This window comes from Colias croceus, chromosome 14, assembly GCF_905220415.1.
Source record: "Colias croceus chromosome 14, ilColCroc2.1".
Taxonomy (NCBI): domain Eukaryota; kingdom Metazoa; phylum Arthropoda; class Insecta; order Lepidoptera; family Pieridae; genus Colias; species Colias croceus.
Genome location: NC_059550.1, coordinates 7,371,464 through 7,443,552, shown reverse-complemented (window position 1 = coordinate 7,443,552; position 72,089 = coordinate 7,371,464). Strand labels below are relative to the sequence as shown.

Sequence of the window (72,089 nt, the reverse complement as noted above, 5' to 3'; positions counted from 1 at the left end):
ATTGTGTACATATAATATAATGTTTAGTTAAAAGTTATAACATGTTTTGTCTCCTATTTACATAGTTACTAGTTACTACCTTTTTACTTACTAATATTTCTTCATGGTTATTTTATGTTATTTTTGAGTTAGTTACATCTGAGTTTATTGAGTTGAATAAGAAATTTTAATTTTAATAGATACCTACTTGATATAATTACTCCGTAAATATGAATTAATTTCTACATGTAACATATTAATAATTTAAAATTTTAATACCTAGGTACTTACCTATATACAAAAATTTATTGCTTGAACCACTTTTCTGTATTTTATCTTCAGATGGACGCTTCAGAAAAGTGTAATAATATATTTGCGAAAATTTTTGAAAAATATCGAATAAAGTGTTTGCAATAGATACCTATAAAAGAAATACGATTACGCAAACACATTACATTTACATACGTTCATAATTATTAATTAATTATAATATTAATCACATAATATTACGTTTTTAATTTTTCAATTCATATTTAATTTAATTCATGCATCAATACAATAACAAAAGAACGGTAAAATTCGAATTTGGAACGCGAATTCAAATCACGCGCCAAAAAAGCGCGCCAAACTTCAACCGTGAATGAACCGCGTCGAAGACAAGAATGAGAATTTAAAAATAAAGAAATACTATCTGAAGTTCAAAGTCAGGAAACACCATTGTACTAATTACGCGGCAGACGGCGCGCTTTCACTCTCGCCGACGTTGGTTTTAATTATTTTTTTAGCGTCTCGGCGTCTGGCGGGAACGAGGAAAAATTGTGGAAGGAATAGACAAGACGCGGCATTGTCCTTGATGACGTCATTTTTAATCGGATTCCATTTATTAGGTCGTGAAGTGTCCCTTGCGTTTAATGGTTTTAATTAGTGGGATCTGAATAAATACAGAATTATTTGTGGATAGGTAATAATTAAATGGAGTTGCTATTTTTTTACTTTCAATAAAGATCGCCCATTATCACTGCCCTAAGTTCTTATTTTACATAGATTTTCAAAAGATTGTTAGATATAAGTAGTTATAGTTTGTCACAAAAAAATAATATAAATGTATTTGATTATTTTTTATTACTTGTTCAGCTAAATTAAACAAATTTCAAACGTACACGTATAAGAAAAAAAAATGTATAAAAAGTACTTATTGAAGACGACGCACCCTCACGAATCTTTCGTCCGCGCCGCACAAAGTTCGCGCTCACTCAATCTTTGATACTTTCTTCGTGCATTTTTTTAGCTCGCCTTATTAATGAAAAGTAGGTTACTAACTTGGTTCGCTTTAAGAATGAAAGTTACAGCCACGTTGCCGTAGGTCGATGAACTCGCTGTCTTTTGCTTTTGTTTTAGTTCCATTGACACCTTGGGATTTGCTTTTAAAATGGTTTGTTAGAACAGTTTTAGCTGTACGTTTTGTGTAATACCTAGATGTTCTAATGCTTTATTATATAGACTACGTAACATTTAAAGAGATTATTTATTGTTCCTTATAAAAAATAGCGTGTATGCCAAGCATACGTGTCAGAATTGAAACTTCTTTGGGAAGATTCAAAGATACCAAAATCGTCGCCTTACTCCATGACGTGACGGTACTGCCCTGACGTGACCTTGAAATTTTACTCTCAAAGCGCCTAAATAAGTTTCACTTCTAAAAGTCAATTTATTATAAACAAATAAGTATGTTTCAATACATACCGCCAGCACAAAACGGTAGCGCGCTACAATATTTGCATTGTAGGTACAAATAAGCTATCTAAAACCAACAAGCGGCATCATTAATTATCTATTAGAATGAAATAATCCCTTTATACGTCACAAGCTATTCAGTTCGTGAGAGGACAAGAGATTACCTGCACTAAAACCCATAAAAAATCAAACAAAACAACCCTTCAATGTGGGTGAAGTTTTTTTGATATAAAAAATATTTTATTTGCGTTTGTATCGGTTTGTGAATGTATTCATAAATTGCAAAGGTTGTTTAATTATTTGTATAACGAAGCTTGTATTTTTTAGTACTTTTAGGAGTCTATACCTACGTTGTAAATTAGGAATTGTTTTCTTTCATAACTCTATAATTTATTAACTAGCCATGTTTTAATTCGTCTGTATTTCTAAAAATTAGTTGCCTTTTTCACAACTTAATGCTATTATTTATAATATTTTTTGTTTAACACAATTAATAGTGTTTTTTTTTTTTACAAAAAGTATAGTCGATTAAATATATTATAGATGTTTGAACGAACTTCGAGTTCGTTCTCATGCCAAATATGTTATAGATTGTTGCAGGCAGCATAAAAAATATTTAAAAAATAATAATTACAAAACCGTTACACAGGTTACAGCTTGCATAATAAACTCACATTAAATCCGATACAATGAATAGGTATCGAACAAATTGCTTCGAAACATCTGACAGCCAAGGTGACAGGAACAGAAAAAAATGTCACACACAGAAAACTGGTAACCCCCTAATCCGTTCCATTATGCATATAATTATTATTTCCGATATCAAAGAAATAACAGTCCTTTTTGCATATTGACGGAAGTGTGAATAAAAAATGTCACCCTCGGCCTCAGGTATTGAAAGGGTGACCCTAAGGTCTGGGGGTAATCCGAGATCATTTGTGTCGAAGAAATTTATAAGATGAATATTATGCATGCATTCTCAGGAGGATTTCATCGACACATCGCCTGAGGCATGCGTCAAGCACTTCCTATGGGCACGGGATCGTGGGGCGCGGTTGAGGGTTAACGGACGATTGGAATATTAAGAATCATGTGAAAGATGAAATGAATTCTTGTGTTATGAATTTTTTTATTCAGAAGGCATCAGTTTGAGATTATTATGAGTTAGCTATTTAGATATTTAAAATCTTTTTATTTTAATAAAATTTTGTATATTATACGTTACCGCCCGTGGCTTCGCCCGCGCAGTCAAAGAAAAACCCGCATAGTTCCCGTTCCCGTGGGATTGCCGGGATAAAACCTATCTTATTTCCCGGGGTAAAAAGTAGCTTATGTCCTTTCTCGGGTATCAAAATATCTCTATACCAAATTTCATGCAAATTGGTTCAGTAGTTAAGGCGTGATTGAGTAACAGACAGACAGACAGAGTTACTTTCGCATTTATAAGTATGGATTATTAAACAAAAAATAACTCCAGAATATAAATAATTCATTTTAGTGAAATAAAATTAGGTTACAGTTTTTCTATACCCACGAACATGCGCACCTATGCTTTCAAGCAATATTAGCAACATAACGTCATACGTAAAATTCTAAGCTATTTTACCACAAACATCACTGATCTAACAACGAAAATTTAGTTAGCAAAACTTTAAAATATGCACATAAATCGACGGTTAACCCTTGAACGCCGTAGGTGTAAATCTGGCATGTTGTAAATTTCAAACAATAAAGCACTCGAGTGTGAGCGGTAAGGGCAAGGCGGCTACAACGCTATCTCGGCATGCAACCTCTTGACTTCAATCAAATAATTACTGCCCCACGGTCGAGTAGACCCTCTCGAAATATTCAAAATGGCCGAACCGCTCTGAATTAATTTGAATCAGATAAATCTATGGTTTATCTCGACAACGTTTTGTTACGAATTCAGCTACAATGTACTTACAATGAAACAATGTATTTTATCGTCTCTTAGTCACAGATTTCATGTTCCTGTTTTTAGTATAACAGTACTCTTCTCTAAGATTGTTAGTTTTATATTCTTTACTTTGTTTATGTAACATCGTTAATTGCATTTTTGTATTTTGAGTTTCGAAATTGAAATATAAAAAATAACGATCATATTATTATTCTGTTAGGTTATCTATGATAGTTGATAGGTAATAATAAAAATGTAAAGTAACAACGGACTCTCTGACAAAAACATTACACCCTACACACCGCATATCCCGAATAACAATAGGATGCAGATTTCGAATCTCTAAAGATAAATAATACATTTTGATTTATAATAGACGTAAAAAAATACTCTTCATTTATCGAGAATGCATAAATAGACCCTATTATTGGGTATTGGGAAGTGCAAAATATGGGTGTAACTTTTTTTTACAATGTGTCAGTGAACGGGTTAACTTAGGAGGGAAGTTTTTTATGACACAAGGTACATTCAAAATAGTTCGAAAATATTTTACGGATGCATTCAATAGTGATTTGATTTATTCCAGTGACATGCAGATGTAAGAGTCCTCGTTAGATTTATTTGACTGCTGTTTTCCCATTCATCTCGTGTTACGCATGATCGGTTATGTCAATCGACAGTTAGTGTCCATTATTTTTTTATAGCTGTTCCATTCTGTATTCAAATTTATGAAATATGTCAAGGGGTTGCTTATTAACTCTGACGTTGATACTCGCAATAAAAACAAAAAAGAATACATTTTTGTTTTATTTCAAATTTAGAACAACAGAATCGAGAACTAAATTGATACTGGCCATTAAAAAACGAATTTGTCAAACAATAATGCTGAGCATAGTGATGTAACATTGTGAAGGTTAGAAATGCAAATGTTATCTAAAGCCGGGGCTGATAAAGCTCTTAATCTGCATAATAAAAAGAAGCGGAAACAGCAGTGGAGATAGCACAATAGACCACGGAAGGGTTCGAACTTGCGACTCCAAATTAATGAGCGCTTGCAAAAAATACAATCGCGATATACGATCTCTTACGTAGGGCAGTGGATGTTAAAGTTTTGCGAAGTATTTAGCTTGTGTTTGGATAATAATTTGTGAAATTAAAATTATATTTTATTTTATTTTTATTAAGCTATTGCATAGCTTCTATCGCGGGCCTTGAGCGCGGGGACCGAATCCAGAAATTGCGTAACGAAAAACCTCACGCTCCCCACTCCGACGGGCACGGAGGTGTGGCTTGAAGGCATGCTATGCAATAGCTTTACTGCGGCAGTCCCCGAGTGCCACACGTCTTTTTTTAATCTTGATTCTTTAAAATATAGATTGAATTAAGCCGCGTTAAAAATTTAAATCACAGTTATCACACATATTATTATTTTAGTTTGAGCGAAGTAATATAATAGATATTTAAAATTTTGAAACAATATTACTTACTTAAAATATTTTACAATAACTTATTATAATTACTGATGGTACCTATTTAAAAAGAAGTCCAACTTACAATATGCCATAGGTAACTATAAAAATGAAGTAAAAATCGACAATCACCTTAATGACTTTCATATTTGTATTCATTACATTGCTCAAACTCATAAACATATTTTTTTTCACTTAGTAGTGACTTAAGTGCAGTTCGTACAATATTTTACTCAACAAAATATTTGAGAACCGCAGACCCATTCGCTACCTACTGATCTAATTTCCATTCGTAAAGGTAAGGGTTATTTTTTATTCACAGTTTCAATGCACGCATTTATTAACTTCGTAAAACGACTTAGTATGTTTTAGATATTTGAATAGTTCAGTTCTAGTGAGAAGTGAAGGCGGTAAAGTGAGTGTTTAAAGTCAAAATCTTTGGTTTTAGTGTTTTATGGGACACTTTTGCTTGTTTGTGTGAAATACCTGTTCGTAAGGAATATTTTTGGTTGAACACATTGTATGAGGAAGAATCGTAAGAATCTGTATAATGTCTTTGAGAAGTGTGTGGATTATAATATTTGGCTAAAAGTTATTTTTAGGTGGTATTATAGATAATGTAATGGAAACGTCTAACGAAAAACATACGTAGACAAGTAGAATTTTATAGTTATGTATACCTAGAATTATATTTTTTGTATATAAACCTTATATAAGCTCTTTCTTTTATAAATAACGTATTAACATAAATATATGAATTTATAGTGATGGCTACAATAACTGGATATCTTATCCTAGAGCTTCCGCCCGCCCTCACTTAGACATATGAATCAATGCAAGTTTTAAACAACCCAAATCTGTAAAGTCATTTTGTCACAACCAACATCCCAACACACAAAATGAAAAGTAGGATTACTAGGATAAACATCCATAATTCGATTCTGATCGTTATTAAAACTGGAGCTCAACCACACGGGCGGTATTTACAAACCGTATCGCAGGCTTAGGCGCCATTCCGCTCTTCCTGTTACCGTAAATCCACCCGTGTGTACGTAAATAACTATAAGTAAGTACCTACATATTACATTGTTTGCATGTGATTTCGGAATATTCAAAATTGTATTGTGTTTCTTAATGACAATGTGCATACTTGGCAATGTAGAGCAATCTTTCTTGATATAGTAGACTGTTGAAGTTATTATCTAATATATAAAAATCAATGCCACTTTTCGTTGTAATTCCATAACTCGAGAACGGCTGAACCGATTTCGATAATTCTTTTTTTATTATATTCCTTGAAGTACGAGGATGGTTCTTATGTAGAGAAAACGTTAATATGTACCACGGGCGAAGCCGGGGCGGACCGCTAGTATTTTATAGTTTGCTTTATTTGATATTATAGCATTTTAAACATCAACAAATCTAATCTAATATGCAAAAAGAGATATTAAATTACTTAAGTTATTGTTTATTAGATAAAAAATAAAAGACAAAGATTGTTTGAGTCTTGTTCATCTACTTACCGTGCATATTGTAAAGACTTATGTATACTTGGCCCCACGATCGTCATCACTCCTTCAACTATCATAAATACATAAAAAATATTAAACCTAGTCTCAGACCACCTTATCCAATCAAAAACCACATAAATAATTCAAACCACAAAACTCGCAAATTACCGTCACGTATCAATATCAATTTCTATCCAAAATATATTATAGAAGATATCCATAGTTTCATGATCCCGAATATCGATCACCCCCGCACCCCTTGATGGATTACCCATGGAAATATAAGACTCATCGTTCAGGAGAATTTATTTTTTTCACGCAAGGGCGCGTCTCCTTTGATTTTTGTTTACGTAAATGGCTTTCCGTCGATGCGAGTTAAAAGGGAAATTTTTACATGCAGAATGCATTAGTCATTTTATATTAGATATTAGGACGGTTTTGGGATTTTCTTGGTGCATTGCTAATGCTAATAAATACGTTATGCTTTGTACGTGCTATTTGAAAATAGTAAATAAATTATAACTATCTTTCATTGCAATATAATACCTTTTTGCTTATTTTAACAATAATATAATCAAAAATCTTGTATGTTTTATCATTTTGATCAGCATTTTTTCTATATACAATATCTATATTTAAAAGTTTTATATATCACAAACTACCTATATTCTATTTTGCAAATGTTTCTACAGTATTTCCACCTATTTTAAAGCAATGGCAATTACAAAGCGAATTACTGAAAGCACGTAATATAATAAATTTCATTACCTACACGTGTACGTCCTACACTTAGTTCATAAGAAATCCTATCTAGGCACCGTAATTTAAACATATTTCTTACAATTCAATACTCTAAAACCTCCAACGTCTTATTTCATTCCGACCACAATTCAAATACACTAGAGAAAGATAAATTGTCGTCTAAAGCAGTCGCCGGTCCGACCCTACATAAACCCTTAGATATATAAGCCGCCTCCCCCGATACGAGGTGATTTAGACCCCCAGCCCCGGGCCCCGGGCCTTATCGTTATGACCATGTGAGGGAAAGTTATTGTGGGGTAAGGGGGTAATGGCACCTTGAGATCTCCGAGAATATTATGTTGCTACCTATATTCAATGTGGCTTTTAGTTTGAATTTGAAATTACTTTCGGTAGGCTTATGTTTATAAGGTTCGCTATTTCTAGTTTGCTCGTGTAGGGATAGAAATTAGAATAATAGTAGTACTAATGGTTTGGAAATTAGAACGTTCTAGACATAAATGAACTTAAGAAATGTATCATAGAGCTAATAATAAGTAATGTAGAGTCTAAAATAGTTATTGTCTTTAAATAATTTCAAGTTCTTGCATAGTTTCGAAAAATAACATTAATTATAGATGAATATCCTAATAATAATCGGAAATAAAATTAATTTCATACTTAAATATGATATAAGTAGGTAGTTACGTAGGTAGTATGTTTTTGTATCTTACTAAAATATTTTTGTATCTTATTAAAATATTTAAGTGCTAAAGTTACTGTAAATAAAATAGGCACTATACTTATTGTTGCCATCATAGATTGTTACAATTTAACGCATTGTCTAATATTAGATAATATTGCAAAACAAGAAATATCAGACATGTTTCGCAAACCATTGGTCCCAGCAATAAAATTATATACGCCTACCAAATAAAACGTCCTCGTCCCCTCGGCGACGGCATTCTGCATGCAAAATTTAATTTTAGAGCCCGAGCTGTTTCAATATAGGTAATATTAGAAATTTATGTCCCATGTTTGAATTTGAATGTCCCTTGCGTCATAAATTCGATTGTGCCTACAATTTTGTTGTTGTCTATGGCAGTAAAAAAATACATTTATTTATGTATGTTATGCATGTCATATTATGTACTAGGTATATAGCTTTAAACTTTGGGATTAATATCAAAAAGATTATCATTTTTTGTAAGCTTGTTCCTTAATAAAGTAAAGAGATTCGTCAAAACAATCCTCCTATCTAACAGTCTAGTAAAAGGGAAAATAAAAATCATAAACAAACAATTAATACAATTAAGTACATTAGGGGAAACACCAAAGTCGTGTTAAAACACAAAGTAATACAATTTTCCCGCCTTTTTCTCCCCCACCTAATTACAAGTCACTTTATTAATAAAGAAGATCGTTACAATTAGGGTGATAGCATTTAATAGACGCTAAACAGCATTCTCGGTTTTTATTTTTCCTTTATTTTCTAATTGCTTCACTTTTATAACGGTAATTATCGTATTTGTAAACTCATCGTCGCCTCTGTCAATTAGAAAAAGATAAAAAGAAAGTTTCCCTCCAATTCACAAATCATAAATCATAGCCAGCGGTCAGTGTTGCCCACTAAAAATATTTAACCATCAAATGGTCGCGTGGGCTCGGGTCAACCATTCACAAAATATATTTGAATAACGAATGATATACGGTTTGTTTATTGGCGGGTCTGTTCGTTCCTTGTTGGAATTTGATTATGCGAAGTTGACCGGCGCTAGGTGGCCGTTGGTCAGAAGGGGCTGGAAGTGACCCCTCGCGTGTACATTATGTATAAACGATACAATATTTTCGCAGCTTGTGTCATCTGAACCGGTTTAGTGAACTTAGGGTTAGGTTTGATCGGAAATTTTACGTTTAATTTGTAATTTTGTAAACGCACGCGAGTCTTGTTTAAAGGTTAACATGGGGTTACGACGTCTTAGGGTAAGAATGTCTCTTTATTAATTTCTTGTTCTTGAATATCTATTTGAATGATTAAACTTGTTACTGAAATTGCGTTTGATTTATTTATGATTAAGACAGGTTAATTTATAGGAATTGTCTATTGTTATAGATCTTTCGTTAACGGTAGGTAGGTATATAATTTTTAAAGTATGTCAATTGCCAGCAAGAAAATAAATTACTTAGTACAATATCGCACAAATATCATTTATTATTTAACTACAAACAAACACATTCCCAAAAACAATGTTGGTAAGCTTTTATTTATATTGCGTTCAACCTATTCCGACATTTAATACAGATAACATCTAAGTCCCCTGTAATCTATGGATAGAGGCTGTCACAGATACACACAAACTGATGAAAATGAAATCCAAATGCTATTATTTCGTCGGAAATTTAAGTTGCGGCCCTCCGCGATTTGCCCTCCGAATGAAAAATGAGGAAACTTTCCCTCTTAGCTGTGGTGTTTACTTTTACACTAGTTATGTAAAAACGTGGGGATCGGAACAATTTCTTATCCTATACATTCACGTGTTTTTGTGTTGTTCTTTTACTCTGAATGTATTTTTTGTTGAGGTGAAAGCTCTTTTATTTCTGAAATATGAAATTGATATCTTAATTCTTACTAAGTATAAATTATATTTTGTATTTATATTACAAAAATTATATTCGCTAACTAAAACGACACAAGTAGGTAGGTACATTGCATTAGAAAGCCAGATTTCGTGTACTTATTTCAAAACGTTATACTAACTCTAGCTCTGGCATAATATAAAACAAATAGAGAAATAAATTCAACAGCCACATATAAAAATAAAAGAAGCGAACGTTGAAACGTTTAAAATGGCGTTCAATTAATCCAAGTTGAAATAAAATTGAAAAATACCAGCCTTTGAAGTTTATTGAAAGCTGAATGCACGTGAAAACGCTTGCGAAATAAACCAAAAACTTTGAAAAATTTACCTTCGAAATGTATAATCCGTTAAACGTGAAATCAAATAAAAATTGTAGTTCCTAACTTTGCTGTTGATCTGCCTTTCTAAATTTGGACGTTTTTTTTTTATAATTATTAAATCGTATTCACGAAATATTTAATTGTTTGTGAATCAAGTGTCTAGGCAAGGTTAGAGATATTAATAATACCTACTTAAATCTAATATTCCGTGTATAAAGAAAGATATAGATATTTGAGTACCTAGTTCCAATAACTCAAGCATTTAAAATTTACCTACTCATTTTAGCAATTTTTGCGTTTGCTGCCATACCACTTCAGCTAAGACTATCTCTACTCTATATTATTATTTATTATTAGAAAGATAACGTGCCTATTTAACGTTATAATATCGTGAGTATGTAATATAAAATGTATGCATTATAATATCATTATGGTAAAGTGTCATTAAGGTAGACTTCGCAGCATTATTCTAACATTTTTATCCTTTCATTATCTTTTAATGTGCCTAAAATGAAGACTAAAGAATTATTTATAAAAAGCAGTTAAACATCAAACAAGCGCAACCATTATCTACAATACTAGAGCCTGTCATACTAATGAGTAAAACAAAAAACTTAAGCACTCATAACTACGCGACATGCAAATAACCATTGTTCCAGAGAAAAGAATAAAACGAAAACAAAGGAGGATTTAAAGTTCGCTACAAAAAGTCAAGCTTCCCCATACACCTGTCTGTACGAAAACCGTCACGAAAATGCGTAGTACATATTCGGACCGAACGCACACACGCGCGTTGTATACAGCGTACCACATACGGGCCGTATCATCGTATGTGTTCACGTGTGCGGCACACGTGTGGGCGAGACGGGTGTACGGTGTCGGGGGCCGTGTGAGAGGGACGGGTGTTGCAGGACGAGCGATACAACAAATCAATACGAGCGGTGGTGACCGGTAGCCTGTGTCACTACCCCTCCCCCCGACCGCACGCCTCCACCTACATTGTCAACTGTCATAGAGCAATGTTCGTAGGCAATCACTTTCAATATTTTCCTTTATCAATATTATAATATATAACGCAGGTAAGGTATATTTACGCCCTACCTGCGTCTATTATGAATGAAGCCTGAAACCTAAAAATATTTATAAATCAAAATATTTATTCCGTGAAGAATAGTGAAGAAAATAATAGTGAAAATGTTGATGTTATTTCATTACATTCATATGCGACTTCTCAAAAGCCAATAACATACTAAAATGCAAATACAATGCGTTGTTCACCAAATCATTATCCAATGTTCAACTATTTTTAAATAACAAATCAACTTCATAAATAATACTTATAAATATGCTGTTCATAATGAACTACAAAATATGTGATGTCAATCAACAATGAAAAAAATTTATTTGAGAAGTGTAAAAAAATAACGCCCCGTCTTTTTCTTCGTTAGTCTATGAAAAATCCGCTTGACCGCGTATGGAAAACGCAACGAAACTCGGAGCGAGAAAACTTGATACTTCGCTAACTTTTTAAAAGGAACACGAGATACAAGTATCAAGATTCTTTCGTCGACTTTTCTTTGTACTTATTTCGATTTGAGTATGAATAGTGATGAATGATAATAATATTTTTATTTATAGTATTAGATAGAGAGTGCAAAATATTTATTGCTGTATTTAGTAATTATGTTCAATCTTTTTTATAGGTATATTTTTTTATAAGTACATAAATAATGATTAACGTGAATATTATTATTACCTGCAATATAGAATACCTAATACTGCAGAGATTTTTATGGTTTCTTTAAATATTACATACCTAATTTAAAAAAAAATTAAAAAATATATTTAAATCTGAGTCATTAGCGTTGATAAAGCTTTTAAAGAGTTTTATTTGAATATACATTTTCTTTAAAGAGAAAACAGCCTGAAATTAACAAAGGTATAATACCGTCATAAATACACATTACTAAAGTCTTATTCTTAGTCTTGTTAGAATATCTTGATACTTTATCAAACAGTCTTGATACTAGCAACATTATAGAGAGGATCTAAACATGCAGCCATTTGAAACTGTCGTTTGTCGTGATACCCTAAGCCGTATCCTAGCAACGCTGGCCAGAGGACCCTCTGTACCATTCACCCTTCGCCCTGGAGGGCTCGATAAACTGCAAAACCACACCCCTCCCTGATAAACAGAGTAATTTATGGCACCTAGCGCCCTAGCCGGACTTATAACGTATATATCTTCACTAAATAAAGGATTCCTCACTTCCGTATTTAGCCAGTCTATTTTGTTTTGTGCAGAGATGTGTAGAGATAAAGGCATTTAGATATCTACTATTTTTGTATTTTTAAAAATAAATGTCTGACCTATTGAAAAAAGGAATTTTAAAGAATAGTTAATAACTAACTCCTAAATAACGTAAACAACTTATTTATAAAGCACTCTACATTTGATGTTTTCGCTCCCTTAAGTAATCTAGGATCTCCAGAACACATTTTTCTCCAAACTTCCTTTACTAAATAATACCTTCAAATGAAATGCTAGAAAATTTGCTCTAAGTAAAAACACAAATCAAAACTGCAAATATGAAAAATAAATCATTTCCACAAAGTTGAATCCGAACCATAGCATAACTCAGAAATACATAAACAAGGCAGAAATACAAAGAAAATCGATAAAGCGACTGGCCGCCTGACCAAAGTACATACATAAATATAAACGTCTATTTTACCCGTATGGCCGGTTCGGTCCGCCATCTTGGAACACCCCTCCCCCACCGCCCACGCTCAATCTTACCCCAAACATGCCCCCTACGATCTAAGGGGCTTTTGAAAGGCCGAAACCTACTAATACTAATGTCCTCTACGTATACGTGTGTGTGTCACACACATAGGCTCGTATTTCAAATTGTTGTTGCGCTACATTTGAATTTCGTATTTTAGACAATCATTCTGTCAAAATGGAACGTGATATAAATTAGTTTGAATCATTCGGGATCTTTTGGAACGCAGTTTTTTGTTTTATTGACGCTTAATAATTATTCGTAATACAAATAAAAATCGTGTTTGTGTCGAATAAAGATGTAGTATTAATAATAGCGTTGCGAGCTCTATTAAAAGTCTAATAAGAACAATGAAAATGTTTAAAGTCATAAGTAGCCAAAAGTAAAACTTTTGACGAATATTATTCAGTAGGTATATATAATATGTAGATTGTAGGTACTTTAAGCAAAAATGAGATGAAGTAAAAGTGATTGGAATCTAATTTAGTTGAACAATAAATAAATTGAACTGAAAGTTATGAAAACTTTTAATGACCTATTACGAATGCGACTCTATCAATCGTTTTTTCTTGCTCTAACGCAAATTTAAAGATTTTTTAAAGCTATGGAATCAATAAAAGAAACTTAATTTGTTTGATGAAGATAAAGGATATGAGCAAAGTAGTAGGTAAGCTAATCAGAATATTGAAATAAATAAATTTGTACACGGCATAATTAAAAATTATAGCTACTCACAAATTTATTTATCAAGGATAAAAATAGTTGTAGGGAATGATAAATAGCCACTGGGTTAAAATGATTAACCAAACCTTCACACAAAATAAAAACCAATAATATCGTCTCAGCGATATCTTTTATATTCAGTACAGTGGTTATAGGTGTTCAGAGCGGCAGTAAAATAAATATTTATAATAATATAGTTATTACGTTATTTTACGGTGCCCTTTACGGTCGGTTTATGACATGTTAAGGCATAAAGTGAAGATTTCATGTTAACAGCCTCTGTTTGACTTTGTAGGTCAAAGTATTATCATTCAAACCATTTTATTGATACCTACGTTGTTTTAATAAAACGGGATTAATCCAATCAGAGTCGACGTTGTTATTTCTTACTAAATAATTTTATATAACTTCTCTTAGTGGCTATGACTTTTGGATGCATGGTTGACTTTCTTGATTGATAATGTAGGTATGTTTATGACGAATGTGTGATTGTATGGATAATTTTGAATCATTCGTACGTTCATTCGTACTTCAATATGTCGTTCTTTATCATAAATTTGTATTTTTAAACACTTTTAAAAGTTCTTAACTTGTAGTATTAAAACTGTCCAAATAAATCTTAAGCCTTACAAATTGAACTTCTTATAGATACTAAAACAGCATCAACATTAGAAGACATCAACACATTACCCGAAATAATAAATTCCCATCGCATATTCCGGGCGGCTAACAAACCCTAAGGTGCACGTAAAATATTCACTCACCTCTCCTATACATCATTCATTCGTCCGCAGAGAACGGTTCAACACCAATCTTCCATTTGGCAAGAAAATCGATACACACCGTGGCCATATAAGCATTCAGAGGGAGGCAGTCTGGGGTGTCTTAAGGGGAGTTAAGGTTTAGTCCCGAATATTGAATTTCCCTTGGGACAAACCCGTTTTGCTTTGTCCCTTCGCTCAGGGTCGTATAGGCCGTGATGCCCGGGCTCGGCTATACCTAAATATATTCCACACACACCGACGCAGGCGTGCGTAAGTGTGGTAATAACATTGTGAGACCATACGTGACTTTCAGAGTATTTGACGGGCCCTCCGGCGCTCTGTATTATGTAACATATAATATATAACGTGCGTTACGCTGGGATGTGAAATACGGGCTCTTTGCTTCGAAGCCTTTAAATTAGGTCTCTTTAAATAAAAAGGCTACGCACGTACGTTTTATTAAAATTGAATTTCATACGCTTTTTAACGGTATACCAATGCGTTTAAAAGCTTTTTGTAGCTGTCGGCGATTTCCTTGTCAAGTTGGTTTATGAAATAGAGATATTATATTTTAATTTTATGGAAATATTGTACGCATTATGCATGAGTTAGTAACTGATACATCATCAAAGTATGTAGGTACACGTAGGTAACCAATAAAATTTCAAATAGTACCTAATCACTAATATCCTAACAAACGAATGTAGAGACTAATTCTATTCTCATTTACTAATGCATACAAAAACACCAAAAACACATTCATCAATATGACATTCCCTGTGTTTTGTAAGCAGAACACACGAACTATCTAACTGTTACTCCAGTATGAAAAATTGAGTTTTATACACATTCACTATACATTTGCTCCGTTCCGAGCCAACAATTCGCCGCTTCATTTGCTAGTTCACTATCGAGTAATATATTTCGTTGTGATGTTCCATATATTTGCAATAGATGATTTAAAGACGTTTTACGGACTTTTATCGATAGTGTTGTTGTTTATCAAGTTAAAAGCAAGTTTTCAGGTTGATCCATCCTTTAATGACGAGGAAAACTTTTGGGCATAGAAATAAATTGATAACTACTTCTAAAATATTCTCTGATTTAAACATTAAAATGTCCTTTAATCATAATATAATGATTATCGTCCCACAAGTTATGTGACCTGAGAAAATGCACATACATTTTATTCAATGAGTGGCACATATACAGTACTTATGCTACATTAATTCTCAGGACGATTTACGCATTTCCACCACTAGCAATCCAACATTAATTGTACATAAAGGTATACATGGATACACACATAAACACAAAGTAAAAGCCCTGTTCCACCGGTCGCAATCACTCTTTGTCACGGCGTGAAACATCTACATGTGCCTATAGCGAGATAATACTGCCGCACTATCGAAACTGACTATGGGGGGACTGGGGACTATTTAACTGTCACCTGTTTGTCTTTGCCCGCGGCTTCACTCGCGTTGGAATTGTTAAATTACACTATTTCCATCCACCATTCGAATGCTCCAGTAAACACACAAAAAATGCTAACAAATCGTCTTTCAAAATCAAGGCTTCTCGATTTATTTTGCTTATTTTTATTTTGTTGCAGGTTGCTTGATTGAAGCCGACCAGACGCAAGACTTTTATTTATTTAGGGATCCATTCACGATATGGTAAAAGAATTACTCAAAAACCGATAACCTATGCGACCTAAAACGTACCACGAATAGCTTAAATGTACTGTTATAATATTTAAAGAACGTCCAAACAAGTAATTACAACAAACAAGTAACTCGTACATTACACGATATCTTTAAATATCTTTTACGTATAAGTACACGTTATTTCACAACTTTTTTACAGTAAACATTTATGTTCTCTACTAATTCGTAAACATTCCCGTAACACTATACTAACTATCAGGTCACATACAATTTAAAAGCTCTTATATCCCCAGGCTACCCCGACCTCCCCTCAAGTATTAGAACGTCACATCTCACTCCAGTCACGTTTGCTTTGAAAAACTTCTTTCAATTTTCATTTTGTTACGTTTCAATTGATTTCACGCAAGTATATATATAGTTTTACCATCATATCGAGTGACTTGAGGTTTTGGAAAGAAAGAAAATATATTAAGTAACATAATATGGATATAAATTAAATTTTTATGAAGTAAATTATGGCATAAAACATTGCGTAAAATATATCAAATAAGTCACTATAATACGCTCTATAAACGACTTTTAATCACACGTATGTTAATAAGAATACCTATAGATATTTAAAAATTGCTCACTAAGCCATCCTTTTTAAAACAAATAAAGATATTACAATAAATAATATTCATTGTACAGTAATTCCTGAATTAGCTCAAAGCTTAACTTAGACCTAATAGAAAAACCTCGAATCAATACTTCGTTTCTGACAATCAGTATAACTGTATTTTATATTTAATAAACATAAGATAGGATACCTATAAGATAGATATTATTTAAGTGTGTTATTATCCTGAAACTTGCTAATACCCCAGAGTATTGATCTCTTTGAGAGCATTTCTTTGATCAGTTTTCTATTAATATTTTTGCTATGCCGTTCATGTGTCGTTGATATTTTGTATGTAGAGAAATATTTTACATTTGGATTTTATATGTCTCAATATATTTGTGAAGCTTTGTAATATAGTAAAAAAGCTTTAAAATTACTAAGTATCAAATCAGATTGTAGATAATTACATACCCAAGGAATCATGTATCAACAACAAATTGATAAACTGTTTACTATGATTAAGTACTCTTGATTTGTTGTAGGTACCTAGATTTCAGCAAACTATTATCGATCACATGATTGAAGGCATATTATATCAGTTCATTTGCAATCTTCCTAAATAGCCTAGCATTTAAACTCCCCGCAAAAATGGTTCCAACCGCAAACTATGCCTATTAATAACCTAGATATCGTACCATTCTCAACCATCAACCGATATAAATCCGCACACATTTCGTTTGATAAGCAATAAATAAGTTCGCTTTTGATATTCGAAGCATAATGTATAAATGGCTTGCTGATTAACATTTGACGAGACGTTACGCTCTGTTGAATTTTTTGAAACGCAGAAAAAAGCCCCGCAATTGACATCATGCTTATATATTTCTCTTTTTGTTGCTTTTGCCTTTGGTATTGAAACGTCTTAGATTTGTATTAGGATTGGAATAAATGAAAATGTTTTAAATTTTAAAGCGGCCTTTCAAGTGTAATTAAAATCGTTTTTCTTTTTTCTCTGTTACCTAGGGCTTTTGGAATGATGAGTTTTTTGTGAATTTTGAATATACGTACAGCTTGAATGCAAGATGGAAATTTTGGTTTCATCAAAAGTGTAAAAATTGATTTTATTTTCTTATTTCGTAACTCATTTCATTAGACGTAGGAAACCACATCGTACCTACTAAAAATAATTTATGAAAATCTTATTAAAAGATTTGTGCTTAGAAGTTCATAAAGCTATCCTAAACGCTGAATTTTGGTTGAAGTAGCTTTACCATCTATTTAAACTATTTTTTTATCAATTCAAAAACCAACAACCTACTTTAGCTCCCGAATTTCGCACTATAAAAAACAAAAACTCAATTAATTAACAACGGTCATTGCTATGCGATTTAAAAAAAACGCAATAACAAACGAAACCCGATCCAGTCCAGCATTGTATAATCACAATCGCTAAAACAAAGCAAAGTCACATGCAGAGTTTTGCTTGTATTGGCTTTTGTATAACCCTTTCTGTTCCTTTATTGTTTGGGGCGCAAATTAATCTCAGTTTATTTCTTTGATCGTGATTGTTTGGATAAAGGGCCACGGCTGACAGCTAGGAAGTGACGGATATGTAAATTCAATAAGTTTTTGTTTATGGTGATGTTGTCAAAATTGTTTGTGTGAAATTCCCTTTTTTGTGGGAACTAAATGAATTTGAAGGATAGGAGTTTAGGACAAACTTTATGAATTCCATATATGTAACATACGATAAACAATTGAGCGATAAACGTGTTCCCGTAGACTTCAAAACAGAGGTTTAAAATAATAAGGAGCCCATTTTTAGTTACGTTAAATATGATCTGTTTCTTAGCAAACCTTAAATACTTATAAGAAGAGCGTGTGTGCCGAGCACACGTGTCAGAAGTGAAACTTCTTTGGCAAAATTTAAAGATACCAGAATCGCCATACTCGCATTTTCACACTATTTTAAAAGTGAGTACACGATTGATAAAAAGTCACCTGTTATATGCCTGAAACATCCTGAATATCACAAAGCGTATATTTACGTTGCGTTACGCGGATTTTTTTCCAATACAGAATCTGTCATTCAACCAGACATAAAAGATATAAAATGCCTTACATTACGCTAGAATAATATCCGTTTTGCTGTACACCAGCTATCGTCAGTTTATTTATGCGAAAGCATGGAGTGAGGGGAGTCACGGCAAATAAGTTAGTGATAAGATCCTCCCCTTATAGATGAAAGTTTATACTTGAAGTTAGACGAATACTTGATCTATCAGACATATAGTGAATGTATGAATAGGTAAAGCTGGCATATCACTCTTATATAGCACATAGAGTAAAACCAATATACCTTTACCTACACGTTTTTGTACGGAATTATAATAGTTCAGGATACATCGCCCATTTTTGCAAGTGACTACTATCAAGCTAATTTTCCGTTTGTAGCTTTATTTTGATGAGACGCCCAATAATTTCGTGTACGAAACTCTCGATTGTGGTAGCTAACAGAGATAACAAGGATAAAAATTTTTGATTTGATGGTTCTCAAATATTTATTACTAACTGAATTTTTTTTTGTTCAATCTCAAGATAATTATGTAAATTATTCGAAAAAATATCTGTCCTACAAAATCTATGGTTTGTTCAAAGAGTCCCCCTTTCCAAAGTGTATCGATAACGAGGTCATCATAAATGATTACTAACAAGCTGATTTTTTTGTTTTCACTTAGTTAATGTTTATATAATTCAACAGACATATCGCACGCTGAGAACGAAAGTGACCTAATTCAAAATTTTGCAAAAATGAGTTATACTCATAAAATGACTCAAAATAAGGTATTCTATCATTTAATAAATCAAAAACTATCCTATGTCACCTAGAAAGAGAAAAACACGTATGTTGCGTCTCTTTATAATTTGCGTATTTTATACGTCCCTCCGCTAAAATAGTGACCGTTTTAGTATTATGTCGGCACAGTGATTACATTTCTTAGTTTTAAAGTGATTCAATCCTGATTGCGGCGTTTTTTTACCGAAAGGTAAGTAAATATTTTGTCAATGTTCTAATCTTAAAAAGACCGTTTTTCGTATTAGGTCACCTTCTTACTAAAATGCAGTTTTTGAATTGTGACTTAAATCATATTATGTCATTTTTGTATTATCAACTATTCTGAAGGTAACGACATATTTCACGTTATGTCTGTACTTTATTAAATGCTTTCTTTGTGTAAGTGTATTATGTATAATTAGGCCGTTCTAATAATATTTTGATAAGTTAATTTTATGGCGTATTAAAGTTTATGTCGTTGTTTCAATAATAATTTGTTTAAATATTTATGTTTAGGTCATTATATGAAGAGATTAAAGATGATTTTATATTACAAATGGTTCAAGAAAATGAAAAAGAAAACGAAAAATTCATACCCAAAAAGTTATCATAAAATACAAGAGTTTCCTCGCTGAGTGATCATCATCATCTGAGGCTCTACAGCTGCTAGTGGGCCTTGGCCTGGTCCAGTATTTTCTTCCAGATCTCTCGGTCCTTTGTCTGAGTTCTCCAGCTTTTCACACCAATCGTTCGATCCCATCCAACCATCGGAGTTCCGGCCCATCTGGTTTTCCATAGAGAAGACGCAGAGGTGCCTTGTTGTCGTCCATACGTGCCTCGTGTCCGGCCCAGCGTAAACGGCTTAGTTTTATGGTCTTTATGACATTCGGCTCCTCGTACATTTCATAAAGCTCATGGTTATACCGCGTTCTCCAATGTCTATTTTCCAGCACAGCACCGAAAATCCGTCTAAGGATTTTTCGCTCGAACACCAGCAGGCAATCCTCATTTTTTTTGCTCAGGACCCAACTTTCGGACCCGTATGTTCTTAGTAGGGTCTTTTATAGCTGTACCTTTATGTTTCGGGATAGCAGTTTCGAACGAAAATATCTTAGAAGGCCGAAGCAGCCATAATTCGTTTACATATTTCTGCAGATATTTCGTTCTGGTTTGTTATTAATTATGCCAGGTACACAAAGTCACGTACAGCCACGAATGCCTTGTCGCCGATGACAATATCCTACCAAGTTTCGTAAGTAGCTTTCAGGTATTCTGTTTTGGCAGTGTTGACTTGTAGACCGGGCTTTTGGGCAGTTCGTTCTATAGCAAGATATGCGTTAACAGCAGTAGAGGATCACTGCTGGTAGCGTCCTCGCGATCCAGGTCTATGTCATCCGCGTATCCCAGTACTTGTATCTATTCGAAAAATAGTGCCCGATGTCTCAATTTCTGGAATCTCGGATGCATTTTTCTAAGGCTATGTTAATCAGAAGGCTGGAGAGCGCATCACCCTGCCTAAGGCCTTCCATTGCCCTAAAAGGTTCCAAGATACTGAATGGATCCGAACGACGCTTTGTTATTTTTTTTTTAACATCATTGCTGTAAGTAACACCAATTGTGGTGGAATGCCGATCTCAGTCAACGCTTGGTACAGGAAATTTCGGTGAACATTGTTGTATGCAATGCCTTGAAATCCACGAAAATAATATGACATTGAACACAAGTGTTTTTTTCAAGAATCTGTCGCAAGGCGAAAATCTGATCAGTAGTCGACCGGTTAGGGCCCCAAGCGCACTGGTAGTCGCCTAGTTTGTCTTCTGTGTATGGAGATATTCTATTGAAAAGGACATAAGCGAAGATTTTATATGCCGTGTTTAAAAGAGATAAACCGTGATAATTCTGCAATCAAATATGTCACCTTTCTTGTGCAGTACACGCCGCTGTATATACCCTATATTACAGCGGTGTTCCTCTCATCGGGCGTATTAGATTATATTAGAAAAATTTAACTTTAATTTTTCTTATGTCACTGTGGCAACCCTGTACTTAGTCTGTGGTTCTTGTACCTATGCAATGAGTAAAGCAATGTCCTTTTAGAAAGAATAAAGAAAATTGTGCTAAATAATCGTTGTTATCATTAAAACCCATAACTTAACAGGGCGTCGTTTCAGACTTCCACACCTGGACTATCAGCTCGTAAAATTTCTCCTTAAAGCAAGTTTCAGCATATTTTAGCAATTCCACAGAGATGTTATCAGTTCCTGGTGGCTTATGATTTTTGAGTTTCCTAATGGCCAATTTAACTTGGTCTATTTGTAGGCAGAGAGATATCTGGGATGTTAGTATAATTTTGTATGGAAGATGATGTTTCAGCAGTTTCTGTGCTATTTAGCAGTTCTTGGAAGTACTAATTCCATCTTTTAATAATATCGTTCTTACTACATATTTAGTAGCTCGCCATCTTTACTTTTACAAGCTGAGGTTCTAGGTTTGAAATCTTTCCTACCTCTATTAGTTTGGATAGAGCTAAGTTTCTCGAGTCCTTCCTTGAGTAACTTTTTGCAATCTCTTCAAGCTGGTTGACATCAAAACATTTCTTCTTCTTTCTCTTATGTAGTTATTTTTTTTTCCTTCGTCGCGCTTTATGTTCTCTCTCGTCTGCAAGTGTAGGTCTGCTGTAACGATAGGTATGCTTCATTCTTTTCGTTAGTAACCTTTTGGCATTCGTCGTAAAACCACTTGTTGCTGCATCGTATCTCATTACCTAGATCTTCACTCGCAGCTGTTAGAAGAATTTGACTTAGTACTTCAATTAAATTAAACAAAAAAACTAAACTAATAATACAAATATTAGAGTTTTTTGCCCCATACGTATTAAGTAAATAGTAAAAATAAGTCTTGAAACAAACAATAAATATAATTTCTTAGTTAACATTTGGTTTCATTAGACTACTTCTCATTAATATTTTAATACTAAGTTGACATAATTCAGGTTACGTCCAAATGCATGCATAGTAAAAAAATACTAAAGTGACTCATTCCCAAACTAGTCAAAGACGATTTACAAGTTTTCAGTACTAAAGTGACGCAATATCTAATGGTAATTTATAAAAAAAGATAAAAAATATTTAAATTTAATTTTATTTATTTTTTATGGGTTGTATGTTTGGACAATATCCTCTAAAATGATATCAGACTTTAATATCCTATATAACTTTGCATGCGAACAAATTATGACATGATTTGTAAATAGTTCTGTAAATTACGAACACTTTTTTGATGATTCCCAAAAAACAAGAATTTCGTTTTAGGTCACTTTCATTCTCAGCGTGCGATATTGTCCTACAAATTGCGTAATAAATATTTGAGAACCATCAAATCAAAAAATTTTATCCTTGTTATCTCTGTTAGCTACCACAATCGAGTGTTTCGTACACGAAATTATTGGGCGTCTCATCAAAATAAAGCTACAAACGGAAAATTAGCTTGATAGTAGGTAGTCACTTGCAAAAATGGGCGATGTATCCTGAACTATAATTATCTTTATTTATGTTTGCCTAAATAATACCACACTATAAATAATAATAATAATAAATTAAAATCGTTTATTTGGAAACAATACATAAATACAAAACAAATTAGACACGACGATCGCCTCAACTAGGAACATTCCTGTGCTAGAGACGATAAAAGTAAAGTGTTTAGTCTAATTACTAATCTCGGCCGAAATTATATTTTTACAGCATATTTAATCATTGTTCATTGAAGACTATAAGAATTGTAAATCATTTGATTCATATAAGCTTACTTCTTATTTTTTCGAAATATTAGCATTTAGTAAACCTAGTCATAAAAATGAAATAACAAGAACTGCATCACACGTCAGTGACATAAAAAATACTCTAGATTTTCCAAGACTTTTCTCCCAACTGAATTCTGTCAGCTTATTGGTTCCCATTGGATGACGGAATAAATCTTTCCTCGCAGTATAAATACCTCTATATTATATACATGTCTTGCGATTCCAATTTCAAACTGTCCCAAACACAAGATCCCAAAACCGATATACAACGAACGCTCATTTACTCGCAGACTAATTTATCCCGTCTAATTCAACCCTTAACAAGGCGTTGTCCGTATTTAAACATATACGTGTATGTGAGTTAAGCCTTCCGAAAGTAGATCTACACACACGAGAACACGCACACATACAGAATAAAGCCGCAAGGCACGTAACATAAGGAGCTTTGAAATTAATTTAGCTCGGAACTAGCTGGCAAATGGATAGACGTGAGCCCCGCGAAGGGGGGTTGCCTCCTAGGGGGGTCGGGCGCCGTGTGTCGACTAAATTCGGCGTTTAGGCAAACCTTTGCGGCGAGGCCGGCGCTGCTTAGGAGTAATTGTGTAGCGAAACGTGTAAGGGTTTCGTAAGTTCCATTACGTTTGTAGTTGACTGGAATTATAATTAACGTTTACCCGCGCTACGCCTTTGTTGCTATCGATTTTGAGCTAGGTGTAATATTGTAGCCTTATTATATTATACAGTCAGTAAAATAATTACGTGTTTAATTAAGTTGCATAATCGAGGTTAACATGACGTCTACATCTACAACATTGTGACGTCATAGCAAAAAGCTATATTATAAAATAATTAAGAACAACCTTCAAACATACGATAAAAATAAAAATCCAATGTGTCGTCACATTGTCATATACAAACTTCGATCACCGGATAATCCGGATTGTAATATCCGGCAGCCTCCTATTTCATATAAAACCTTCATTTCGCTTCTTTGGTTCTGATTAAGTATTTTGTGTATGAGAATGTGGAACATTTAAATTTAAATTAAGCGTATGTTATGGATGGGTCTTTAAATTATTTATGAATTTGGTATTCTTGTAGTTCACTAAAATTTCAATGTTATTAGGTTAATAGGTTCAGTAAAAAATGTAGTTTAGATTTCGAAACTTCATATTCAAAATTAACGTTCAGAAATAATAACAACATGTATACCTATAGGTTACCTATAGTTTAAGGATATTTCCTTATAATTCTATTGAATTATTTTTCTCTAAAATTACGTAATAAACGAAAATCTGTATATTTCTTACCTACATTAGCATATTCATTATTCATATTTCTTTACTTCGAATGGTCAAAGGATAACGAATTGAAATATCCACTTTATCTACTATTGTGACTAAAATGTTCTCACCAAGTATGGAAATAAAAACCATTGATTATAGCATATAATAAATATCTCATACATATAAAACATCTAGCTATTATATAACAATATATCAAACCATTTGTGACGCGCAGCACATCAAAGTTCGACATAAAACTTTTATGACTACATTTAGGTACTCTACACTTACACTAGCGCAATCACAATACAATGTGGCTGTATTCTTACCACTAAAATATCCTGCGATCAGTGAAAAATATATTATATTTTACTTTTTTTAATTCGTAATATGTAGAGTTGTCAAAGTAATTTTAGCACTGACAGTGTTCTAGAATAGAGAAGCTTCGAAAATTATCCATAAGTACTAATATTATAAATGCGAAAGTTACTCTGTCTGTCTGTCTGTTACTCAATCACACCTTAACTACTGAACCAATTTTCATGAAATTTGGTATGGAGATATTTTGATACCCGAGAAAGGACATAGGCTACTTTTTATCCCGGGAAAATGACGCAATCCTGGAAATCCCACGGGAACGGGAACTATGCGGGTTTTTCTTTGACTGCGCGGGCGAAGCCGCGGGAGGAAACCTAGTTGTCAATAATTTAAAGTATAATATGTAGATATTAATTACGTACCCTTACGAATTTAAATCTATTACTAAAGCAATAGTACCGCTATTAAAATAATAATATATAGAGAACACATTTCATGAGGTAGAGTTTTTTTATATCTAAGTAATAATATGTCAATATTAATCTGAGTAATAATATTATAATTATGTCCTTGTAGCTACGTTTCTTCTGTCACCAAAAATAAAAATATCCAGAATAAAATATTTTTTTATAAAATACAAAAATACTTGAAATCATAATTAATAAATTTCATCTTACCCTTCGTCTCTACCTAACCTGTTTTGGCGTAACCAAACGCAAAAACACCGTCTTCAAGTATTGCCAGGCAAATTAACGTAATAAAACTTAATTTCGTAATTGACATAAGGACGTATGAGGGTCAAAGATAATCTGTGGAGGCCCTCGACGTGTTTAAATTGAAGAGTATTAGACGCTGCCTCCCGCTACACTTATCCAAGGAACTCTTATTAAATCCTCCTCAACTAATCCTTCAGTGGTACGGACAGCAGATAAATTATTTTATTACGTTAAAATATTAATTTATATTGCGTTAGATTTGATACTAGTTTTAAAGTTTCTTTATAATCATCAATTAGGTACAGACACAAATTACTAGTTTTTTTTTCCTATGCTCAGCAATTTTTGCGTGGCACATTTTATAATTTGTAGAAATAGGTATCGATTATAAATGAATAAGTACATAATAATTGAATTTCAAGACCCGATTTTAAAAGAAATTGGAAGGGCAATTTAATTTAAAACAGGACTCATTAACCCACTAAAATGTATATATGTAGGTATATCTAATACTGCCCAAAAAAGACTCGGATAGTTAAGAATTGCGAAGCAATTCATATCACATTATTAGTTATATAGAAATAAGATTATTTTATTTACATATTTTCATAAATAATTCAATTTAAATATCTACGATATATTTTCGCTTGACAAACACTGCTGCTGACGGTACCAGTAATTAGTGGGGCCGTACATAGCTACATACATAATGTAATTATGCACGCTCCTACATACATAGCTCCAAAACACTCGCCAAACAATTTGGAACTAGATGCGAAGTTGGGAACCGCAGACGACGGCCATCTTGCCGTTACCATGGTAACGGACCACGAATTGTCTGTTCCACCTGAAATGTAAATAGCTTCAGGTTTTGTTTACGAGTGTTGCTCGTTCGGAACTAGATTTGGGACATATCTTTAGTTCGCTTGCTGGTTAACTCGGGTGGTACAAGCTTTTTATGGAAATTCCGTCAACAGACTTAAAATATTTGTTGTTTTATTTTATGACGTTTTTCTAATCTCCCGTCCTTCCCACAACGAACAAAATAAACAACTCACTTGGATTCTTATTAAAAGTAAGTTTCGAAAAAAATGTGATTTAGGTATAAAAAGAAAAGAAGAAATAGTACCTAGGTACCTAAACATTTTTATTCATACTTAAGTGCAATTAAAATAAATCCTTGTATACTAACAAGGATTTATTTTTGTTAGCTAAGGTTGTCCATTCATTTTAACCTATTAATATTTATACAACAAATAAGTAAACTACTTACGTAATATTTTTTCAATACTAAATTTCAATAAAACGTACAAGTAAAGACATACCAGATACCAGAGATTATTTTTATGTATGTATGTCAACTTCAAACTTTAATTTTAAACGTGTACAGGACATTTTCATTACAAAATTCTTGAGCAACCATTCGTCGGAGTATTTTAATATTGTCCTTCAGTATGAACCCTAGAAACAATTCATACTGACTCGCATATTTTTATTCTACATGCGACGACTGTAATATACTTATTTAAACTGGCAATTTTGTCATTCTTGTATAGATGTAAAGTTTCAATTAATTTATAAAACATTATTCTTGAAGAAGTGCATAAATAAAAATAAACTTAAAATATTCAGAAGTCGTAAGTAGGGTTAACCCCACAGTTAACATGAAAAACTGCAATATTTTCGATATAATTTCTTGTAGATTATATTTTTGAATTTAGCAAAACTGAAATTAGATGAAAACTGAAATTATTAATTGCATGTCAATTAATGAATTAACGGTAAATTAACATTTATTGTTTAACCTAGATTATAAAAGCTCTGACGTCACAACATGGCGCCAAGTAAATCCTATTCTTAGTTGGATCACATACACATATAAACCGGCCATGACAAAGAGCGAGAGGACGGTGTACAGTGCACTTCATTTCGAATGCCTGTCCACGCTCCTCCCGTATACACCCTGTATTGAGGCTCGGAGGGACTGGGAGGATTGAATCGTGGATATGGTAGTTGGAAATATACTTTGGAGAAGGATTATCGTGATGTAGACAGGGTATATAAGTGTTTTGATAGAAATAAGTAGGTAAATTATTAATTGATGAATTGGTTCATAATAAATTAGCTATTACCTACCTTATAAAAAACCTAAATGTATGATTTGAATCCATTTGTATACCTAAATCATTTAACTGTTTTCGTGTCATTAATTGCTCCCAATCATTTCTGTCTCTTTCTCTACCATGACTATATCTTCCTGTTAGGGGCAAAAATTCATCACAAAGTTACACCATGAAAACTTTTCCTCCTCGCAAGAATTTCCCAGCGCATCCACCAAACATGCCTCCATGGTCTGCCCTTCTCTTACCTCATGAAAGGACGTGTGATGTACCCCTATTGTGGTTTCCACCCCCTTGTTAACGGTGAAATGTACCTTTCTGATCATTGTACACGCTGCTATCACGCTCGCTTTGTGAGATGGCAATCTTTTAAATTCTTACGTGCGTGCGTGTTTGTATAGAGATGTGGTAATCATTAATGGGAAACTAAATGTAGTAGGGGTTTTAAAATGATTGTGCTAAGCCTCCAAGCCGTGGAAAAGTCACACCTACTGTGTAAAAAATAATTAAAATGTTCATCCTTGAAAAGAAAGCTTTTGTTATATTAGGTTTACACTTATATAGTGTAATTTTGTGCCACAGAATTTGTAACCAACTTCTACGATACTGCTTGACCGATTTCTATAAAAAAATTATCCATATTTAATCTGTCGTTTTTATACCGGTTACGTGATAAAAGTGTTAAGTGTCCTAGGAGTACATTTTCGGGGTCACTGAATTAATATTTAATATAGGTAAACATATTGTCAAGCATATGGAAAAATTGGATTGATTAAGGCTATATAGGTCACTTCACCTTATATTTAATAACAAACACTATCTCTTCAAAATATAGAAATCGTAGCACAAACTTTATAACCAAAATAAACTACCTATATTTATATTATTTACTTATCTTCTTGCAACATGCACTACCTATTAAAGCAACAAAAAGCAATCAAAGCAAGGATCGAGTATCGAAGATTGGATTGCGTTCGCGTAATATATCAAAGGTAATCCGTTTAAGTTTAAGGGGCACTATATATCATGACGGTACATAGATCACCCTGTTTGGTCTAAGCAGGGAGGCAGCGATGCTGGTCTAGGTTATGAGCGGTTGAGGTTTTGTGTTCCACTTTTAGTTTTAGTAGATTATGGTCGAGGATTTCGGTTTCTATTTATAGGAAAAGTAATTATAGAACTAATAATTATTGTATGTTTACATTATGTATTTAAATTGTAGAGTAGTTTTATCTTCTAGTCCTACCTAAAGGTATAATGTTTTATTAATTAATCACGTATAAATCAAGTAAGAACCTCCATGCATTTGTGGATGCAAAACCTACATAGATATTTTGAAAAAAATCTCATTTGATTTCAACAAATAATTACGATAAAACTTTAAATTATTAAATTCTACATTTGAAAATATTTTATTATACATACTATATGTATCAATTTAGATTCATTCTCCAAAATCAAAATAAATAAATATTTGGAACTCTACATTTGAATAGATATTTTTATAGCTCTATGTATCAATTTTGATTCATTCTTCAAAATCAAAATAAAAAAATATTTGGAACTCTACATTTGAAAATATATCAGCTCTATGTATGTATCAATTTTTACTGTTCTCCAAAATCTAAATAAAAAGTTGCAACACCACACAATACATGTTATGTATCCCATTTCCCATCACTTGTACCACTAACATCTAAACATGGAGGCGCGGGGGGGTAACTTTCCCGTTTGAAGGCACACGTTGCAAAGGGAAATCCTGTACAGGACAGAACGATAAAATTGCCCGTTCACGATATGTGCCTAGCTATTTATTCCATGGATGTTTTATAGCCGGTATATTTGTTTTAGAATGTGCATTACAGAATTGCATCGAATTTTAGGATTAAAAGTGTGCCTAATGTACCTAAAAATTTAATATTTGAACTTTATTTTTATGGTCTGTTTATTTAATTTTTCAAATAGTTGGTCATGACTAATTGTCTCTAATGGCCTAATTAATAGCAGCTAGCTGTATAAGAAAAATCTTATCTAATTTCCAACAGAAAATATTTAGCAGGCTAGTAGTAAAAGCTTATACAAGTTACAGAGCTATATATACTGTTTAGTGAGAATTATATGTGGAGTAAAACCTCTATGGTCACGACTTAAAAAAAAACACCACATTCGAAATTCAAACTCAGATTACGCGAAGTACACCATCACTACACCATAGTAAACAACGCACACACACCCATCTCGAGCCCCTGATTGCAGAGCCTTGGCTTGTTTATCTTTCTCTTAGAAGTTAGAGGATCGTAATACCACTCCTGTATCGTGCTTATCTTTCCTTCATGGTAATTAGGTGTACGCTAGCGTTTTCTGTTCCTTGGCTATTAACGTATGGTATATACGTATTTATGTTAAATTTCTTTAAGCTTTAAAGTTCAATAAAACATTCGATTGTTAGAAGATTGGGAATTTTTCGTTGCTTGATCTATGCTTTATTAGATTTACACTTTTCAAAGGAAATAGTAAGAAGGCACTCTGTTTATGTGTATATCTATAAACAATTTAAAGTGAAACATCGTATTAAAACTTTATTTCATACTTTTATAAAATATAGGTACTCAAAAAGCCAAATACCTACCTTCCAAATCTCACTTCAAATAAAGACATCTCACACAATCAAGATGACACAGTCCAGTGCAAAAGCCGATACGATAAAATCGATTCGTTATTCCCAACACGTCAGTGTCAAACATCCTTTATAATATCTATGGGAAAGAATTATCAATAGACCTCTAACCCCTGACTTTTTTCACTACACTCATTTAAATGCCTTGATGCACCTTGTTGCAAATTAAGGATTCAACCCTAAAAAAAACGTGACCCCAAACAGTCGTGGGTAAATTTTATCTTTTTATATTATATTGAAATGAGACACCGGTGCATGGAAAGGGTTGACGGTTTTTTTCTATGATGCATATTGCATGCACTACCGTGCGTTTATTGGATTGTGGTTTTTATATCTCGTAATGCACTTTTTAAAAGTTATCTCGTAATACTGGACTTAACAGTTCCTCAGAAATTTTCATGATAAAAAAGTATGTCAAAAAATCAAAATGAAAAATTATTGTTTTCTTATCGCATTCGCACATGCTCTGGCTTAACAACCTACCTAGGTATCTCTTTTTTATTATATACCTAATGACAAACAAAATATTGTTAATTTTCATCTACTAGCTCTTAAACATAAAAGTTCTAAAAATGTTTGAAACCGTTAAAGTATAATACTAAGTAAAAATTAATAAATCTACTCAGATGACCCCGCTGCATTTAACTTGAGATTAAACATCCGAATGGAATGCCATTCAAAAGCGTTGCCATACACAAAAATAGATCAGATACATAGACAAAAGATAATATCAACAATTTCACACTTCACACGTCGCTATTCGAGTGCTCTACATTCTCTATGCTTTGAGATGCTATCAAATGACAATATGGTCCTTGCTTCTATTTGGTCTCATTGACTTGTATTATTTGATATCTCGCTTTCCATCGCTGATCTTGACATTGTTATAAGGGATCGAAGGGTTTAATTTAGATAACATATTAAAGATTTTATGAAATGTTTTGTAAGTGTGAGAGTTATAAATAAAGATACCTACTTTTGTCAAATTGAAATAATAATCACTTCACCTAGTAGATATTTTCGAAATATAAAAAATGGCTAAATATTTTGTAATTAAAATAACAGATAATAGAGAGTTTTAAATCTGAGTTCAAACATAAAACAATAAGTAGGTTTGAAATTCTATTGCAATATTTTTGTCAAACCAACCAAAAAATTCAAAATAAAACCCAAACACGAATAGAACATAAATTTCCTCAGCCCATCAATGTTGAAATGTTTCAAAACTTCCTACCGCCGTCACTCCCTCAGAATCGCCGCTATTTACCAACGCACTGACCCTTGACCCATCTACCTAAATATGACCTCTCGGACCCCAAGCCCCCAGCATTGTGTAGCGAATTAATCGGTTCGTACGGCATTGTGCTGGCCACTGCCCATCACTATTGTGTTCGTATTAGACCTTAAGTGTAGGGCAGAAACCGGTTCGCGAATTTTTCGCAACGGCAACTCACGTTTGGATGACGCATATGCATACGTGCTTAGATTACAAAATAAAGTACAGATGGAGCATGACAACCGCCCGTCGCCCTTGTCAAAGAAAATACGAAATCAAAAACAAATACGTCGCTGCACCAGTGCTATAGCGCATATAGTGTCATACAATACGTCAAAAAGGGTTTGCAATTTTAGTAAAAAAATGCCGTCTTGTGATAATAAAACGCTGTAAAATTTGTTCCCGAAAACAAAAAAAAAAGATAAAACATCGTTTCACAGGTTTTCTGTAGATTATTTGGCTGATTTATTTCTTTAATACGAATAATAATTTTACAGATATGAAGGAATACAAAACTTCAACGTATGTTGCCAGTATTTTGAAAATGAATTTGCCATTTTTATTGGTAAAACGGTAAAATGGTTAAAAGATCTTCAGGGTAATGCTGTTGGATTTTTCGATCGTGAATGTGATTATTTGTATAGTGCACTAAAGGTTTATGATAATTATTAGATTATTTTAATAAGCATAATACATTATTTTGTTACTTTTATAAAGCTTAAAAACGTCATAGTCGTTTTCGCTAGCGATTTAATTTATGTGAACTCCATGATGGATATGATGAAAATAAAATGTCCCGTATTCTCGACTAAAAACTACCGCTATTCGTATTCATATATTATGAAAAATAAAACATAATATAATTATTAATTATTATAGTTAATATTGAAACTTTTTTTATGTAATTTATTTAATAAAAAATTGAATACAATTATTTTGTCCATATATAACTTTAGTAGGCAGGTACTTTATGTAATAAAAGAATTTAAATAAAAATTAAAACTTGACTTCTCATTTATGTATATAGCCTACGTCACTACCGCCACTAACATAATAATTCAGATCATTGCAATGAAACCTCACAACTCAAAATCGGTCCAACGGTTTATACTGCAGGGCGTGTCAAAGAAATATTATTATACATACATACATAAACTCGAAAAACATAACCCTCTTTTTTCCGTAGTCGGGGAAAAATTTGGGAAATTTTTCAATATCTGGCAACATTACACGCACACAGAAGCACCGTGTACGTACAGTGCAGCGGCGAAATGACAGCACACATAGCTTTATTGAAAATGACGATAAATTATTCGGTTTAGTTCGGCAACGCTCCATCTGTCTTTTATTTTGTAATCTAAGCATACGTGATTTATTATTGTTTCCGTTCTGTTTTTAAATTTGGTTTGTGTTCTGAAATTCTAATTTTAAAATTGAATGTAGGAAACTTTTATAATTTTTTTCAAACGTGTTGATGATTCGCATTACCTACTTTAAGTCGCATAATATTTCCTTTTCGTAAACAAATATAATATTTTAAAATATTGCAACTTTATAAAACTCTCCTTTAACATATAAATCTTTACAAAAAAATCTAAATAATAACAGCGACAGATGTTACAAAATCCTTTGATCAATACTTATTGATTTAAATATTACCTATTGGTATTGCATATACAAAAGAAATTTTAGCATGCAAGTACAGTATAGCTGTTTTGCATACGTTACCCTTTTAAATATCTAACAACAGTTAGATATTAATAATAGGAAATCTATTGCACCGGAAGCATTCCCCATTCAACTGTTACCGAATATAAATCATCAAAATTAGCATAAACTTGTATAGAACTTAGGATTATAGGTTCGGGTTCGATTTATTCGTAGAAAATGAGAGATAGAGTTAGCTTATTTCTGCTTTAAATATTTTGTATGCTAGGTACTAGCCTATTATCCCGGCTCCACCTGAGAAGATTGTTAAGATAAAATAATGTACCTAATTATGTAAGTATGTATTCAACGTTACGCAACAAAAATATCTCTTACTAAATGGTTTAGGACGTTTTTAACATCGTTTATTTAAATCGTAGGTACCTACCTATCTAACATTGGTTCAATCAAATCGTTAAATTTTCCTTCAGATTTCGGAGTAGGTACGTAGGTGTCTACCTTCTTCATGGCTATTTTAATAATAAAAAAGCTTGTCTTGAAATAGGTACCTACCTCCTTTTTAAAGCAACTTGCAAATAGAACATATCTATTATTTTGTTTTAAAATAATTGGCCAACTAAGTATATTTTAGAAGCAAATATAGAATTCTATTAAAGTAGGTATGTATCTGAATAGTTAACCAATATACCTACCTAATGTTCCTATAGGGATAGTATAACAAAAGCTGTTGGTACATAACGGAAGTAGGTATCTACACCAAGATTTAAATTTCATTCAAGCTAAACCCTGTCACTCAAACCATCGGATCAACGAAAGGTGTGCGCTTATGCAAATTTTTTCCATCACATTTGAATTTCATACGCTACCTCCTTGTGATAGAGTTGAAACTACAATAACAACACACATAATAAAAATATTTGCATTAGAAATTTCACCAAGCGAATTTAACAACTATACCTTTATTACAACGATTAGATTGGCGTATACCGTTTGTGCTTAGACCATTTCTATTTCGAATTCTATCTAATTTGCATGGCGCATTGTAAAGGTTTTACTTTTAAAATGGCCACAAAAGATTTTTTTAATAAACAACATTGCAAAGTTGAAAATAGAACATCTGCCGCAGGAGCGTTATCGAACGCGAATTCGAAATTTGAATATTGCACTCGCCCATAGATAATAGATTTTTTGAATCATTAAACGAATTTATTGGGTTGCAAAATTTTCTTTTAAAAGACTTTTAGACCTAAATTCAAAGAGATATTATGTAGGTAGGTACTTGTTCTATTATTAAAATTTAGTAGGTACCTATCTATTTGTGCAAAAATTAAATTGAAAATTACCTACAGTTGAGCAGTAGATCAGGTTTAAATAGCTATCTACCTAACTTTACCTACCTACCTATTTATCATAACTGGTTTTTGTGTGTTGATTCTATTAAAGTTTTCAATGAGAATCTTTTTCATATTGATATTGCTAGCAATTTCCAAAGAATCAAGGATTTTTTATATGGGTACCTACTCAGTACCTAGGTACTGGCCTATAGAGAGATTACTTTTAAAGCGTACCTACAAAATATATATGAACGAATGAATAAAGTAGGTTAGATTCCTAGGTACCTACCTAGGTGTTCAGGAATTTCGATAATTTTCTATACCTACAATATATTGTAAGTACCTACCTATATTGTCCCTAAACGTATTTTTCAAAAAGTATAATAAAAATAAAGTAACATTAATTAACCGCAAAACGTTAATAAATCAAATTCCACATTCCAGTTATAATTTACAACGGATGCTATAATTATTAACTAATTCAATAATTCGTTAACATTGCAGGTCATTCCAGACAATATATTTACAAAACATCGTGTAGCGGTGCCTTTACAATACCGGTGTTGCCAGTTTGAAATTAAAAAAAAGAAAAAAAAATCGCGAACGAATGGCGCGTGGTGTAACTGGTTTGTTAGCAAATGAACTAGATTTACTGGTTTTGGCGAATTGCGTGATATATTGTTCGATCCAGTTTAAATGTATTGTTTGATTGCGAATAAATGTTTACAATTTGGTCTATTGATTCATAATCAAAGCGCGTGCCTAATTCGCAACTGGTGATAGAGATTTATCGAGTAAAAATGATTTGATTTGTATATTGTACTTAATACCTATAGGTACCTAGTAATTAGTACTTATAATAATGGGTACCGACCTAAGCAAGTTATACTGATAGGTACCCATTGAATTAAATTCATAATTCATCATTAACCTCGGGTATTGAAGGATAGGTAGGTACCTAGGTATTATTTAGGTAGGTACCTATCTCATATCTGTAAATTTACCTAGGAACCTTCAGTATATAAAAACAAAAATAACACATAAGTAATTTAGTTCGGTACAACGGTACCTAAGTAGGTAGTACCTACCTAAGTCCCTTTTAGGTCTTAGGTCTTGTTATAATGAAAATTTTATCTAGGATCTATCACCTAGGTATAAGCAATAGGTAAGGATTAAAATACAAGAATATCTATAATATCTAGTGTTGGGTTTATGTTGTAAAATATGTAAGTACCTACCTACCTAGATATAATTAATATCTACAAATGGATAGGTTTATTTTTTCATACCTAGGTAGGTACCTATAAGTATTACCTAGGTAGGTACTTAATTGTGAAAAAATCTAATAAACAATTATTCTGAAAAAATTTGTACCTACCTGCCTTTTTTATATTAATAAACCCAACATTTCTAACCCTTTAAAAAATAGGAAAGAACCTACCTAATATTAAAAGTTAAAACCTACAGGAATTCAAGATCATGTGTCTGTATTAAAAATTGATGTGAGTTAATAATAATAAGTAGATATAATACGGTAAGACGATAGCAACATTAAACATAATATCAGCCTTTTGTTCTTAAAACAAAGCCATTCCCATCAATCAATAGAACTATGATCAAGCTAAGCTTCAAGATTTGGAACGCGCGATTTGGCGCCAAAATTCGGCATCACATACAGACCGCGCCTCACACACGAGCCCCGCCCCACACACGGCGGCCAATCGCACGACTCTAAACACCCTCGCGCAACACGCATATTGATCTGCGGACACAGCTCGAACCGTTTACATTTCGACATATCACATGCTAAACACCGACAAACAATAATATGTGAATATTCGATACGTGAAAATAAGCTTTATCTCAATATTATACCGCTCAAAATCATTTGATTAAAACTGAGGCGTATACGACGTTTTCTTCTTGTGAAAATTTATAATTTATTACTCTATGCCGTGTTAACGAAATTTAATCTTAACGTGTATAAAATAAGGACTAAATTACAATAATTTAATGAAGTATAAAAAAACGGAAACTAAGGAAACTATGTGTAGGTATTTATCAATTTTTTACATTACAAAATAAGAAACGTAATATAGAATAGCATATCCAGAAATTTACTATTAAAATTGATCAGTTCTAGCTAAAAATAATTCAAATTTATATTTGCTTATTTTAATTACCTAGCTACAGATAATTATTTTAGTGGGTCAAAAAATATTCAAAAACAAAATAAAACTATTATTAGTATACAGTGCAACAGTTCGATAGTCTCTTATTCGAGCTTTTATTAGAATTGTATAGCCATCTATCGGATTTTAACCGTACTACAAAAACGTCAAATTACAAAATATAGTTTTGCTACCACCTACTAGATGGCGTTGATATAATATATTATTTCTTTAATTATTTTGTGATTATTTTGGTATTGTAATGATTGTATTTTTTTATTGATCTCAGGTCGTATCGATGTTAAAAATTTGAATAATAAATAAAAGGGATAGAAAATTGTATATTCATCAAATAACGATTATGTATTACCAGACTAATAATAATATACTACGGTATTACTGTTGTGTTTATAATTTATATCAAGCAGGCAAATGGGTACTAGCTACTAGAGTATTCTACAATAAAACAAATATGTTTTTAATAATTTGTACAAGTTTATTTACAATTAAAATTATAAAAAATTATTAAGATTAAGTAATTATTAAGCAATGTATTTAGAAAAAAAATACCTACATATAGCTATAAAGTTATGTATCAACTATTATTTGTTATTATAAATATACCATATTATAATAAAACATGTGTTTTATTGTTTTCCTTCCGTAGAATAAGTAATACCACAGACTAGTAATACTTTCAAGTATTTATCAATCAAAATACAAGATGCAATATTTGCATGTTTAATGTTTGTTGCTTTGTTGACAAAAAAATAATCATATTCCATAATTCAAATATAACAATTTGGTAACATCAAAATATCATCAATTAGTAGGTATTTAAAAGGGCACCATACCATATTTTGAATTTGCACCAAGGAATATTAAGAAATGCACTTACAAGCACGAGAACTATGCGGGTTTTTCTTTGGAAACACGGGCGAAGCCACGGGCGGAAAGGCACCTAGTTAAAATATAATGCGAGTGAAACCGAGTGCTTAGGTATATTAGCATAATTACATATTATTTTAATGTATAGGTAGAGATTGGCTGACTCATACTGTAGGCTGGCTAATGTGCAGTGCAGAATCCTAGACTCACATAAACTTATGAATGACATAATAAATAATAATATAATGAAGCAATCCATACTAATATTATAAATGCGAAAGTAACTCTGTCTGTCTGTCTATCTGTTACTCAATCACGCCTTAACTACTGAACAAATTTGCATGAAATTTGGTATAGAGATATTTTGATACCCGAGAAAGGACATAGGATAGGTTTTATTCCGGAAATCCCTCGGAAACGGGAATTATGCGGGTTTTCCTTTGACTGCGCGGGCGATTCCGCGGGTGGAAAGCTAGTTTCCTATAAATGTGATACCAAAACATACATTTCATAGCAAGGACAAAATATTTGATAAAAAGGTATATCTATATATGTTGTGTATCAGTTACCCATTTGAATCACTGTTAAATTATTAATGTATTAAAATAATTAATAGTATTAAGCAATAGCCATATATATATTATTAATTTTTAACACTCAAGCAGTGTTTAAAAGCTATAAATTAATTAATTCTAAGACAGTATTAAAAAATTATGACATATCCAAAATGCAGTCATTTCTATACAGTAAAAGCTGAGCATAATCTCTCACTGACTCTGAGGTTGATTATTATTCCCTTTACCAGGCTCATTTAATACTAAAGGTATATTGCCACCCGCATTCCTTGGAACCCAACCAACGGACTCTTCCTCTAAACTTTTCTTTTCTTCCTGCATTCTTTCATATTCATTGATTTCTATTTGGTATTTGGGTGTGGTGATACCGAAAAAATTAGCTAAGCTTTCCCCAGCATAGTCCACTGCGTCTAATATTTTTGTGCCTGATTTCCAAGCGTAATAGGAAAACCATGGTGCCCATGCTAAAGATTTCTGAAATTGAATTTATTGTTGAAAAATAAATGTGAATTAATCATCTATAGCATAAAAGCTGTGAAACCCTTATTATGCTTTTACTCACTGGATCAACATTATTTTCAGGTTTAGCACTGCTTACTCCGTCTACGGTGTCTTCTTCAATTTCTTCCTGAGTACCATCACTAAAATGTATAATTCTAATCGGTCTGTTTATAGTCAATTCGACTTGACTGTTTTCAATATCACCCATTGTAGTTATTTTAATTCATTGATGTTATAATTTTAGAGACTGTCATTGTTTATTGCACGGTTTATTGATATCATCTGATATCATGATTTCAATTTCAATTTTCAATAATTTTCATGACGACAATCGACATGACAGTTGACATGACTCACACCAAACTCACACTCTAAGACTCACACAGATAACAGCAACTGCAGTTTTAAAACGTCAATCAGAGTAAAAAGGATAATACTCAATAATACTGGATAATACCCTCAAAGTCACAGCAAAAAGTCCAACAGCCTATTGTAATATATACTTTAAGCCAACAGCAGTAACTCACTAACACCATGTAGGTAACATTTTTTGCCTAATGCCTCCTCCACACTACTCGCGAAGTTCCTCGGCGAAGTACTCGGCCGAAGTTGACTGAAGTCCGCGGTGCTACACTACACACTCGTTCAACTTCGCGAGGAACGCATACGTTCATATTCAGAACGAACTTCAGGTAACTTCGTGCCCTTTGACTCGGGCGCAAAAACCGACAACAAACGGAAGTCGACCGAGGCGAGGTAAAGTTGGACGAAGTAAGCCGAACTGCCCCTCTACACTATTCTATTCGTCTAACCTCGTTCAACTTCGCGAGTAGTGTGGAGGAGGTGTAACAGCAATTAATCACAGAGTAATTAGTACAAATTGTTTTCATACTAATTATGACATAATAGCACTTCTATTAGTTTTTACTGTTCTGTGGTACAAACGAATCTCAATTCTGAAATGCCATGAAACAAGTCCCATAGACTTGTACAATGCTGTCAGCGACAGCGAGTAAAATAATGTTGCCAGATTTATTTAAATCAAATGCCCATTTGTTTTTTTTAAGACAAAAAATTTATATATCTCACTTGTATCGCAATATTGTCGATAAGATGAGAACAATAATTATAAAATAACTATATGGTGTTTAAAGGTTTTCTAACATAATAAAAAGATCGGTTATGAATTATGATATTACGCTAGTCAGACTCGCATGTGAGCTGCGCACAAGAGAAATTATTTGAAAGTTACAAGTTATTAATCATAACACACTTTTATGTACCTATCTAAGTATTTGAAGGCAATCCTTCATTTCATTAGAACCATAATATTTTGCTTCGGATATAGAACAGTATTAAAATATTGAATATAATGTATAAGGAGTTTAAGCCAGACTTTTCTACCATTTTTACAATAGGGCCAATTTAGTTTCTACCTTGGCCGTAGGACTTATTTCGTGGCGAATAAATATTGTATTGTTTACTCTGTAGTTGCTCTTCTTTTTAACCGACTTCAAAAAAAAAGAGGAGGTTATCAATTCGGCCGGTATTTTTTTTATGTATGTACACCGATTACTCCGAGGTTTCTGAACCAATTTACGTGATTCTTTTTTTGTTCGATGAGGGATGATGTCGAATTATTGGTCCCATAAAAATTTTTTTCGGTTAGGCCCAGTAGTTTTATTTTATGAGCTTTTTTGTCTGTACTTGATGACTATTTGAAATGTACAAAGTATAACTTTGATTCACTTCCCGGTAACCGATTGAGTTGAAATTTCGTATACGTTTGTAAATTGGATAGCTACGAAACATTATCATGACCGATTTGATGATGGAATAGGAAGGTGGCCATAGGAACTCAGTAATATATTGACTCAACCACAGACTCAACTTTATCGAGTTTGGGCTCGTTTGATTCGTGTCAAATCTATTTTATTTTTTACTTTTGCGTTTTTGAAGTCGGTTGTTTTTAACAAAGCTATTTTTTTATCTACCTATTCGAGTTTGACATTGACACTTGACAAAAAATATCAACTGATATCAACTGCATAATTCAAAATGTGATGGTGCAGGTGCACCCCTTATATTACTTTACTCTTTGTGCAGGTGGCTGGTGGAATAAAAAGTTTTAAACACTAAACAACACAACATACTTTACAACAAAACAGATTTACCAAATTTACCGTAAAGTTGTATTTATGCTATTTCAGTTTTAAAAGTATGGAAGGTATTTGCAGAGGCTGTTTACTTAAATACAATGATTCAGAGTTTAACACATATTCTGAAAAGAACAGGAGACTGTTTGTTTATTCAACCGGCATCCAGGTATCAACTGTTTTGTTAACATTTTTAATTTTCCTAGACCTATTATTAACGATTCATTAAAATTTTATTATAGAAATAATGTTATCCATTATTGCATATATAAAATATAAACGATACTATTGATTATCATTTGCGAACATTTCCAGGTGAAGAGAAATGATGCTTTCACATTTCAGCTCTGTAAAACATGCTATTCTTGTATGAAAATATCATGTAATTTTAAGAAATCATGTAGAACTTCTGATAAGAAGTTGAAAAACTTTTTGTATTTGAAAGAAAGTGGTGACAGTGTTGATTTCAGTACATTCCTAGTTAATGACGATTCTTCCAAAATCAGGTAAATATAAAATTACATTTCTTATTTTAATATCTAACCACAAGTATTTAGTGTTTAAAATTCCAGCTTTCTGAAAAGCTTGTGATAAAAGCCAAGGAGCAAAACTTCAGACAAGTATGAGTTGAATAATGCAGATGCATGAGTGGAGAGAGGAGATTCTCCTATGGAAAATCTTGAAATATTTAAATGAAATGAAATGAAATAAATTTATTTGTCCACTTTATGTTTTTCAATTAAAGTACGACAGTGGATCCCAAACTAAGTGAAATACTTGTGTCTTGGGACCCTGAGTTGCGCTTCTTGGTTATATACATACGTTATGGACAGTAGAGAGTTAACAAGTAGGTAAATAATCTAATGTAATGGAAGTTAATACAATTAATAAAAAAAATAAAAGAAAAACACAAAGTACATTATTTTGCGGTTTGCAGCACGCGTGTTCGTGATAGTGTGTGTGTGTGTGTGTGTGTGTTTGCGTGTGTGTGTGAGAGTGTGTGTGTGTGAGTATGTGTCATTGTTTGTGAGTGAAGGCATGTGTGTTAGCTCAGTGGTCCTTTAAGTAATTGTTCGGTTTCTTCAAAAGATAGTGTTTGTAACCATTTCTTTATGACTTTCTTGCATGTGTAGTTCGATAGTAGTGTTATGTTACAATGTTTGTTGACACTATTTTATATCCGAGGAAATAAAAATATTCCATCAAAAATAATTAATAATATAAATAATAATTTTCTAACAACATTAAAAGACTCAAAAGATTGCATAGTTTGTGCTCAATCTGATTAGGATAAAATTATGTAATATACAATTTCATTTATTTAATTTTTTACTTGTAAGATAATCATAATTACTATATTACTCTGTTTTCAGGTACCCAATAAATGATCAGTATGAAACACTAAACTTTAATAAAAACAAAGATGATGACAATGGTAATTATATCATACATAGTAATTACTTCTGTGAAGACAGATTTTAACCACGCCACGTCACGGCACGCCACGCCACACCACACCACAGCTCATAAATACAAAATATTATACGAAAAAACTTTAAATTGCCTTTCAGTATCAACATCAACAAGCATTCGTAATTTCATGAAGGACATCCTCCAAGGCGATGAGATACCAGATAATGAGGCTCGTATCATCAGTGAAGTTATAAAGGAAGAAGCCGATATATCTGATAATTCACTAGACTCGCATTGGCTGCAGGATGATGTTTCGGTTGATACGGAATTTAGATTGGATTTTAGGTGAGAACAGAATGTTATTTCATATTGATGTTTACTTATTTTATAATGTTTATATTAGTGTGTGAAAGGCTAACTATTTCATTTCCTAATGCGAAATACTTTTTTTCCATGGCTAAATCTAAATTTTTAAGCGGTTCGGATCGACATTCTCTTCATTCGGATTTCATTCGAACCGCTAGGGACTGGAACATGCTTCCTGAATCTGTGTTCCCCCATGAGTACAATATGGGGGTCTTCAAGAGGAGAGTGAACAGGTACATTCTAGGGAAGCAGGCTCCATCTTAGGCCACATCTCAGCTTACCATCAGGCGAGATCATGGCCAAGCGCTCCCCTATCGCAGCATAAAAAAAAATCTATCTGAGTTTCAAAATTCACCAGATTTGGTTCCACAGTTACACTGTGAAATCTTAGATAAGAGGCAGATGGTGTGTTGTGAGTGTCACTTTTAAATTTGTAATAAGAAAAAGGATGATCTCATAAAATCAACTGAGATCTAGTGTCTTATATGCCTTGTCTTATCTATACTAATATTATAAAGCTGAAGAGTTGTTTGTTTGTTTGAACGCGCTAATCTCGGGAACTAGTGGTGCGATTTGAAAAATTCTTTCAGTGTTAGGTGTTAGATACTAGGGCTACTACTACTATGGGCTATCGCCCATTTATCAAGGAAGGCTATAGGCTATATATCATCACGGTAAGACCAACAGGAGCGGAGCAATGCGGGTGAAACCGTGGGGAACAGCTAGTATATTATATATCTTTGTTCACAGCTTCAGTCCATTTTCAACTCCTCGGTCAATTATAAACGATCATTGTTACACATCTCAACAAACAAATCATGAAGATAATGAACAAACTTATACCAAAGGAAAATCAACTTCCCCTGACGCCATTTGCACAGAACAAAACGAATTTAACATAGAAAATGACAAAAATCAAGAAGATGATGTGAATTTTGTAAATAATGTACAAAATAGATGTGTTATTGATAAAAATTTGGAGAATGCTTTGAAAAATGATGGGACTGATAATTTTTCGTTGGATGCTATATTGGCTACTCCTCCAAGTAAGTAGTAAGTAGATTTATATTGACTTGAAGTACACAACACTATAAAATATTTTTATCAATTAAAGTAATAGTCCTGAGTTATATGGCAAAAAAGGGTGTATTTGTTAATGTTATGTAGAAATAACACCATATTTAAACAAAATAAAACTTAGTCAGAAGCTGTTATTTAAAATGATTGTGCATAAACATAAAATTGTTATATTTTTGTTGTAATAATCACGGTTTTCATACAAATTACCATATTTCAGTGATACCAAATGCATGGGCACCATCAACACCTACTATAAACAATATACTGTTTGGTGAAAAACTTGAAGATGTTCACAAATCAGGACATAATATAGAGAAATTCGAAGAAGTGGAAGGCACAATCAATGTTTTGGATGAATTTATAACATTAAAAGATTTTACAAACGATTATAACCAAGAAATTGAAATATCAAATCAGGAAACTCCAGAAGATGTTAATTTAGTACAAGATAAAAGTATAGAAAGTGTTAAATCAAATCATGAATCAACTCAAAATCAAAGTGAAGATTCTAATCAAATAGAAACAAGTGTAAATGAACCAGAAAAATATATACAAGAATCAAATGTAGTTTTTAAAAAACCATTATCGCCTATAGAGAATAAGTGTTCTATAGAGGAAAAGTATTGTAAAATGTGTGATTTGAAATTAAAAACCGTTAGAGGTCTTCAGTTACATATGAGTAAAACGCATAAGTTAAAAGTCCTTGTAAAGTCTCAGTTTAAGAAAGAACTCATGATCTGTGATTACTGTGGGAAAACATTTTCTTCAAAGAAAGAGTTCTTCATAAAACACATTGCGTTACATATGGTGAGTTTTGCATGAATTTCATTTCCTACTCCCAAATTGTAAAATAGTATAACGTATTTCATTAAAGGAACGAATCTTAAATGGCGGCGCTTATCATTCCCTCTCGCTTACACACGGCCGTACGGCATGCAAAAAAAAAAAAAAATAGGGAAAAGTAAAATCACTAAAATGTATTTGATTTTCCGTATATGGTCTTTATCATAAATTTACAATGACAATTATGTATTTGCGATAGTAATATTAGAATTTGTCATAATATGTTCTTTGGGAAAAGTTGTTCGGTTTTATGGGCTCATTACGAGTACTATGGGGATTTTGTTGCATTATGTAAACGTAAATATGGTAATTCATACAAAAATACACAAATACCATAACAAAACAGTTTGTCAACAAACAAATTGAAATAATTTATAAAATAGTTTGGAAAATCCAAAAGTGCACGCCTCATAATCTCATCCTTTAGAATAAAATTGATTATTTATACACTATAAATATAAAAAAGAAATAAAATAAAACAGTTGGAAAAGTAAAGAAAGCGGTACCATAATAATGAGCTATTTTTCTTGTGGCCCCACCTAGATGTGAAACTGCGCAGGTTTAAGGGACTGACTACCAACTTATTTTTTTAAACCTTGGCTTATAGTATAAAGAATCGAGTTTATAATGGTGAATTTTGAGTACACTATAAATATAAAAAAAAAAAAAAAAAATAAAGAATATATATATAGATATACTAAAATTATGGAGAACAGTCGATATTTTTTTTTTGTTTATTTAATAACAATTAAACCACATCGAATCAGACCCTGAAAAATGCAATGCCTCTATTCCTGAGCATACTCAAGCGTAAGAGAAAAAAAAAGACTCGATTAGTAAAGTATTTCGGTCGCTATCGTGTTAACAAGAAAATCCTCCGCACATACAGACACACGGACGTCCAAGACAGAACTTTTTTAAACTGTTTTTTAACTAGTTTAAATAACAAAAATGACATCAAAAATATCATATTAAGCTTGATATTAACATTAAGAAAAAGATCTAATGAAATTTGAGTATCATCATTTTTTGCAGTCAATTAATAATACCCAAAAATGTAAAAACATAAAAATTGTTTATATTTTGCAGAATCCTGATTTGTATCGCTGTAATATATGTTCATTAACATTCAGTACGGAAGGACGGCTTAGAATGCATCAATCAACACACACTGGAGTTGTATCTAAGAAACCCGTAGAAAAGGCATGTATATTATTCAGATATCTACAGTGTATATGCTTTATATTGATTACTAGCTGCGCTTCACGGCTTCACCCGCGTGCCTCCACTCTTGTTGGTCAGCGTAATGATATATAGTCTTCCTCAATAAATGGGCTATCTTACACCGAAACAATTTTTCAAATCGGACCAGTAGTTCCTGAAATTTGTGCGTTCAAACAAACAAACTTTTCAGTCAAATATTCCAATATTATGACAAATTTAATCTCAATCGTATAGGAGAATTTAAAGTCATTTTTTTAACGCGTAATTTTTAATCTTTTGCCTTTAGATAGATCCATCAGACATACATTTTTTATTGCAAGACGTTTTTTTCGTTGTTAAATAGGTGCCAGACGCAATTTTTATTTCAAAATAATTAAAATCTCATCGAAATAAGTGAAATTCCATCAACATGAGTCCCCGTGAAGGATAAGTAATCACTGTGTTATTTACTTATACTATATAAGTATAATATTCATTTTACTATTTACAATTTTTTTGCAACAATCTACCATGGTGCCTCCTTTTCCCAACGAACCTCAAATAGGACGTTAAATGTAAACTTGATAAAAACCAAATACATATCATCAAATTCATATTAATACCCAAAAGTGTAATAAATATGAAAGCATCTATTAAAAATATTAGTTTACTAATTATTTAATATAAGTATTAAAAAAAGATAATATAATATAAGTAATAAAGTTATTAGTTACTTATCTTTTAAGCGGACTCATGTTGATGTAATTTCACTTATTTCGATGACATTTTAATTATTTTAAATAAAAAATTGCGTATAGCACCCATTAAACAACGATTAAAACATCTTGCCATAAAAAAATTATGTCTGATGGATCTATCTAAAGGCAAAAGATTAAAAATTACGCGTCAAAAAATGACTAAAGTTAAGTATATCTTCCTGTGCAGATAAGATGCGCACTAATAAACGCAACCACTACCGCCAGCCAGACAGCCCGGACTCTAACCGAAATAGCAAGAGAAACAGCATATCAAAAATCCAACTATACTAAAATAACTTTTTTTAAAACGTTGGTAGCTCCCGTACCACAACTTTTATTTCTGCCAAAAAAACCATTCGAAAATTAATCCCGCTTTTTGCATTTCCTGAAAATATGGCAAATTATAATATCTTATATCACTGATAGCCTATTTAACATTTTTACTTGTACGTAAAACTTATCTATAGATAAGTTAAATAGAAAACCCAGAAATTGTACAAGCGGCTACACAAGTGGCGTTTGATTTTTCATTTTATTATTACTCATAATATCTTGAATATATTATTTTCAGAAATTCATATGTTCAATTTGTGGAGCGTGTTGTTCAACAAATTCCAATTATGTACTGCATTTGCGGAGACATAGCGGCAATTATCTCTGCAAGTGCGAAGATTGTGGCGCCGGCTTCTATAGGAAGGGTGACCTTGCTGTACATATGAGGTAATAATAAGCATAATAAACAAACAAAAATACAATTAAAGTTATTTAATAAACATTTAGTATCATATCCTATAAATTCCGATACTACATTTAAGATAATCGTAGGAAGGGTTAACGAGATACATTAGTATATTTGTTTATCTTTTGTGGAATTACTCATTATATTGATATTTTACCACAATTTCATATATAAAAATTATTCTACGATTTCCTTTCCGGCTTTTCCCCTCAATAAATTGTCTTTTTAACCGACTTCAAAAAAAAGGAGGAGGTTATCAATTCAGCCGGTATGATTTTTTTTTAATGTATGTACACCGATTACTCCGAGGTTTCTGAACCGATTTACGTGATTCTCTTTTTGTTTGATGCGGGATGGTGTCGAATTGGTCCCATAAAAATTTTATTCGGATAGGCCCAGTAGTTTTTATTTTATGAGCATTTTTGTCTGTATTTGTAAATGTTCCAAGTGCAAGTTTGAAGTCGGTTGTTTTTAACGCAGTTATCACTTGTTAAGTTGTTATAATTAAGGAATCACGGGGCGGTTAATTTAAAGTGAGTATTTATTAGAATTTAGAAAAAATTGACAGAGTTAAAGGACAGACATCTGTCTTACATCGAAGTTAAGTTATATATAAATCTCGTGTCACGTGTTTGTCAATGGACTCCTAAACCACTTATCCGATTATAATAAAATTCGCACACCATGTGCACTTCGATCCAACTTGATAGGATAGTTTAAATCTCAAATCGTTTTAGAGAAAGCGGGCGAAGCCGCGGGCGGTAAGCTGGTAAATTTATGTAAAAGATTTTAAGGATGTTAGTTTCACGTTAAAATAGTATTTACTTGAAAATTGAAATTTGGTACAAATATTGACTTTCAGAAGGGACACAGGCTTTTTTATGAGCTAAATAACCAGTTTTTATTGTTACAGAAGTCACACAGGAGAAAAGCCCTTTAAATGTAAATATTGTATTAAAGATTTTGCAAGACACGCCACGCTCAATAAACACATGAAACTTCATACAGGTTTGTTGTATATTTTTTATATGTGAATATTAAATATTACTTGATTACCTATCTAATAGGCCCCCTTCACAGTGGGCAACTATGGGCGAGTAGGGCCAATCACGATAGTAGGCATGTCTATGATCGGCTGTTTTATTAATAATAATTAATCGCCGTAATGGCGGCAAACATCGACGATCATTTGTTGGGCCAATGTTGCCCATTGTGTTACAGGGCCCATGAGCTTTGTTTTATTTTTGTAATATCAGAATACTACTACATAATATTTTCTCTTTTTTGTTAGACCATGATATTATTTACAACACTTATGATTGAATCAAATTAAAAATATTTTGCTTCTTCAGACTTTGTTTAGCTTTGTGTTATTTATGTACTTACATGTATAATTTTATATTTCTTTATGTTTTGTGTGTGTGTTGTGCTGTCCTTGATAAATAAATGTTTCTTTTCTTTTCTTTTTCTTTTCTTTATATTTGTGTTTCAGGGGAGAAGCCTTTCGCCTGTAAGTTTTGCGGTAAAAAATTTACAACTTCGTACAATTTAAATGTACATCAAATGAGATCAGTACAATGTATGCAGATACAAGAAAAGCTGGCATTTTCAGACGTCCCGGTGGAAAACTGACTATAACTCAGATTTTTTTATTGTGATATTAGAAAACTAAGAAAATAAATCATTATTGATCATGCATTGGTTTACTTTATTGTACCCTAAATATTATAATTTCTTATTATTTAATTGGACTTAGAAGTCCTTGGCAACATATTAGACTATTACAGGCTGTATTAATATAAGGGTGTTATTTAAACGGTTAGCAAAATATTGGTATATTTGTGAGCAGAAATATGTAATTGGTAAGCTAAAATTAATAGTTGGACAGCAACTTGTGTTCAAGCCAATATTTATAAATCAGTCTGCAATGTTTATCATTCTGAACAGCACTTATTTTTTTACAGCTAAGTCTAAGGGGTGTAGTCGTTGTGTAGGCGATTATTCCGTTACTATTGCAGATAATATAAAAAAACTTTAAATTGTTATAAATAATAACTTTTTAAAAATAAAACGAGAAAAATCCAAGTGTTACATGAAACGCATAGGTACCATTTACGGGATAATCGCCTGTGGGCACAACGATTTACACACAAAACTGCAATGACTGATCTATACCTAATTAAAGAGTCTCGATGACTTTTTAATTATTTTGAGAGCTTTATGGCGTCTGCTAAGCTTTATGGCCCACAGGAAGTGTCTGGGAGTAGGTACTGACATCCCGTAGCCAGTTTGTGTTTAAATTGCTGATCATTGTCATGCTTATTTACAGAACACGAATAATTGCAACCCGATTTTAATTATTGCTAACAAAATCTTTGTATGATGACAAACATATTATATTTTATTAGCGGTTATTTCTTGCAAACCATATTTTTAAGTTGCATACTCAGTGATTACTTCTCAATATATTATGTAAAGATTATATGTACTAGGTTTCCGCCCGCGCAGTCAAAGTAAAAACCGCACAGTTTCCGTTCCCGTGGGATTTCCGGGATTACGTCATTTTCCCGGGATAAAAATTTTATCAAATTATGTCCTTTCTCGGGTATCAAAATATCTCCATACCAAATTTAATGAAATTGGTTCAGTAGTTTAGGCGTGATTGAGTAACAGACAGACAGACAGAGTTACTTTCGCATTTATAATATTATTATGGATTTAATTTGATCTACGCGCGTGAACTAGGTGTGGGGCGTGGCCACATCTATAAATATTTTAACTGCAACTGCCATTTGCGCTGAGAAATATTTGCTTGCCACAAATGAGATTTTGAAAGTATAAAAAAAATTTCAAGGAACCGGGGCGTGCAGTTAGTTCTTAATAAAATTTTAAAGTACCTATTAATATATTTTGTGTTAATAGGGCAAATGAAACACCATAATTCTACAACGTCGTATAATTTTTATTGAACGTTTGGACCCAAGAGCACTAATGTATTTTGTATATGATTCTCTCATTCTATCATTCGTGTGCTTTTGGGCTATCAAGTGATATGGAACAAACAATAGATTTTATAATAATATGTACAAAATTAACATTAACTAAGTTCTTAAATATAAATAACATTAGTGCCTCATTTAGTATTCAATCACAGAAACTTGAAGGCATTTCAACTTTCAGAAGCTATTTGTCATCTAATCAGACCTGCTGGTTTGGTTTGGCTTAAAATTTTTGACATGAGAAATCAATTATATATTTAAAAAAAAAAACAATAATCTTAATAGTAACAGGTATAAAAATATAACTAATTTTACAACAAATACTGATTACTTAATATTATGGTTGTTTTACAAAAAAAAATAAGAACAAAAAAAGCATGATTCCTAGATTCACAAAAAATAAATTAAAGACCATCCATCATTTATGATATATGGTTATCGAATTTTATTTCTACATTCAATCAACCTACGATTTATAAGAATTCTATAAATATAATTGCGTTCATATTTATTAATGAACACAACAAGAAGCTCTCGGCTTTTAAGTCTTAACCGTTTAATGAAATAATAGTGGTCTAATTCATGAAGTAGTGACTAAGTTAGGTTAGATGCCCTGTAAAAACTCGAGTGTCTATACTAAAAATAGCTTGTGGATTAATGCATTTTAGGAAATATCAATGAACATTTCATTATTTACTCTGGAATATTTTCTCTTACACTAATTGGTGTTTTGACATTATATAATTGAACCACTTACTCAACTTTTTCACTTTCTCTAAGCTTTGTATTATCATAGAATATGATCAAAAAACAATACTCTTATCAATTTAAATAAATCCATCCTAGATTTGCTTATAGCAAACAATTATTTTATTTTATTTATTTATTTATATTAAAACGCTATGAATTCACATGTATTATGACAATGATATAGAATGCAATACCCACCATTCTATTCATAGATAGCCACAAACAATGCACTAGTTCAACACAATCTAGTCAATGCCACTAACACTATTGCTTCAGCACCAAATTTAATAGTCTTTATTAACTCCTAAGATTTTTGTCCTTTTGCTCGTTGTTGTAAGTTTGCGACGATACAATTGTCAGCCAATTGCAGTCGCATGGAAGAGTTTTCTTTCCTTAGTTCCGATAATTCTTGGTTCAGCCTCAACACTTCTAATACTAGTTTATCATTATCAATCTCTAGCTTTTCTAATCTGAAAATAATAGAGGAAATAAAAGTAGTTTACAATCAAACAAAAAACAAATTTATCTCTTAGATTATAATTTTCTTTTATACCTATGATACAATTAATTCGGTAATTGTTCTCAAACAGATATTGTTCACATAATTATATTTGTACAAGGCAATTTTGCAAAACAACAAGTTACTGACAGGTACGGTAGCCAGTGTGTATTCAAAATCAGACTGTTAATAAATTAACGAGAAATAATGTGTTAAATTGATGGTACAGTTCTCAGTTCAACAGTTTAGAACCTTGTGAGTTTTAAACTTACGGTGTTTTTAATTTTATGGTGAACAAGCTTACCGCCCGCGGCTTCGCCCACTTTGTCTAAAACCTAATAAATTATATACTAATACCTTCCTCTTGAAAAAAACCGCATCAAAATCCGTTGCGTAGTTTTAAAGATTCAAGCATACAAAGGGACATAGGGACAGAGAAAGCGACTTGTTTAATACTATGTAGTGAATAGTGATATACAAAATAAAAATATGAAATAGCTTACTTCTTCTGTTTTTCCGTAAGCTCCGCGATGTGATCGCACGCCTTAGCAAGAATTCCCCCTTTGCTTGCACTATCTGGGTGACCAGAGTTAGGCACCATCGCAGCTATCTTTGTTATCCAGCTGTTTATTTTGTCTCTCCGTCTCCTTTCCACTTCGTTGTGAGTGGCTCGCCGTTTGTCGTCACGCTGATGGAATTAATTACATTAGTAATTATATTGCTAAGTAAGGTCCTAACATTAAATCCTAATATTTGGTATTATAACAAAATGTTAATAATTTTAATTGTCAACAGTTTCCACTTGCAGGTTGTTGTAGAAAACTTAACTAATGGTACTGACGGTACTAACGGTAATGGTACTTCCTGAAGAACTGTGTGGTTTTACACACAAATAGGATATGTGTTTAGATGAATATCGTTCAAAAAACTATACATTCTTTAAACTCATAAAATTATTATATTGTCACTTGTAAATAATTTTTCTAAAGTGTACAAAATAGCATTATATTTGTTTTTAGGCAAAATCAATTCTGAAGGGGTCAGTTACCTACAAAAATTCAGATGAAATTGATATTTTTGGTTTTATGGCATTCAAATGCTTTATAAATATAAATTTATAAAGAATAGAAAAAATTCGATCACGAGGCGGGACTCGAACCCGCATCCTTTCGCGCCATTCCGGGGCGGATGCTTGACCAACTCGGCTAGGGTCACGAGTGGCCGAGTTGGTCAAGCAACCGCCCCGGATCGAATTTTTTTTATTCTTTATAAATTTATATTCAGATGAAGTTGATAAAAGGGTGTTAAAATTAATTACCTTTCTGGCTGTCACAGCTTTAGCTTGTATTGGCTGTCGCCTCGTAATAACCTTCTTTTGAGCAGACGCACCAAATACTTCTACTGGATTACTTATTACATAGAACTCTCCATTAGGAAGAACTGAAATAGAATTTTTACATTTATCATTATTATTATCACATATTTTTTCTTCATTTATTATTATAACGATCATACAAAGTACTGCATAATACAGTTATGTTAGTGTTACTTAAGGATATTCACAGTTATTTATTTCATAGATTGCTGGATTTTAGTAATAAGGGTTTAACTATTTGATTGTTCGACCACAGACATAGTTTTAGGTAGTCTTCATTTGTATCTTTCATTAGTAAATAGTATTGAAAAACTTGCTAGCAAAATATAGATGTACTACATCTGTGCCTGGTGAATAGGTGCCATATAATGCACAATAATGTGTAAAACACTTTTGGACCTACCACAATAAACTAGTATTTTGATGGAATTGTAAGCACACTTTATAAATGGACACTTACCATGTGTAGGTGAATTAGATGCCATGTTTGAAGATTCTTCTCCAGTCATCTGTACCAATTTATAAGTCACAGCTCCAGCTATGAATAACAATAAATTATAATGAAGACTAAATTCATACAATATCCATGGATACATGAATAACATATAGATCAGAAGAATAATGAGATTATTTCACTAATCACTTTATGAGTCTATTGAAGGTGCTTACAAGGCATGAGTATGAATTAGTTCTACTTACACAAGTCTCTGAAGTTATAAGATGAACTATTATCGTCGTCATTGCCATCAAGAAACGTATGTGTAACTAGCTGGGACCTTTCACAGTCGCCGCTTCCTGGAACGTAATTGAATTTACTTTGTTATGCGTTAATTCAATAAAAATCACTTGATTGTACACTAAGATAATTAAATTGTCCTGCACGAAGTATCTATTAGTAAACAAACACACATGTATAAAACTGTTTACATTTTTTTTTAAACTCACCGAAAGGACCGCCTTCTACCATTCCCAAGTACTCCTTTTCATCACTGCAATATTATACGAATATTTTAAAATGTATAACAATAACACAAAATCTAATACAATAATATTGACAAGATGTTTGCTAAATCGCAAAAGTAAAAAGTTGACCTTCAATGGCACTTAACACGACTACAGTTATGTAATACGATAATATTTGTTCATAAATACAACTCTATTGAATCAATTTACCTGTTATCTATATCAAGAGAATTTTCATGGATGTCTATATCAACTTCCACTTTGGCCATTGCGCGTAATTATTTTTGAATTTTCTCAATTTGATCACGGGAACAAAATATATGGTCATGTGATGCAGTCATAGACAAAATAGGACAGATGATCAATACCGTTTTGTACTACAGATAACATAGTTATGTACTTAAAGGTGCGTAGACACAATAATGCCTTATATTATAATATATTTAATAAACATCAAACAATACTATAAAAAAACATTCAAGTTATAAGTTATTTTAATCTATTATTTTTGTACTGAATTTAAAATTATTCAGTTGCATTAACTTTGTGATTAACTTCAATTTTTACAAGGTAGCTATGTGCCACGAAATTCGTCCCACGGCTAAAGTATGAACTAAATTTGACAGATCGGCCATATTGTAAAAGATCATGAATTGCCCCCTTTTGGTTGCCCCCGTTGCCCCCATAACTCTTACGAAAACAAATTTACATTGTAGTACTTATATTCACAATTCACATATCGCCATTATCAACCGGAATACCTCTGTATGGGTGCTAAATACAATAGATCATAACTTTAATACATTATAGTAATGTTATACATGTTATTTTTGTTATTTATCTTTTAAATAAACAAATAAACATCCATAATACTCTACTCAAACTAAGAAATTGATTTTTTTAACTCTTTTCAAAACTATAATATTTTGGGGTCATTTAATTTGAATATAGGTAATTATTGGTAACAATATTTTAGGCACCCGCAGCGCCGCTTTTATATGGGACTTCTTTCGTGTCGAAATCCTTCAAATTTATGTATATGTAGATGTCTGTGAAATTGTTGCTATTTTAATTTTTTGGCATCAAAGTTGCGGACTATTAACTTTAATTTGCTTGTTAAGCTATTGCATAGCTTCTATCGCGGGCCTTGAGCGCGGGGACCGAATCGAGAAATTCCGTAACGAAAAAACCTCACGCTCCCCACTCCGACGGGCGGAGGTGTGGCTTGAAGGCATAGCAAAATTTTGTTAGATAGGTACATGTTTGATAAGTACAGAAAGCGCAGATTTTTTTGATCCAGACGTGATATCTCTACGTCCACGGGAAGCAGATGAAAAAAAATGGTACACTCCTGTTAAATCCAAGATTTTTTGCTACAATCAAGATATATTATACTTATCATTAATAACTTTTGATGCTAAACCTGATAACTAATATAACAAGTACATACCTAAATGTTAATTCCAAGCTTTATGCCTATGGACTAAAATTTGTTAAGTCCCAGTTACCGCGTATGTACCAAAAACATGAGATACCTACATGATAATTATTGCAACTTATCAGATTTGGATTTATATTTCCAATTTGGTATAGATAACGGTGACTACTAAATAATTAAAATACAGTGTTATTTTAATGTAAAAATCTATTTATTTTCAAAATAACCACCTTTAGCTTTAATACAAAGGCTTAAACGTTTCCTGAAGTTTTCGACGATTTTCCGTACCTTATCTTCAGATATTGTCCACTCACGAGTAAGTGTTGCCTTCAGCGCGTCGACACTTCTGTGTGAAGTTGCACAGGCCCTCGCCTCTAGAATTGACCATACGCAATCCATTGGATTAAGGTCTAGTGAATATGGAGGGCATTCCTTGGAACTTATGAACTCTGGGAAATGGTCCATACACCACTGCTGCACATTTGAGGCCCTGTGAGATGGAGCAGAGTCCTGTTGAAAAGTCCACGGTTGGTCGCCGAAGTGCTGCTGGCTCCAAGGAAGAACTACACTCTCCAAAATATCGCGTCGGTATATTTCTTGATTCATTTTCACACCTTTTTTTAACGAAAACGAGAGGAGTTTTTCCTGTTGCGCAAATGCCACGCCAAACCATGATTGAATCAGGTTTTTGCCGATGGGGGATAATTGATGTGGCTCCAGGGCGACTAGAAGAGTAAACTCTATCGTTTTGGCGGTTATGAGACTGTTCAATCGGAAAAATTTCTTCATCTGTGAAAAAAATATTTTTCCACGCTTCACCAGCGGAGGCACAATATAAGACCAGTAAGCGACATATTTCAAGGAGTATTTTTTTATCTTTATCACCTAACCACTGCGCTTTTCGCAACTTGTAGCATACAAGCTGCGAAAAGCGCAGCGGTTAGGTTAACTTTAGCTCATTTTTAACAACTCGTTGCAACGTTGAATGACTTACACCTAAATCACAGAGTACATTATTTTTTGACCTAAATCTCGAGCCATTTTTCTTACCTTGGCGATTTCTATTCTAATTTGAACCAATCAGCTTCTGTTTTGGAAAACTACTCAGATAGCGAAGAAGATTATGATTAGGATCCAAATGAGTGATTCTTTTATTTTGGTATTTATTTGATATGTGCCTTTATTTAAATTTTTCTTTGCATGTACACTCCTGTTAAGTCCATACTTTTATTAAAATTAGCCATAACAGTGATTCCATTGTGAAATTAACTTAGAAATAAATAAATATACCTAACAAAAATAACGTAAAATTGTTTTAATTAAATGAATAGCAATGAAATAATTATTATTTTTATTTTGCTCATTTTGAGATAAGTCCATTCCACTGCAGTATTTTTTTTTTGGTTAAAATCTGATAAGTCCATTATTCGCTAAACTAATGCGTCAATTTTGTAAACTATACAAGCGAAAATATGATTAATATATGATATTTCATTAAAGTATGACACAAATCATTTATATCTTATATTCGATTTTTAGCAGCCAATAATGTGTTAAATTGCTTCTCCTGAAAATTTAACTTTTTGGAGTTAACAGGTGTCTCCCAAATGCCACAGAAATAAATTTCACACGATATATGTACCTACCTACCACACATGACACAATATAACAAAAAAAAATAAAGAACTTTAAAACTAATTATTGATCCTTAAATTACCTATTACCTACCTATATTTTACAAATATATAAAAAAGAAGGGATAAAAAGACCAATTCAGGTGAAACGAAATTCCAGCCAGAAGCCCAGCTTCTAAAATAATGTCGCTTTTGATTTTGCAAATATGTATTTGCGTGACTATTCTGTAGTGAAATGTAAAACAAACCTCACGTGAGCCGACGTTTAGCCGGAAGGCAACCACAGACAAACCTTTTCAGACCCTTTGGATGCCCTCGGGACGTAAAAGGGAAGTGCAGGTTGGCTTTTGTTATGTTGTGGCTGGTGTGGGATTATACTAACTACGGAGCATTATAATAGTTTGGTTTAGCGATTTATCGGAAAATTTATATTTTTTGTTATATAAGAAATAAATTTTAATGCATCAACAATATTACCAATTGTTAATTTAGGTACTTACTAGCTTTCCGCCCGCGGCTTCGCCCGCGGCCGCGCAGTCTAAGAAAAACCCGCATAGTTCCCGTTCCCGTGGGATTTCTGTGATAAAACCTATCCTATGTCCCGGGGTAAAAAGTAGCCTATGTCCTTTCTCGGGTATCAAAATATCTCTATACCAAATTTCATGCAAATTGGTTCAGACTTCAGTAGATAAGGCGTGATTGAGTAACAGACAGACAGACAGAGTTACTTTCGCATTTATAATATTAGTATGGATTATCTGGTATATTAAATTATATTAAATATTTAGGTATTCAAAATCAATCGAGTGTGTGAAAAGACAGTTTAATTATTTCACTAACACAAGCCATATTACGAAAGATGTTTGTATCTGTTTTAATTAAAATTTCTATAAAGCAGAATTTAGAGACTGACTGATTAATATCTTACCTAAAGTTTATCAAGTGTCAAAGTAATTTAGTTCAATTAAGCAAGCTAGATTACTTCTAACTTGAGTCATCAATCTAAATAATAAACAACAAACGCATGCATTGTTTACCCAGCGTCTTTTTATTAATTTATTTTCTTTAGCAAGTAAAACAAGAAGAACCAATGTAGTATTCATATACTATACATGCATAATAATACCTATATAATTATATATTTTAATTAATAAAATACGACAATTATCATTATCTACTATCTAGTCATAAGCTAAGCATGAGACTGGCAATTAACTTATTCGGTTCACTATGTCTTCATTTGATATAAATAATTTAGTACAGAACCAATTTTTTTTGATAACTATCAGTATTAACAGTAACTACACTTAGAAACTTAGATACTTTTATGAAAATGAAAAATACAATCCACACTCGACACATTGCCTTCGCATTCATATTTTTTTGCGGTTTTAACTGCGTAATTAATTAATTCCAAGAGAACAGCTAATAGTATAAAAATGTAAATACGCCTCGTAAAACTGTTTATGCAAATCATAAAGGAGCAAATTCATTTATTATTTAATCGAGTGGCAAATTACCTGGTATGATTAAACGTATTATCTTTCTAATTTGACAAGGTGTGATGCAATATTTTTATTTTATTTTATTATGTGCCGGAATTGATTTTAAAGGTTTTAAAAATATTTTCATGAAATTAAATTTTACTTGTTCACCGTATAAATTCTATTCTGAGCAAGCTGTGTCTCGATTTTGCCCGCTTTGATCCACTCCTATTGGTCTTAGCGTGATGACATCATATCCCTAGCCTTCTCTGATAGGTAAGTGTGTTATCTAACACTGAAATAAAATTTCAAATCGGACCTAGACCTGAGATTAGCACGTTCAAGCAAGCAAACAAACAAAAAATATCTTCAGCTTTACAATCAGTTTATCTTTCAGTTATAGCAGTATATTCAAGGATTATTATGAAATATTTTCGGATGTTAAAGAAGCATACATGCGTAAATTACCAGATAATACAGAGTACCTATATAAATAATTGGCTTAGATTTAACGATATGAGGAAGAAAAGGATGATGTATTAGGGTCTTTTATTCTCAAGTTTCGCCGGTATCTACCTACTTACATTATAAATTTTCCTGTAATTTCCATTTATATTTATAGATTATATCTGTGAGTTTTCAGACCTTTTGTTATATTCAGTTATATTAATAACTCAGCCCCCGGAATCACAGACACAATAGAAAATCTATTGTGTCGTGGTCCGATCGGGCCTCTCGGGCACAGAACAAAATATATACTCGCTCGGGGCTCAATGGGTTAAATGTTAAAGAAGAGTTTCCGTTAATGTTATCAGTTATGGTGGTGGAAATCAACAAACTACAAAATACATCACTGTAGCAAAGCTACAGATTACTACATCATAATATTTAATTTTCATCTTTGAAGAAGTAGACATTTTACACTTAATTTAAAATTTGGTGTATTTATTTAATGCAAATTATAGATACCAAATTTTAAATTTTACCTATCCTATCCCAGTCATTAGTCATTTAAAATACTTAATCGTTTTTATATGTATATTTTAATAAAGTCTATGTAATCGAAATTCACTATATTATGACGAAATCAATTTATACTAAGAAGTTCGTGAAAAAACAAGCAATCAATCAGATTCTGGTTAAGCACATTAGTAAGTTACTCGCATAGAGAATGATTTCGTGATTGATTGACCCAACATTTTTATACTATTCCTTTGAGTTATTCGATTCGATAGAAGGTAAACGGAATTTTTAGTAACTACCTGCATTTTTCGATATTAAATTTACTATACAGCTTCCTATGTTTTAGGTAGCTGAGCTTTTGATGAAAAGTTCTTATCAACTTACTTATAAAAGTGTTTCAAACCTAAAAAAAGATCTATTCTTAAATTATTAATCTCTCTATCAAAAAATTCGTTGAGTCATATTTCGAATAAAAAATTGGTAAAGACTTGTAAAATTGAATTTTAATTCCAAATTCATGCATTACAAATTTAAATAATATTATATTTCACAATAAAACCATACTAAAACTAGTAAAATAGTTACCTACCTATAGTGCCTACAAGATAAAATATGATACATTAGCTTCCGCCCGCAACTCCGTCCGCGCGGAAAAATTAAGAAAAATTAAGATTAATTTTTTTTCTACGTATTTTTTCGGGATAAAAAGTATCCTATTTTATGCCCAGGATAATAAGGTATAATTATACCAAGTTTCATCGAAATCGAACCGTTAGTTTTCACGTGATGCCTTCACATACAGACAGACAGACGGACAGACAGACAAAGATTTTTTTAATCACATATTTGGTTTTGGTATCGATCCAGACTGCTATTTATTGTTCCAATATTTTCAATGTACAGAATTGACGTGTAATATTACATGTACGTTAAAATATAGAGCTCATTTTACATTTAAATCAATTAGAGCGCTTAATTACAAAGCAAGTAACAAACATAATGAAATCCCGATTCAGTAAAATGGGCCAATCATTTTATAGGTCGTAAATACGCCAGCATTTTCGCATACCCATCAAAAAGTCATTAGAGTGACCCACAAAACTTAATGGCGTCCCGCTCAAAACATACACCGTATATCTTTTACACTGTTATAATCTGTGTCTATTATAGTTTGAACTAGATGAGGCAAGTGCATTTTATAAATGTGTCACTTTTGGTGTTTAAATTAGGAGCAATGCTCATATATCTTAATTGTGACGTAGTTAATGTGTTCGGGATTGAGCTAAGGGCAGAAATGTACCTACACAATGTTTGAACATATCGCAATGTTTATACTGCGAGTGTGCTTCAGCAGCAAGTCAATATGTATATTTGCATCTCGTTAGTTACCAATTTGATAGGAAATCGTCTTTAAAGTACGCATATAGGAAGAATTATTCACGCAATCCTTCCATTTTCTAACAAGGCGTATCCAGATGCATTATGAATGAATTTAATTTCCAATACATTTTACATTTAAATATTATCATAACTGCAAATAATAGCCGTGCACGCTTATCAATTATCATTAAGTGATGAGACTGCAGCTTTACTTCGATGCATAAAAGTGCGAAGTGTGAAAACGTGTGCAAGTTTTTGTTTTTGTATCATGTCCTTTCAAGAACAAAAAAACTTTTACAGTCTGCCGTCTTCAGTTCACAGTAGATATTGTTTATGCAATCTTCATGCATGAAACATTTTAGTTTATGGTGTACAATGGAGTATGGACATATTATTATAAAACATATTAGTAGGTACCTAAATTGCATATTAGATAATATTAGCTTAGCATTAGCGTATGGAGGATTCGGCAAATAGAAAGATACATTTCCTTGTGTGTTTGAAAATACCTAGTAGTTACTTAATTATTTACTTTACTCTAAATTTTAAAATAACATTCTCCGCTAAGCTACCTACGCTAAAATAATTCTGTGTTAAAAAAATTCACTTCATTTTAAACTTTATTAAACGTTTCGAAAAGCTCGTTCGAAATAAATATAATATTAATCTGCACTGGAGGTACCTAGTTCATGAACTTGTCCAGTAATTAGTCAACGTCACTTGACAATGGACGGTTTCCTTCATCTGTTGTCCGCTGGTTATTTACAAGAGAACCATATTATAAACGGTCTCTTTTGTGATTAATTATTAATATTTCTTAAGCTTTTGTTCAAACGCTCAAAACAGTTGTGCTGGAAATTTGTCTGCAGTGGAAATATTTACTTAAACTTTATGCGCTATGGTTAAGAACAATGCGCATTATATTCTATTGAAAAAATAATTAAGTCAAACTAACAATGCACTATATTGTTACTCTGAGAGTCTCTGCTCACGCAATTATAATATAACTAGCGGTCCGCCCCGGCTTCGCCCGTGGTACATATTAACGTTTTCTCTACATAAGAACCATCCTCGTACTTCAAGGAATATAATAAAAAAAGAATTATCGAAATCGGTTCAGCCGTTCTCGAGTTATGGAATTACAACGAAAAGTGGCATTGATTTTTATATATTAGATAATATTATATCTTTATTAGTTTTATGATATTTTATTTTAAATTAATGTAGTTGCTGCCTACCTATATATTATAATTTAGCATATCTTGACTAGGTGGTAAAACAGCTTTATGCAAATTGGCACCAGCATTTTAGGATTTTAAAGCGAATTCATCATTCAACAAACAGTGATTTTATAACAAGCTTAAATCGCCAAGATGTCTAGACATTTAACTATGAAATAAGCATCAACATTACCATCCTATATAAGATGCCCTGAACGAATGATAAATCTGTTGAAGGTGGGAAATAAATCGCAGGCAAGCTTGTTTGATTGATGAGGGAAATTTCTTCGGTCTTGAACGGTTTTCATTAATTCGGGAGTCGGGTAGACCTCCCATGGTACTTAACCGTTAAATAACCTTGTTTATGCATGGAAACTCGTCCTATAAACCCGTGTGGGCCAAATTTGATTATGACCTTGAAAATTAATCCAATCTTAAAGTGCAACTCCTATATTCATATTCGTATTTGGAAATTCATGTGTTAAAATTAAGGACTAAGTACATATGTGTATATTTGAATGAATTCGCTGTGGTCAAAATAGTTCACAAAAAGCTACCCGCTACGGCGACACTAACGAGATCAATGAAAAACTTGAAAAGCTCACTATTCTATTCTTACTTTATTTTTATGTAGGATGGAATACAATAACAAGAATGTGACTCATGTGAAACATAACTTTTTATGCCTCAAGTTCGTAAGTCTAAGCATAATATTTATGCTGATCCTGTAACCAAAATACTGAATATGTCTACATCATCCTTTACTACAAAAACCTTGCGAATATAAATGGAATATTTGAAATTCAAATGAAATGCTCGTGTATTTTTTGGAAACTGAGGTCTGATGTAATAAAAATATAATTTATTGTAGGTTCGAGAACCGCCGTAAAATATTTGGAAAGGCCTTTGGTCATGCGATAATATTTCACATTGTTTTTGACCTGTGCTGAATATTAGGAATATTTTTTTCACATCATGTTCTTGAGAATTCAGGAATCTGATTTGAGCTGATTTGAGAGAATACACACATCAAACTATCAATAAATAGGTAATTAACTAATTGCTAATTACATATTGAAGATTACAAAAATCATTTTTTTAGCTTGCGTATTTCTTTTCCAATATTTGAACTCTAAAGGAAAAACTCAAAATATCTAATTTTAAGAAGCCCTCACAAAAGCCATTACAGTTGCCGTGTCTTAGACCTCGTTAATTTACCTTCAGGCTATTTCACCAAGTTTAAAATTACGAACAACTTTAATATCCGTTGAGATTGTTTGTAATAGAGTTACTGATTATTAACTTTCATGATTGTGGGGCTGCGTAACTTTCTTTAGATTTGCTCAGTAAATACATGTACATAGTATGTAGTTAGTACTTGCACGTGTATATAATACCTATTATCTAACCTGCTAGGCATAAATTAATGTTATCCGTCTCTCCGTAAATTAATAATCGAATTTACTTTTTAAACCTTTAGGTATAAATTTATAGTATATATTATTATTAGTATAGTAGGTAAATCAAGTGACTGTAAAGCCATATTTCTTAGAAATGTATTTGATGAGTCTGTATATTTGACACACCACAATAATTTATTAATTTTAAAAGTACTAATCATCGTTGTTGCTCTATTTAAACACGGCATACTTACCCATAATAATGCCGTAGATACCTAACAAATGAATTAAAAAATAAAATAAACCCTGTAACATTTTTATATGCGAAAAATGTTATCTTAATATTCATTTATAGAGTCATTTCGAACCCTTTTATTTACAATTTATCTAAGCTGTAAGTACTTCTTTACAAAGGCAGCGCTAATTGAGGAAAATGAGTGAAAGCAAAACAGTCCATCTTAAAGAATAAAGGAATGTTTTACCGTTTATCTTCATCATTCGAACTTTTCTTTGTTTTCCTTGAAGTTTTAAAATAGATAATATTGTTGCAAAGTTTTAAATAAAATATGTAGTGCTTTTTTATTGATTGTGAACTTACATTTAGTTTGCACAAAATTATGTAAATTTTCCGAAATAAGACTGATATGTAAAATTAGTTTTTTATTTGTAAACTTTAATTTAAGAAGTACCTAATTGTTAAAAAATATACAAGTCGGGATATACTTATTAAACTGACAATTTCGCTCTAGAAAATTCTTGAACGCATAAAATAAATCAAGAAAATCCTATCCAGCATACCTGAGTATAAATATGACCGCAATTTCATTTTCATCTCAAATCACTTAGCCAATAAAAGAGCTATTCAAGTTCAGACAGACTGGCGCCAATTCGTCCTTCAGTGTTTGTTGGCGCCAAAGAGTCGGCCAAAGATTTTATTGACTCTGTATATCTATGGCAACAGCACAGATTATAATCGCCATTAATCTTGTACGCAGGTAATATAACTCTGAAGCAATAAAAATTTTTATGATCTTAAAACTTAATGAGGTTAAAAGAAAATATATTTTACGTTTTCACTAGGTATAACTTTTAAGTTAATAAATATTTTTTTCTTCCTATATTAAAAGATTTGCGTACACAAAATACGCTAGTGTAGAATGACTTTTCTATCGGCATTCGGCATACCTACGTAATACACGGAAAACTAAGAATATAATTCGACAATTCTACAAAGGAAATTCTTCTTACATAGCCCTTAATACGAAAATGAATAAATCTAAAAATAAACACACCCAAACCGTACGTCACGAGATTAAATTAGATTCGATGTCTTATACATCGTGTTCCTTTAAATCGTAATGTTCGATCAACTGAATAAATACAAGATTCTTTTGAACAAAGAGAAGAAGCTTTATATTTATAGACGTAGTATTCATTTCGTATATTAGTATATTAATCAAAAGCAATCCCTCGTTATTCACTATTACTCGTATTACCTACTCTGAGACAAAGTGAGAAAAAAGTTGAACACTTATAACATTATTTGGTTCAAAGTACTTTATTGACTTCACACATGTTATTGATATACATACACATAAGATGAATTTATATTTTTTGGTTTTTATGGCATTCAAATGCTTTATAAATATAAATTTATAAAGAATAGAAAAAAAAATGTATATTTTTTCTATCCTTTATAAATTTATAACACATAAGATTATAACATTTTCTTACATTTCTTACACATTATCAAAATACAATTAACGGCGTACGCGCCGCAATATGTTACATAGGTATTATGTTGTGAAAAAGCAATGCATTTATGCACTTCTGTTTCGGGGTTGGAAAAAAATTTAGTGTCATTTTTTCGTTACGCGTGACATTTTTCCGTTACGCGCCATCTTTTTCTTATCCCACCATATTACCACGCGTGATTCGACGTATTTCTGTTAAGTAGCATATAGTAAATTATTTTTTGAAAAATAAGGTCATAAAGAAGTTTCACTTCTTACGTGTGTACACTAGTACAAGCACACATTTTTTATGTTGGATACGCGATCAAAAAATAACATGTTGTAACTTGTATATTAGGTTCCCTCTGACGTAGGTTAACGTTATTCTGTCAGAATTCAATTCAATTGATTGAAGCCGACGGCGGCAGATAAAGCGATCGCTTTTCAGACGTGAAGACGCAACGATGTAGAAAAATTATCATAAGTAAGTATGTCAGTGTTATTCAATATAATATGTACAATGGTGTCTCCTTCGCGATTCAGGATCTGGTTCTGTTTACCCTCTTTGTGTTGTCAATGATATAGAGATAAGGTAAGTTTCTCTTTTATTAGATAAAAACTGAATTCGTACGTTTATATTTTATATTCTAACGGGACCGTATCATTCGATCAAGTATTTTAAAGTACTATTGACAACTAATTTGTTGACTTTTTGGTACATTTTTTGCCGCTATTATTTTAGTAACGATCAATCAATCAATACGATCGATCTACAATTGGGTTGTCTCTTGTTTTGTATAAAACAGGAATATTGTATCGTATTAATTATAATTATATTAGGTATGTTATCTAATTATCTAATACAATGTAATCAAATAATAATTTAGCTAGGTACATATTTAGTTAATTAACAAGAACGCATAAAATTATCTAATAATTCAGTAACGTAAATTGTATCTAATTAGACTATTCAACATTTTTAAGCGTCCCGATTTTCGTAATATTTTAAGAAAAGGCGAATTTTCTGAATAATGATCATAATTAAGTTAAATAGTCTCGGGGGACAAAATGCCATCTTTTGATACCTAGAAAATTAATGTTATAAACGAAGAAAGAAAACATGATTCGGAATAATTTTTCACATTTAAGGTAATCTATAAAAGGATGTCTGCGACGTTAAACCAGAAATCGGATATAATAAGTGAAAATTTTTTTGTTTTTTCCATATCTCGCAAAAGCGACTGATGTAATTTGGTACAGAAGTTATCAGTTTTAAGCATAACATACATACTATGTATAATAGAAATATTACAACTGAAACTTGTGCCATAAAATGTAAGCCTAAGATGTAAGCTACTATTAAGATTTGTTGGATAGGTATTTGATAAATATTTATTGAAATTTTACAAAATCTGTAAACCTATATTATATTTCAGCCGGAGGTCCGTATCCTTTTCCTAACCCTTCTCAATCCCCTACTTTGTTACCGTTGTCAATCCTTTCCTTATCCTAGCCTTTAAAAGCGCACACCGCATTCGCAGAGGCCCTTCGTCTACCAATATTCATGGGAGGCGCTTACAGGAGGACCACCAGCTCAGATGCCCGCTACGATTTAGAAAAAAAAAAATAAGTAATATTATGATGTCTTTAGATTTCGTAGACACATTATACATATATAACATCAAGAGTTTGCAAACTCGATTAAGTGGCTATAAAGCTTCCTCATAATCTAAATATAATTCAAAGTTTATCTTCAAACTTATTTGTATTAAACTAAACATGTTAGAAGTTATCAATTTATGTTAAAAGTTGAAAGATGGATATAATAAAACATTCATGGACAATACGACGCTAAACGCTTGCGCTAACGTAATCATTTTGACAAGTCCTAATTATATGTAAGACTGGAGAATATCAAAGAAAAATGTTCATGACAGAAACCTCTCAAGGTTAAAGAATATCAAGTTTAAAAGCACTTTATATTCTTGTTCTTGTTATGGTCTTTTTATAATATATATTAAGGTCTTATTTTAATATTCAGTTGTCGGCACGTAACTTGACCACTTTTTAACGTAGCTTGGGAAGCTTGCGTATATAAAAATGTACTAAAACTTGATGCGCAAACTTCCCCCACCACGCTACTCTTTTGCCAAGAAGTTGGCCGGGCGCTATACATACTTTAAATTGGGAAATTTGTAGTGATTTTTTTTCTCTATTTTAAACACATTGTTACGAGAAATTTTGTCAGGGTGTTAATTTAAAAAAAAACACGAGCGAAGCTTTCGGAGGAAAGCTAGTCTGTAATAAATATATACTTTTTTCACATCCTTAATGGCCTATTATTAAACTACTTAATACACTTTAAAGTAAAGTCGGTAAGTATGAAATTGCATGTTATTTTGAACTTTTAACCATATATTAGTTTATTTTGTTACACAAGTGCTGTCCTTTGTTAATGAAATTGACTATTATCTGATACGAGTTTGCGGTGCTCCGCGTAATTGTCATTGCTTTAATAAACTACATTTCGACTAGATTGTCGGTTAATTGGTCCCCCGAAAATGGCCTTGTTTTTGCAGTGTCCGAGCTGAATACACGAGGATGTGAAGTATCTGCAATTTAATTTTAGCTATGGTTCTTTAATTGTGCTTTCTGAAATAAGAATATTTTAAAATATATATTTGAAAAGAAGCCAAATTCTTAATTAATCTAGTTTTATTTTTTGTTTGTTGATAAAAACCCTATCCTAATAAACTTAAGCTTGATTTCAAGCCTATTTATATACATAATGCAATATTAATAGAATCACACAATACCTGGCGAGGCAGATAGTGTCAACGTAATTAAGCGCTTAATCTAGTCTTGTTAGCAGTTAGCACATTCTAACTGAATAAGTCAAATTTGCAAGACACGAGTATGAATATATAGTAGCTAATTTGAATATCCATAGTATATAGACTTGGTGTTCAGGGTTTTTCAGATAGCTACCGTAATTTTTTTAGTTTTAAAATAAAATGGAGAGGACAAAGAATTGAAACGTAATATTCTGTTGTATTTTTAACTTTCTGTTCATTCTCTGTATATTGTAGATGAACATGAATAAAATCTGGGTTTAATATCGAATAAATGAATAAACAATATGATGTATTAGTTATTGCTTTACCGAAAAGTTGAATGTTTATTTATTAAAGAGTTACGACGTCTGCAAAATTTATATTCGCTATTGAGGTGAATTCCTTGAATTAGGTCTAGTCTACTATATTAGTCTCTATCTATTGTTTTAATTAATCAATATTTCGAATTTGCTGTGGCCATAGCCCGAAAATACACTAGATATAAATTTTGCTTACTTTATTTCAGACACGTCAACGAATAAAATTTGAACTAGCCGTCTATTGAGTGCTACGGAATATGCTACGAGCCTACGACGCGCCACTGCTTATATAAATCTGAAATATACGATAAATAAAGCTTTTCATATGACTTTTATATTATTATAAGTTTAATAAAATAGGTATTTTTTTCATTAATATAACTAAGTTCTTACCATGCAACAGTCACGCTATAGTTAAGTGCTACGAAGTGTGATACTTCTATCGCAAATTAATGTTGAATTGTAACCTAGATTCCAATGTTCCTACTTATATTAATTCTTTACACCAGATAAGGTTGTAATTGAAATGGAACTGTTTTTTTTCACACTTATCATAGTTACAATTTTGTTCACGTTTAATGCAGTTTTATTCCTGGGGAATATTAAATATAAACAAGGTTCACAAAAGCGATAGTGAATGTCATGTTAAAAATTGCAAAATTACAAACTCGGAAGCGAGTGTCCAGGTGAGCTTAAATTAATTTTGCTTCCGACATCAAAGTCAAGCCACTTCACTCGTGAGATAACGGTTAAGCGTCATTTGTGTTCCACAAATGATATTTTAACAATACAATATCATTTTATTTATTTATATACAGGGTTACTTGTAAAACACCAGCAACCTCGCAGGACAAGATAGCTAACATCATAAGTAACAACATTTGTTCTACGACTTTTGGCATAACGCAATAAATTATTTTTAAATGATTTTTTTAAACTTTTATTGTACTCTCCTAACATTTGTAAGTCTATGTTCTATTCATTATCGGATAGACGACGCGACGCCCCATTCCCCCTTTCGTTCGCTTCTTGTGTACGTAATTTTTGGGAGGCGTAGAGTTTATAATATTCAAACGGAAAATTAAATGAATATTTATTTTTGTATGAAAATCTAACAAATTATCAATAGTTGTAGAACAATTGTTGTTGCCTAAGATGTTAGCTATCTTGTCCTGCGAGGTTGCCGGTGTTTTACAAGTAACCCTGTATATTTATTTATTTATAATTCTTTATTGTGCAAAATATGATTCTTTCCATACGCAATTTATAGCTTTAGTAAATTTCTAGTTTGGTACTTAGTCTTCTAAAGTCTTGCTTCTACATTTAATGCAAAAATAATCATTTGGGTCGTATTTTATTAAAAAAGTATATTATGAGTATAAATAAAACCGTCAAGTGTGAATTGGACTCGCGCACCAAGGCTCCTGAACAAACCTATTTTTTATTATGTTGTAGGTAACTTTAACTTTGAGTTTTTTACATTTTTTTCCTTACTTTCTTTTTCTCGCCAAGCTAACAAAACGACGATTTTTTACGACTTTAATTATGAAAATATCATTAAGTCAAGTAAACACAATAACCCATCAGAGCTTATGAACAAACAATTATAATTTCCCTTTACAATAATTATTTCGATCACAATATTATTGTAATGTATCGTTTCAAGTCAAATCATATTACGTAAATACGAGATATTCATTTGCGACTCTATTGACGACAATAATTATCGCGTTTATCTATAATGAATAAATTATTCACACAACAAAATATATTAATAAAGATGGACAGGCCCATATAAAGATGGTTGAAACAATTCGTTAGTATAAAGGTCATTTATAAACATTTGACAAATTGACAGCCCAAACCCCTAATAACTCTATATTTGTGTTTGATTAATCTATGGCCGTTCTCTCAGCTAGTAATAAATTGCTAATGTGAGGATATATCGTTTAATGATGTTTGTAGGATTGAGCTATTAATCTGGTATAGCAGCTTTGATTATTCACTGACAAGACAGAGTACAATATAATCAATTCGTAACTTATGGACCTAATAATAATGTGATGGCTTTACTTATACCTGTCTTCTATGTATTGAGTAATTTTACTTAAACGAAAAATCAGTCCTTAATTACTTAACAAACCTCCACAATTAGCAAGTTTATTTATCACTTTGTTTAAAATTCATTGATTTTGCTTTCGTTTCCAAACAACTTGAACGTACCGAAGTTTGTCGTAATCACCGAACTTTGAGGATGTTAAAATTTCCATAGGCCCTGCCGAGGGACATGTTTAATTCATTTTGTTAGACGGGATTACGATCAAAGGCATCCACAAAGGTGTTCGGCTTATGAATTTTATATACCTACACTGGTTCGCTGAGGAAAGAATTTTGTGCTTGTGTGCGTGGTATCATTAGTGTTAATGGGTAAAAATAGAGGTGAAAAGGTTAGAAAATAATTATTTCGAATAATTCTTATAAATAGAACTTTTACAATTACTACTGTTCAAGAAGTACTGTTCAATACAATATGTAGTTACTTAATCTTTTATACTAAATTAACTTATTTATTTGTTATTTTGAACTCATAAAAGAGAAGAATAAATTACTTTCAGATACTTAGGTTGAACTAAAACAAAAAATATAAACGAAGAAATTCAGAAGTAACTGAATACTTGATTTAACAATGTATTATTTACGAGATCTTATTTAATTCTAAACTAGAATTAGACCTTTCGCTTAGTCTCGGCCTCAAAACACGCCCACGTCTTTATGGCGCCTGAAAGAGACGCCTAGTTGTCTGAAATATTATGTTTGATTATAATTTACTTAAATATTATATCTTTTTATTTATTATTTGGAATATTTTTTTTATATTTCAGCTTGAAATTTTTTAGAACGAGTGTACATTAAAAAGTTGTCATGCATGCCGTAATTATCATAGCATCCCCTGGAGACGAGTGCGCTTTTCCGGAGTTCGTGGAAATATTTTTAAATTGTTTTGGTTAATAGATATATTTCTAGTACTTCTAAATAATTTTATTATGAAGTTTAATAAAAAAGATAAATAAAATTTTCTTATAACACAAAATATTTACATAAATAATAAAACAAACCAATCTCGGAAGTTAACAAAGGCGTCGTGTTATTCAAGACCCTACAATGAAAGCACTTTATCTTGGACTGCCATGACAAACTTTATAAAGGTTAAATTGTCCATTACATCCTAGACGGGGAAAACAGATCAAGGCTATGTTCTAGAAATTTCATCCAGTAGCAAATGATTAATATCTGAAACAAGACCTAGTTAGAATCTAGATCACTGTTAACGTGATCTATTTGCAAAACAGATACAGCTTGACGTGGTTCAAGTGATTTTCATTAACTATAGAGGTCGGATAAGCGAACGATTTATATGTTTATTTGTTCATTGGTATGCATTGAGAACATATCCCTATTTCGTCGGTAAGAGTTAATTAAAAATTGTGATGGAATATTTACGTACATACAAGTCATTTGCTA

The 72,089-nt window shown here is 32.1% G+C and overlaps 3 protein-coding genes across 3 annotated transcripts; 1 reads left to right on the top strand and 2 right to left on the bottom strand.

Annotated features, from left to right (window-relative positions):
* Window positions 1-38,416: 38,416 nt before the first annotated feature.
* Window positions 38,417-39,319, bottom strand: LOC123697271 (protein FAM177A1-like). The gene is made up of 2 exons (XM_045643732.1): window positions 39,079-39,319; window positions 38,417-38,990 (listed from the first exon to the last, which is right to left on the bottom strand). Exons 1-2 carry the CDS (start codon window positions 39,223-39,225, stop codon window positions 38,709-38,711), a joined length of 429 nt encoding a protein of 142 aa, XP_045499688.1. The 5' UTR covers window positions 39,226-39,319; the 3' UTR covers window positions 38,417-38,708.
* Window positions 39,320-41,125: 1,806 nt separating this feature from the next.
* Window positions 41,126-49,271, top strand: LOC123697479 (zinc finger protein 333-like). The gene is made up of 10 exons (XM_045644008.1): window positions 41,126-41,342; window positions 41,489-41,679; window positions 42,547-42,608; window positions 42,745-42,931; window positions 43,703-43,998; window positions 44,250-44,839; window positions 45,965-46,078; window positions 47,408-47,556; window positions 48,489-48,583; window positions 49,068-49,271. Exons 1-10 carry the CDS (start codon window positions 41,238-41,240, stop codon window positions 49,205-49,207), a joined length of 1,929 nt encoding a protein of 642 aa, XP_045499964.1. The 5' UTR covers window positions 41,126-41,237; the 3' UTR covers window positions 49,208-49,271.
* A 1,245-nt stretch (window positions 49,272-50,516) lies between these two features.
* LOC123697428 (upstream stimulatory factor 2) lies at window positions 50,517-54,496 on the bottom strand. Its single transcript, XM_045643945.1, has 7 exons — window positions 54,372-54,496; window positions 54,144-54,187; window positions 53,898-53,993; window positions 53,659-53,736; window positions 53,142-53,263; window positions 52,327-52,511; window positions 50,517-51,794 (listed from the first exon to the last, which is right to left on the bottom strand). The coding sequence occupies exons 1-7, from the start codon at window positions 54,428-54,430 to the stop codon at window positions 51,629-51,631; spliced, it is 750 nt and encodes a 249-aa protein (XP_045499901.1). The 5' UTR covers window positions 54,431-54,496; the 3' UTR covers window positions 50,517-51,628.
* Between the last annotated feature and the right edge of the window lie 17,593 nt (window positions 54,497-72,089).

Excerpts from the sequence above, each read along its gene's own strand:
- LOC123697271 (XM_045643732.1), bottom strand. The coding sequence starts at position 39,225 with ATGGGTGATATTGAAAACAGTCAAGTCGAATTGACTATAAACAGACCG. Across the intron at positions 38,991-39,078 it reads CTGAAAATAATGTTGATCCA|AAATCTTTAGCATGGGCACC; the intron begins GTGAGTAAAAGC and ends ATTCAATTTCAG.
- LOC123697428 (XM_045643945.1), bottom strand. The coding sequence starts at position 54,430 with ATGGCCAAAGTGGAAGTTGATATAGACATCCATGAAAATTCTCTTGAT. Across the intron at positions 53,737-53,897 it reads TTATAACTTCAGAGACTTGT|CTGGAGCTGTGACTTATAAA; the intron begins GTAAGTAGAACT and ends TGTTATTCATAG. Across the intron at positions 53,264-53,658 it reads ATCTAATTCACCTACACATG|TTCTTCCTAATGGAGAGTTC; the intron begins GTAAGTGTCCAT and ends ATTCTATTTCAG.
- LOC123697479 (XM_045644008.1), top strand. The coding sequence starts at position 41,238 with ATGGAAGGTATTTGCAGAGGCTGTTTACTTAAATACAATGATTCAGAG. Across the intron at positions 42,932-43,702 it reads GAATTTAGATTGGATTTTAG|CTTCAGTCCATTTTCAACTC; the intron begins GTGAGAACAGAA and ends CTTTGTTCACAG. Across the intron at positions 44,840-45,964 it reads AACACATTGCGTTACATATG|AATCCTGATTTGTATCGCTG; the intron begins GTGAGTTTTGCA and ends TATATTTTGCAG.